The sequence below is a fragment of the Ictalurus furcatus genome, chromosome 17 (assembly GCF_023375685.1).
Source record: "Ictalurus furcatus strain D&B chromosome 17, Billie_1.0, whole genome shotgun sequence".
Lineage (NCBI taxonomy): Eukaryota > Metazoa > Chordata > Actinopteri > Siluriformes > Ictaluridae > Ictalurus > Ictalurus furcatus.
Window position 1 is genome coordinate 19872024 of NC_071271.1, and position 66150 is coordinate 19938173.

At 38.1% G+C, this 66150-nt stretch overlaps 3 protein-coding genes across 9 annotated transcripts in view; 2 read left to right on the forward strand and 1 right to left on the reverse strand.

Moving 5' to 3' along the window:
• pxylp1 (2-phosphoxylose phosphatase 1) overlaps window positions 1–13368 on the reverse strand; it is a 14561-nt gene extending 1193 nt beyond the window's left edge. Inside the window, exons 1-8 of one of the 7 annotated variants that reach the window (XR_008388197.1) lie at window positions 13175–13368; window positions 11040–11182; window positions 4882–5043; window positions 4607–4733; window positions 2912–3051; window positions 1262–2155; window positions 593–953; window positions 133–227 (exon numbers count right to left, since the gene is read on the reverse strand). Coding sequence is in view for 6 of the 7 variants with exons in the window: in XM_053646306.1 (XP_053502281.1) it covers window positions 88–227; window positions 1262–2155; window positions 2912–3051; window positions 4607–4733; window positions 4882–5043; window positions 11040–11118 (1542 nt within the window). In the remaining variant the exon portion in view is untranslated. Of the gene's footprint in view, window positions 954–1006; window positions 2156–2437; window positions 2498–2910; window positions 3052–4606; window positions 4734–4881; window positions 5044–6820; window positions 7422–11039; window positions 11183–13174 lie in introns of those variants that run through there. The other 6 variants (XM_053646311.1, XM_053646306.1, XM_053646305.1 and 3 more) reach the window with 6 other exon arrangements.
• A 9443-nt stretch (window positions 13369–22811) lies between these two features.
• LOC128620937 (solute carrier family 25 member 36-A) lies at window positions 22812–45571 on the forward strand. The gene is made up of 7 exons (XM_053646312.1): window positions 22812–23676; window positions 29563–29727; window positions 33866–33943; window positions 37572–37672; window positions 40319–40385; window positions 40660–40949; window positions 43542–45571. The coding sequence occupies exons 1-7, from the start codon at window positions 23636–23638 to the stop codon at window positions 43733–43735; spliced, it is 936 nt and encodes a 311-aa protein (XP_053502287.1). The 5' UTR covers window positions 22812–23635; the 3' UTR covers window positions 43736–45571.
• A 1180-nt stretch (window positions 45572–46751) lies between these two features.
• LOC128620935 (tripartite motif-containing protein 16-like) lies at window positions 46752–58322 on the forward strand. The gene is made up of 7 exons (XM_053646304.1): window positions 46752–47783; window positions 49991–50639; window positions 51102–51197; window positions 51968–52201; window positions 52298–52451; window positions 53644–53703; window positions 56383–58322. Exons 2-7 carry the CDS (start codon window positions 50049–50051, stop codon window positions 56931–56933), a joined length of 1686 nt encoding a protein of 561 aa, XP_053502279.1. The 5' UTR covers window positions 46752–47783; window positions 49991–50048; the 3' UTR covers window positions 56934–58322.
• Window positions 58323–66150: the final 7828 nt, after the last annotated feature.

Here is a 66150-nt window from a genome sequence, read left to right on the forward strand (position 1 = left end):
AAAAACAGTATTGTGATAATATTCTAAATCCTTCCATATTTTTCATGATATTTTCCTTTTCTGTATATTACCGTCTACAGTACCTGTCTAGATGATGTCCACATTGAGTGGACCTTTGTGTGAATGTAGACCACGGGATAGTAGTAAAGGCCCATTCACAATGAACACGAAACGTCTATCCATCCATCCATTCATCCATTTTCTGTACCGTTTATCCTCCACAACATCTATGAACAAAGCACATGCAAATTCTAGTGCTGATCCGTCCATGAACGTGACAAACGACATGTGATCATGAACCGACCAGCCCCCGAGCGGCACTTCACCATGTGTTTACTTTCAGATTCTTATTTCGTTACTTCCTATTGAATTCATCAGAGCTTCAATTACTGGCTCCATTAAACAAACCCACGTTTCCTTTAGCTCGGTCATTGTGTAGCCACTGTCACTCTTTATGCTCTGGCAGAGACGCTAACAAATGCTCAGCCGTCATTTTCATGACTTTTGATGTCAAGAGAACCTGGTTTGTTATGTTTTGTGGCATCTAAAAAAATTAAAAAATCGAGTCGGCATCAGGAAAAAAATGACACACCATTGGATTACACCGACGTCGGGCTCCATGTGCTGATGGGTTCTATTTTTCTGAAAAACACCCTCTGTTGTGCAGATCTTAGAAGATTTTAGGGTTCGCCCAGAGGGACAAATCAAATGGTGCTAACTAGAAATTATTTTTCTAAGATTGTAGAAATGCATGCGTTCATTTTAAGATGCTGTTAGAAGATTTTTTTGTTAAATCGTAGTTGGTGTGAACAGGCCTTAAGATATTCTGTTGAGAGGAATTGTTGAAGTTGTTGAGGGTAGTCTGGATGCAGATATGACACTGTATACAGCAGAGAAAACTCCACAGAACACCAACGTGCAAATCCGATGGATCCCCAAGGCACTGTGCATAGCTTCACATACAAGTGAACTTGTGAGACCAATTAAAAATGTTCCAGACCGCATGTTTAGCACAGCATTAACTGTTAGAGTTATTCAAAAGAAAACACAATCAAAGTACTAAATACAGAAACCACTAACAGATAATAAAAACGCAAATAAAACAACAAAAAAAACAAAACAAAAATATATTCGTTTTTTCTCTCTGTCTTACTGACTGTCCATCTGTCTCACTGTTAATAGTTTTGATGGCAGGCTTGATGGTAGCTGGTGGCATTCACAATACTGAACATGTCCTTTCGTACAAAGGACAAGAAATTACCCAGAGGGCACAGCGGCTGAGTGGAGTGGCGGTCATGGTTGCGGCAGAAGGCAGTTTCAAAGGTCAAGTCCTCTCCGTTATAGAGCACACGAACGTAAGCATTCGCCACACCTCCTTGCGTTCCCTTCCCCTTCACATCCGGACTCTTCCACAGCTCAAACACCAAGCGAGCAGCGAAACGTGGAAACCCTGCCCCCTCCAGGCCCAGGGCACTTAGCACTGGCGCCATGGTGATGTCATGGGCGGAGGCCAGTGCGAAGACAGGCTCACTGTTGCCGTGGGCAGCTTTCTCCATGCGTATCGCTGTCCGGTTCAGGAAAGGATGTGCTGCAAGTATGGCAAAACGCCGGTAAATCCCCGCCTCCTTCCGCTCCCGCTCGTCATCTCTCTGCTGCTGGCGAATCACAGCAAAGTGCTGCAGTGTTAGACACGCCCCCTTTTCAGACGCAGGAAATGCATGCGGGCTGGCACAGGGAAATGGCAGGCCATGGCAAAAATGACACAGCAGCGCATCTATCGGATTGGCCGCCCGCATCGTGCGTGTGGCCACGCCCAGCGCCTTTGCCATGGCGACATAGGTCTGCTCAAGTTCGGCATTAGAGGTGCGAAGGCGGTATTGACGACGCTGCTCCTCATCCAGAAAGAGGCTCCGTGCTGGACACTCACACCACGTGCCGCAGAACATAGTGCTCCTCTGGTGCCACACCGTCACTTTTGACCAATCAAAATTGGGCAGGAAACCATAGAGCAGAGCCAAGCCACTCTGCAGGGTGCGGCTCTTAGCGGTGGTCTCCACCCACAGCTGCTGTGATGACCAATCAGGAGGAAGCAGCTTGTGGTGCTTGAGGTAAGCCTGGTGCAAGAGCTCGCCGTTTTTTAAATGCTGGACCACACCTGAAATAGAGAGAGGAGATATACACAAAGAAGATACAGACAGGAACAAAGAGAAAGAAAGTAGAGGGAAAAAATGATAAAGAGAAAGAGTGAAGAGAAGGACAGATAACAAGGTAGAGCAAGAGAGAGCGAGAGAGAGAGAGGGAGAGAGAGAGAGAGAGAGGTATTGATGCTGATGATGATCTTAAGTGGCACACGACTTTTTATCACCATACAGAAAGTGACCTATAGTGTGTCAACCATTTTGTTGTATTGTTAAGAATTCTTTTCTGAAAATCTCACTTGCTAAATGGTTCAGTCCTGAATCCTTAAAGATGTTGCAATTTGTCCCTCTGCTTTCCCTTTCAAAGAAGGTCCACATAGAACCAATTTAAGATTTGAGCAACCCTTAACTAGCCAAAGAACACTTGACACACCTTTTTTCCTAAGTGTGTATACAGTACACTATAAAATGCAAATATAAGAAAAAATACAAGTGCTATCTTTACTTTACATAATGTTCATATGTTCATAGACGTGTGTGTGTGTGTGTGTGTGTGTGTGTGTTCCTGTGATACAAATGCTCACCCCTGCAAGAAGAGAAAAGCAGTGTGTTGGCATATGCTCACAAACTATTCAAGTGGACACATCACAAATGGTTAAAAAAAAAAATTTTCACACTGGTCATCTGTAACATAGATTATTAGAGATGAAACTCAGGGTGTGCGTGTGTGTGTGTGTGTGTGTGTGTGTGTAGACTGCACAGATATTGGCTACCTGTCTGTGTGAGCTCGCCCAACTCACAGCTGCTGTGATTGGGTACTCGGGCCAGTGAGCCCAGTGATGCGTCCCAGTGACCACGCCCACCCTGGGCCATGTGACTGATAAATGAGGCCAGCAGAGGGTGAGAGGGCTTTCTGAAAAACAACAACAACAATAAAAAAAATTTAAAAATTTAAAAAAATAGTGTGAGAATGGGGATGAGGGGAAAAAGCAAGTTGTAATAGGTTCTCTTCACCACTAGAGGGCATTAATGCAATACACTGTACATGATGTAAACTCACCAGATCAACAAAGTTCAAGTGTGTGTGGGTGTTTAAAGAAAGCTTGTTAGAGATCAAGAGAGCAAAAAAAGAGGGTTAGAGAGAGAGAGAGAGAGAGAGAGAGAGAGAGAGAGAGAGAGACTGAAAAAAGATGAAGATTGTGAGGATTAAATAAAATTATGATTTATGAAGATTATAATACATCTGTACCAACTTGGATATATTATGGGATTAGGTTAATAACTTTTCATAGTCCATCTGGCTTCTGAGAACCGTGATTGGTCAGGAGACCAGATTGAAACCAGGACAACAAACACTTTCATATCAAAGAGAATGTGCAAGAAAGCAGTGCAGAGGAGTAGAGAGAATAATACAGTTACAGAGAGTCAACTCTAACCACACACACACACACACACAATTAATTCAGTCACAGTTTGTTAGCCGCAGTTCTGCAGCTTTTGAAACTGAGAGAAACACTCAGCCTTGCAGTGATTACTGCAGTGTCTTAATACATAAGAAGACAAGTACAATGGAATACTATACTATTCAATTGTGTGTAATATTTACATATTCAAAAGCAAAAAAAATTACATTCAAATATTAAATCATTAAAATTTTCACATTATTCACCCGACATACATAGAGCTGTAAAAAAGTATTTCCTGATTTCTTGTTTTTTGTGTGCATCTCATACTACATAGGTTTAGATTTTCAAACAAAATACACACGAGCTCACAGATACTGTTACATCATATATCAGTTTCTGTGAGGATAAGTGCATTCCTACTAGAATTTATATAACATTTAACAACGACAAACCGTTCATCCTCATCATTTCTGGAATTTCTTTCTACTTTGGCATAGTGTGTTACTCAGTAAGACTTTTAACCAACTTCATGCTGTTGAAAAAGTTCTATTTAAGTGTTGATTTGATTGAACAGAGTTTGCAGTAATCAGGCCTGGTTGTGTCTAGTCCAGCTGAACCCCATTATGAATGCAGTTTCATATATTTGACGAAGTAGTAACTACGGGGGCAAATACATTTTCACACAGGCCCAGTTGTTATTGGAAAACATTTTTATAAATAACATTATCATATAAAACTGTATTTGGTGTTTATTCAGGTTGCCTTTGTTTTATCTTAGATTGTAATTTCTGAAACAATTTAGCATAACAAGAAGAAATCTGTTTTTGTGAATCACAGCACTGTATATTCCTAAACTTTCTGTGCTTTTCCATCACTAAAGGACCCAAGTGCTTTATACAGTATCTGCACATATGTGTAAGAGTGATTGGCTGGCGTTTGTTTTTTTTTCTTTCTTTCTTTCTTCTGACTGAAAACTAACACTTTCTAATGAGGCTAAAGTGTGACAGTTTTCCCCTTTTGATGTAACGTGGGCATGGCTAATCTGGTCTATATGGAGCTTGCCTGTGAGGTGACAGTGTGCAGTCGATGGCTGGTCTCTTGGTCTGAGGGATGGTGTACAGCGGGTAACGGTCGCCATGGCGAATCATCACCTGCACAAACAGTAGCTTGTAGTCTGCCAGACTGTGACCTACACACAACAAAACACACACACAGGATAAACAAAGTGTGTGTGCATGTGTGCTTATCATCCTGTCTGAACTCAAATGATGGGCTGAGTTTCACATATACGCTGCATATATTTATGTGTGGCTTGGGGTGGGGGGTGTATATCTCACCCTCGCGTGTGTGTTCTGTGTGATTGGGCAGGTTGCAGTATCGGTAAGCATCACTGATCGGGTCAAGCTCTGGTGACTCTGTATGGACCACTGGGTTTACTCTTTTCCTGTTTTTACCAAGCGTCCCATCTTCTGTCAATGGAGTGGTTGGTATCGGTTGTACTGAGAGAGAGAGAGAGAGAGAGAGAGAGAGAGAGAGACAGAGAGAGAGTTTTAAATCTGCAGCACACACACCCAAAAAAACATAGCCTTCCTTAGATAGACTGAAGCCTCAGTGTCCTTAGCTAACATTGCAGCTTTGTGTGAAGTACACTTCAGCATGCTACTCGTTTCTCACACACTCTTTATACTCTCATGCCCTCTTTTTTTTTTTTTTTTAAGAATGTAACCCTTTCTATTCAAGGCAATTTCCTGCTCTTTTCTAAAAGATATTGTGTTGCATCTTTGCGTAATGCATTTCCACAAAAAATATAGGTACATGCGTACTGAAGTGTGCATACAGCGGCTGAGAATTGGCGCAGATCTATATATGTACATTGTGTTCTTATTTTAAACAGAACAAAACGAACCTTGTGACCTTATGTAAAATTTCCTTTACACATTCTACCACACCCATGAACTTTCAAGCCAAACCAACACCCATGAGTTGACGCACTGTAGATAATGACGCCAATCACAATGACTCGTCATGGTAGCTAATTATAAAAATTATAAAAATCTTAAATAGACCTGTCATGCACACTGCCATCAGAAACGACTGGACACCTGCTGCTTTGTCATTTGATAATATAATCATGTGCGTTACTTTGCTTAGGAAAACTAGAATGTTTTAAACAAAGAGCTTTCTAAGAAGATCACACTTATCCTTTAATAGTTGATGAGAAGTATATAGAAGCACCACTTTCTCTGATTCTCTGGATCTCATGAGCTATAGTGGTACAGAATGACATTACTTATATTGATGGATATAATCAACTATTTCAGATTTCCTTATCCTAGCATCAAAAACCTATTTATTATGAAGGTCTAGACTGTGTTGCATTTTTTAAACTGTGTTGCATAGTATTTAAACTGTGTATGTATTTTTAACAAGACTTTTTACCTTTTTAATTGTTTGCATTTATTTTTTAAAAATATTCTTTAGTGGTGTAAATAATTTTGCTGCATACAGTGCAGTGCAAATATATTTTTGCTCTTTTACTTATTACTGTAAGAACATCAAATAGTAAAAGAAAGAAATAAAGAAAGAAAGAAAAAGAAAGAAAGAAAGAAAGAAAGAAAAAAGAAAGAAAGAAAAGCATTCAATATTTCTCTAACAAATTTAACATTTTGGAAAATGTATGTCAGAATATATAAAGAGAGACAAAATGTATATAAATCATTTAGCATACCTAAAACTTTTAACACAGTAATCTATGCTTTTGGAGGATAAAATGCTATTGATTAAAAAAAAAAAAAACGGAGAGCTACAAATTCTGAAGAGAATTTTTTTTTGTATGGTTGGCCCAGTTGTTTGAGTGGACATTTTAAATCATTTTTTAAAAATACTGTGCATAATAACTGTAGAGTTGATTGTATTGTTTGTCCCACACCCACACACACAAAACTGAAAAACACCAACTTCATTTTACATTTCAGAAATTTCTGAAACTTCGTACAGTCAGAATGCATGAAGAAACAGCACTTCATTACACTGTCTCTACTGACTCTAAACATCTTACAGTCAAGAGTTTGAAAGAATTCAACAGTCTGGGAAATATACTTCACGCTTCTCGTCAATGCAATTCAAAGCAAGTGCCCCAGACTGAATAAGCCAGACAAAAAACGCACACAAAAAACCCCAACACATCCAAACTATCCAAACACTGTCTCATGCAGATGTTGAAACCAAAGATACACCCTAACGCATCAATTTAACATCACATGAATTCAAACTTACCCACAAACAGGACAAGTAGAAGATGTGTCTGGAAGTAGGCCGGCATTTTGGAAGTGTGTGTGTGTGTGTGTGTTTTACTGAGAACATCTGCAAAGCATCTGAATGTGTTTCTGTGTGTGTGTTTCCACTTCTCACTGAAGTCTATTCAAAATCAAGCCCCTTTCCCTTATTCCCACCTGTCTGCACACTCTGGCCAATCCCATTACACACATAGCCCATAGCAGGTCCCCAAATAGCAGGAGCCAGACAAAGAGCTCTTTGTAGGCTGTAGCTTTACCACAGACTACAAGTAAGTATAGAGAAAAGGAAAGCGATGGAGAAACCGATGTCTCCCTCCGGCTAAAGGAAGCCCTGAAGCTTGTTTTTATACCCTGACCTTTTTTTGTGAGTGTAGGCGCTTATATTACCCTGCAGCATAAAGATGTGCTCTTCAAACGGTTGCCTCGTTGGAACTGAATCCCTACTGCAATCATATAGATTGGTATTTTAGTTAAATGTGTTAACTCAGGGCTATATACAAATATGAACTCAGTTTGTGATCTCGTTTTGAACTTGGTCTGATATGAAAATATTAAAGGATGACAATGTGGTTCCTGTAAATGTCAAGCTTTCAGGTTTAAGCGATCTTAATTAACTGAAGTCATGGTGTTCTGATTCTATTTACTCAGTACTAAATTACAAATTGAGAGTCCGATACTGAAATCCCACTTGTGTTTACTTGTGATATATGAGGGCTATTCACTATAGCTAGTGCAGTCGATGGATTTGTAGGATATGATGAGGATGCGGGCTGTTGTCCAAACAACATGCATGTCCTACACAAAGTATTACTGATGTTGAGCTTACTTTACTCATTATTTCCTTTCTTTCCATACTATATATAACGAAGTCACCGCTTAGTGTCCATGATAATTATGTTCATTTGTTAATTCTACTGTCATATATCATATATTTACTTATTTGATTTGCCATGCACTGATTTATCATTATTCAGATTGTTCTAGCTTAATTCATTAAGTGCCCATTACTCATTTGTGATCTGCTTTTGATTGGTCTTGCTGTTGCACAGATCTGGCAACCCTGCTCACTACGCACTCATTACTGTGCAGCGGCACGTCCCGGCGAGCTGAAAGACAGAACGACAGAGTTTCAAATGAAATTCCATCCTACATTCAGCCTGCTTTCAGCTCCTGTTTGTAAAGAATGAATAAGTAATGGGCTCACTGTGACTGAGAGAGAGAGAGAGATATTTGAAAGAGAACGAGAGAGATGTGAGAACAAAGGTAACAGAGAGACTCAGGAGAGATTAAAGCAATGTAAATTCTGATAGCCAAAACCACAAATATAGACATACACGAATAATGTGACCCATCCTGATGTGTTCAAGGTTAATATAATGAAACTATCAATCAGGAGAAGGATCTAGGATCAGGAAAGAGTGCCCTCTATAATATTTCTGTAAGAGCTCAAGGACAAACAAACAAACCTGTGCTGTTAAATGTGCTTTTGTGTGCTACAACCTTTTACTATCATTCATTGCCTTCATACTGTTACAACAGAGATTAGAGCTCACATGGAGCCTTAATACTGGAGATTCAGTCTGGGAAAGAATACGTGGAGTTCACACATGTAAACAACCATACAAACACACATTATTCACTGGTCTGACAACCTGATTTGTCAACCCAAAGACCTACATTCTTTCCACACTGCTGGAACTGCACGTCCTCTTCGACATTTAATAAATACCGTAACGACTCCGCCTAATCGCTTCTGCCTAACTGCGTCCTAATCTTCCTAACTGTTCCAACCACAACTGACTGAATGAAGGATCGACTGATCTGTCGCTCACTAAAATATATCCTTACTTCTAAATCTAAACAAACTGTAGCAATATGATAAACTAGTAATCAAAACCAACTATAAGGAGAAATAATGAACAGGTATCTAAAAATGGCTGACAATCATGAAAAATATGCTTTCATATGCTTTTAAAATCTGCTTTTCTGAAAAAACATCATGTGTAAAACGTGTAAAAATGTACACATTGCCAGTAAAACGTTTTAAACATCTATAGTTTCTTATGTTTTATACCACAGTGAACGATAACTTTACATGAATGTGCTCATTCTAATATGTTATTGTTTCTATGGTAACAGCTCAATCACAGGGACTTGTATGGTGGACTTTCAACATAATCTGAGGTTTATAATATTCAGATTGAAAAAAAAAAAAAGAAAGTGTTAATATTTAAAAAAGAATAATGGTGAATATGGCTTGCTGTAGTGAACAGTTTCTGTAAGATTTACGGAAGGTGTCCGTGCTTTTTAGGAAAAGTTTTTAAGACAGGGGACTTTGCAGTTTCAGATTTTCTCTGTATCAGGACAAGCTGCATCTTATTAACGTCAAGAGAGAAAAAAAATCCCAGAGAGGCTGATGAAGGGAACGAGTTTTTATAGCCGATGTAAAACAGGAACAGGAACTAAGTTGATTTGCGGATGTTCCACAGCATTAAACGCAAGTATAAATAGTAAAGACGTGACATGTCATTTATTAACTGTAAATGTAAAGGAAAAAGGTATTCGCTGCCAAATTGCTCTGGTATAAAAGGAATATAAAGAACACTTTGGGATGTGCTGTTATGGGAGAATAATCCACTTCAGAGTAGTAACAGTATCTTCGCTTCACATCGGTCCGAATCATTGATTATTTTCCTATAACAGTACATCCTGAAGTGTATTTCTTGCTTAATCACTATTACTGATAATATACTGATAAAATAATCACTCAGTACGTTTACATGGACAACAATAATCCGATATTAACCCGATTAAGACGATACTCTGATTAATAAACTACCATGTAAACAGCGATTATTGATGACCTTAATCCGACTATGGTCATACTCGAAGTAAACACAAATGGAATTAAGACGTGTGGGGTATTCCTGTTTTAGTCGCATTATCAAAGTGCATTACAGACATGTACACACCTTAATCACACTATTAACGTCGTGTGGGTGTTTTCACTGCATTCTGCGACAGGACACGTACACACACAGCAGTGCTCAACCATTTAACGGCAAACAAGAGCGCACGGCTGCATCCCAAACCACGTAGTTATCTACTATATAGTAGGATAAATATATGCATCTCAGCTACTATATAGTAAGTAAGTACGCGGTTTGGGATGCAGCCCACGGCTTCAAGCAGTCGTCTATTTGCACGTACAGCATGACAAATAATTAACTGCACTTGAAGCGTTCGTAAAAATTTAAATAAAAACTCCCAAAACTGTACACGGTACCATAACGAAGACAAACCGTATGTCGATACGTGGAATTCTGGAGGGACGTCGGACGGCGTGGCGCGGTGACGTAATGACGTGTGTCATTAATCCATCTATGTTCTATAACATGTAAAACCTGAACATGAAAGGAATATTCTAAAAGAGACTCATGTAAACACCTTAACCAGAATATTGTCTTATTCAGAATAAGGTCAGTAATTAGATTACTGCTGTCCATGTAAACGTCGTCAGTGATAAATCACTTCAATAAGCAAAGCTGAAGCTTTGTGGAACTTATGAACTGCTCACTCTCAGATCCTAATGCGACTCTAAATGAGTGCTTTATTAAATGCAGACATGCTTGGAGGATAAAGCTGTTAATCCTAGAGATCGATAATCCTATAGACTCAAACACATTGCTAGTACTAACTGTAAAGGATATGGATAATAAAGCATTTTTACCCCCAATACACCAAGCTATAATTTCTTGACATATTCACAAATTATGATGAGAAGCAGTTTGATTTGATTTAAAATGTTTGTTAATATTGTAAACTGTTCCAAATTGTTGCCATAAATATTCATTTTTCCAACTCTACTGTGTTAAACAATTTAGTTTTTTAAGACATTAAATAAAAGGACCATAAAAACTATGAAACGCTGCTACACACTACAATACACTAATCTACACACTGTGATGTGTGTACTGTCAAAATGCCGTCAGGTTTCATGATATGATATTTTTGATGTCGTGTATATGCCCCGTTCTAATGTCGAATGAATACAGTCTAAGAGAAATTATCCCCACTGGGGACACACTCACACACACGCACACACACACCTATGGAAATTGCTCTAAATTTCTACCGCATATAAGGACTATCAAACAGGATGTCAGCAGACACAACCACACGCCCACACACACACTTACAGTATTGAATGCTGAAGCTTAGCACAGCTAGCACCACACCAACCATCAACAAAAGCAAGTAGCGGTTCCGTGGTAGCATTGTGTTGTGATTGGTTCAGACACCTGTCCATCAGCCATCCATGCACCGCCCACCTTTTTGCCACCTGAACACAAAAGAATGATCAATTAAATACAATTCAGCCCTTTAAACATATGCTGAACATGTGTAGTCGACTAAACACAGACAGAGAGACACACACACACACATCTCAGTAGTGTAATAGCCTACAGGGAGGGGAATGTCCAACACAACACTCACACATACTGTATTTAGCTCGTATGTACAATTACAGAGAGGTCCTGTGAAGAATATTCTCTCTCTCTGACTCACACACATGCAAAACCTGGCCGTCCATTATCACCACACCGCACTAGTAACGTATCATTACGCTGAAACAGAGACACCATGATCACAGGATCACAGCTTCAATCCAAACTCTTTGCTCATTCTTTCCAGAGCCAGTCACTTGCTCGTGTTTCAATGTTTTAAAACTGGCAGCTTTGGATTGCAACCAGGAAGTTAATGCGGCCAGCGTAAGGGATGTTTATAACCATAAGTTTAACATGATGAGAACTGCATGTCTAAATCATCACACACTCACCTCGAACCATTCTTTGGTTCAGGTATCATCATTTGTATATACATAGATTAAAACAGTACAGTGTGTGGGTTGAAATTTTATTAAACTTAAAATAAAATAAAATAAAAAAAACGGCACAACCCTGGCTCTGCTTAGAAGCAAGCAATGAAGAATCCAAGAGTAACCCTGCAGGAGCTGCCAAAATCCACAGCTCAAGCGGAAGAAGCTGTTCACAGGACAAACATAGCTTGTACACTCCAAAAAAAAAAAGGTTATTATGGCACAGCCATATGAAATTTGACAAAACGCATCCCGAATACTCAACAAGCACGCTGGAAATAGTTCCCTGGACTGAAGAGGGCAAAACTAGTCCAAACAAAGTGCTGCATCTGGTGGAAACCGTACACTGCACATCAGCCTGAGAACATCATCAGTACAGTGAAGCATGGGGGCGGTAGCATCGGGTTGCAGGTCACCCTCAGCCTCTGTGTGTGTGTGTGTGTGTGAACAATAATGGGAATAATGATGGGAAAATGTATTTAGCAAAAATCACACAAAGGTAACAACAGTGTGAAATCTGTAAAAATTTCATTTGGAATATTTAACTTGAATACTGACCTGTAGAAATAAACACTCTACTGCCCTTTACACTGTGTCTCATTCACCCATTCACACACACACACACACCGATGGTAGCAGAGCTGCTATGTAAGGCGCTAACTTGCCATCAGGATCAACTTGGGGGTCAGTGTCTTGCCCAAGGACACTTCGGCATGTGGAGTCACGTGGGCCGGGAATCGAACCGCCAACCCTGCGATTAGTGGACAACCCACTCAACCACCTGATCCACAGACGCCACAATAAGTAACAACAAGTTCCGAAGACAAAAGCGTGGTCTCTGACGTTTACACTGTAATACACAAACATAACCCTGCTGGAAAACAAACAGAAACTATCACAGAAATTCTAATGGTTGCCACTATACATACCATTACAATCCATCAGCTGTTAACCATTAAAACCATTACCATTAATGGTGTCCACTAGACATAACATGCAACCAATAGAAGGCAACAAATTACCAGTAGAGACCCACAGGGACCGTTACAGTTTCCATTAAAACCAATACAACTCCCATTATAACCATTAAAACAAATTCTAGAATTACAAATTCTATGAGGGGTTTCTATTTATTTATTTATTTATTTATTTATTATTTCAGTAGGTAATAGTTTACCCACATAGACACCACACACACACACACACACACACACACACACACACACACACACACACAAAGTCTTCCCCAAACAGTGATGCACTAAACGGCACACAGCACAGTGCACATCTGCACAGCATTAACATCTGCCTGTGCTCTGCTGAGACAATGTCCACGTTTACAGTCTCACTATGACGAAAAAACACCGTTTCCAAAACAGACAAGAAGTCGAGTGCGGCATCACACAGTGCTGTTACAGTCAGAAGGAAAGAAATTCAAACATAACGCAGCTTTACCTGCAGATTAACACACTCAGCTCTGCAGACTGGAGAGAACAGACCGGAATCAACACCAAAGCAGAGCAGCTGGAGCTCGGGGTTGCCAGATTGTTACGATGTCGATTTGAGGAGTGGTCGTTTACCAGTGTCAAAATTACAGTTAATGACTAAGGATGTAATTAAATAGATAGTTCACCCAAAAATGAAAATTCTCTCATCAGTGACTGACCCTCATGGACTGACTTCTGGGACACAATTGAAACCAGTGGGTTAATTCCAATTTCATGAAGCAATATGAATATTTAATGCAGAAGAAGAGTAACGTTGTACACAAACTGAGTCACATAGAACAATATTTATAACAAAGATGTCTGCAGATTTCAACATAGAGGTGGATTTGCATTTTTTTTGTCCGCTCTCGTGTCAACAACAACACACACGCATCATGGTTCTCTCTGTGATCTATGCGGAAGTTAAGGTATTTTCTAATAAAGACTTCATTTTAGGGTTTTTTTTGAGCACACATAGCATTCGTATCACTTCAGAAAATTGGGATTAAACCACTGGAGTCACATGAATAAATTTAGCAATAGGTTACGAATACAAATAAAAATGATAAATACACAGTAAATCAGCACATCAGCCTGAGAACACCCTCAGCACCGTGAAGCATGGTGGAGGTAGCACTATGATGATTGTCATTGGTCATTGACTGGTGGATGGCCTCCTTTAGGCAGAGTCGCAGTCTAGATAGATAGATAAATAGAGATACTTAGAAATTACTTTGTTTACCTTTAAGCCTTTGTTTTATTGTTTTGTCTGTTTTTAATGTGGATCTAATAAAGATGTGAATCAAAATAGATAACACTAGATTCAGACGTTACCTGAAATCAACACACAGTACTTACTGAGTAGATTCTGGCTTCTTAAAACACGATTATGTCATTATAAGTAAAGCATGATAGATCATTTTTCCATTCATAAATGGAAAACAGAAATCCATTCCAGATACAGCAATCTGGTTATATATAGCGATAATTATATTTCTAAGCTTTTTGGGTCAGGAATTACATCAAAGTTACTACAGAAAAAATTTTACAAGAGGTGGAGGGTTCCTAGGGGATTTTTGTTGTATTGAAAGTTTCCGTTAAGAAAACTTAATTATGTGGCTCTAACTTTCCTGAAAGATTACAAAAAACTACATAGTGCTTACCTTATACTGTGATTTTTATTTTTCCCTTATTTTTTATTTCATTTTATATATTTTTACCTATTCTTTTGAAGCACTCTTATTTTGAAACCGCCAGCTGTAGCAGAAATGGTTTCATTCAGCACAATCTGGCAACATCGCTGGGTTTCATTTCTTCTTCTGTTTCTTTTATTTGTGGCGAATCAGAGCTAGACGCCCATACCGCCACCTAGTGGATACCACTGTTTTTGTCTATTTATTTGTTTATTTTAATCTAATAATTCTATTAGCGTCTGGTTAATATAATTTAGATGTAGAAATTTTAAGTGAAAACAATCTTTTGATGACTTGTTGAATAAAATTTGCCATTTATTTACAAACATTTGAACAATATAAATATACTGTTGAGTGTGTATACTGTACATACAGCGTGTATCGGGTGCTTCAGATGCACCATATTTGTACAGCTGATGAATGAACATCTGTTTTTACCCCTTTATTTACTTTGTTTGGGTTCAGATCAGGTGAGGTGACCGAGCCAAGCTATTTTTTATACTTATTTTTAGGTGATATGTCCTTTGTGTTTGTTTGTTTTGGAGGGAAAATACACATCATCAGCAAAAAAAAAAAAAAAAAAAAAAAGAAACCTCTCCCTGTGGCTCAGTAACTGTTTACTCTCAATGTTCACCACAAAAACACAGGACTGAAACGAAGTGTGAAAGGAAAAACGAGTTTGGAGTCAGATGGTATAACAGTAGTTTTAAATATTAAAATAAAATAATAAACTTTAAGGTAGTACAGCTAAAAGTGTAGCATTTAAGGTAGTACAGCTAAAAGTGTAGCATATAAGGTAGTACAGCTAAAACTGTAGCATATAAGGTAGTACAGCTAAAAGTGTAACATATGAGGTAATACAGCTAAAAGTGTAGCATATGAGGTAGTACAGCTAAAAGTGTGGCATATACGGTAGTACAGCTAAAAGTGTAGCATATGAGGTAATACAGCTAAAAGTGTAGCATATAAGGTAGTACAGCTAAAAGTGTAGCATATGAGGTAGTACAGCTAAAAGTGTAGCATATAAGGTAATACAGCTAAAAGTGTAGCATATAAGGTAGTACAGCTAAAAGTGTAGCATATAAGGTAGTACAGCTAAAAGTGTAGCATATGAGATAATACGGCTAAAAGTGTAGCATATGAGGTAATACAGCTAAAAGTGTAGCATATAAGTAATACGGCTAAAAGTGTAGCATATGAGGTAGTACAGCTAAAAGTGTAGTATATAAGGTAAAACAGCTAAAAGTGTAGCATATGAGGTAATACAGCTAAAAGTGTAGCATATAAGGTAGTACAGCTAAAAGTGTAGCATATAAGGTAGTACAGCTAAAACTGTAGCATATAAGGTAGTATAGCTAAAAGTGTGCTATATAAGGTAGTATACCTAAATGTATACCATAAAAGACAGTAAAACTAACAGTGAACCATATAAGACTTTATGTATTATACAAAATGAACTTTAAATAACCTGAATTTATTCATTTATCACTGTCCAAAATGTATTTATTTATGTTATTCTTATTTTAAAATGTAACACACATTATTCTTGCATGATACAATAACAATTTAGAGGAAACATCACAATGTCTAGTAAAAAGCAATTGTATCTATCTATCTATCTATCTATCTATCTATTTATTTTGACCCATAGACACTTGTTCATTCGCCAGTTTATTACACTCACCATCCATGTTAATAGGAATACTTCTACACCTGCACATTCATACTATTATACATTGATGACTAAAAAAAGGCAGCATTTTTCCCATCCTCAACTGCCCAGTGAGTCTGTGCCCAATGTAGCTTTAGATTCCTGTTCTTGGCTGACAGTACGGGAACCAGATGTGGTCTTCTGCTGTTGTAGATCATCCACCTCAAGGTTCAGAATGTTGACATTTTGAGACTTTTCTGCTAACAACAGTTGTAAACAGTAATTATTTGAGTTGACCTCTCTCATTAACAAGGCATTTCTCGAACTGATGCACACTGGATGTTTTTTGTTTTCCGCGTTATTCTGTATAAACTCTAGAGACTGTTGTGCATTATGTTCTTCACATTAGTGTCATACACTGGTGTCATACAGTAACTGTAGGAAAGAAGGAAAAAAACTATGGATTATGGACACCACACATGTCTTGACTGATTGAGTAGATTTACAACGATGGGAACTTTGTATAAACCATTTTATTATGGGGTAACTGGGAGAGATAATAAAGCAGAGGATGTGCGTATTTCAATGTTTCAGTACTGCATGTTTGTATTTTTAATAGTAGTTTTTTGCCATTTATAAAACAGACACTGTCAACCAAACACCAGAATTTGTTAAGGTGTGTGTGAGAGAGATGAGCAATGGTGTTTTCCTTATTCTGTACAGAAGCAGATCACAGTGTGTGAGGCACTTAGTATGTGATTACCAGGTGTGAGAGTTTGGATGATGGGTCACGCCAGACAGTGGAATAATAACATTCATCTAGACTGAAAGACACGCAGATAAACATGAGTCACTACTTAGAAGGAACTGCCTTACTATACCATATACACACCAGAGCCACTGAGGACTTCAGAAATAAGAACTAATTTTCACAGAGAACGTGTAGTTGTTGATGCAGAAACACTCAGTGTGTTTATGTTTATGTCCCATGCTGCTCTCCTAGACATACACATAAAAACATGGAGCTGGGCGTGTCCTCATGGTGCTGTTTGTTAGTGTAGGTGTTCTTATTATCATGAGTCGTACTTATATATAAACACATATAGATGGTTGGGACATGGTTAGTGTTTTGCAGCAATAGAAAAATAAAATCCAGATGCAAATCAAATTGCAAATAATTTATAATCAGTTCAAAGCCTACTGTAAATCAACCAGTGCATGCTTGAGGATTGTAAATTGAGGTCCCAGTACTGCACAAAAAACAAAAAGTTTAGAATAGAAGCCACTGCCAAATAAACATATATGAATGTACCGCATATATAGACCGGTAATTCTATAAAATATGAGGTTATAAAGTGTTTTGTAACAATGACTACGTTTACATGGACAGCAGTAATCTAATTATTGACCTTACTCTGAGTAAGATAATATTGTGATTAAGGTGTTTACATGAGTCTCTTTTAGAATACTCCTGTCATGTTCCCGGTTTACATGTTATAGAACATAATTAGATTAACAGCCCACGTCATTACGTCACCGCGTCGCGCCGTCCGACGTCCCTCCAGAATTTCACGTATCAACATACAGTTGGTCTTCGTTATGGTACCGTATACAGTTTTGGGTGTTTTTATTAAATTTTTTACAAACGTTTTAAGTGCAGTTAATTATTTGTCGTGCTATACGTGCTAATAGACAACTGCTTGAAGCCGTGGGCTGCGTCCCAAACCATGTACTTATCGTCTATATAGTAGCCGAGATACATGTATTTTTCCCCACTACAGGCCTATAGTAGGCAAGTATGCGGTTTGGGACACAGCCGAACTCTCTTGTTCGCCGTAAAACGTAAAACTGATTGAGTTTTGAGCAACAAAAGAGTGGATTATTGTTGTCCATGTAAACGCACTGATAGACTATAGCTATTCTGTAACCATTTGTAACATATAGCAACATCATATATCAAAATGTTAAAATAACTAAATAACTTGACGAAGTGACGATGGTACAAGCTGAAGAAATAATTCATATAGCCAGCACACAGTAATGATTCTTCCTGATGATCTACTTTTGCTTGGAGTTTCTGCACTTGTGACTCACTTCCTGCTGGTTCCACATGGACACCCTTAAGACTTTTGCTTCCCAAAAACAGTTTACACTCATGTATGGTTTATGCTTCAATGCATAATCTTACCTGGATAGTGTAGATTTGTACCTAAGAGCTGCTGCTGTAATCATAAAGACCCATGCTCTATGCGCAATCCAGGACTCATTCTCATCTGCTCATACTGAACATCCTTTCAAAACACTTCGTACTGTTTGTCTTTACTTGCACACCTTTATACTGTAATGATTTTTAATCCCACTATCTGATATCATCCAGAAGAAGACAGGCTCCCTTTTGAGTTCCCTTTTTGGTTCTTCTCAAGGTTTCATCCTCATGTTGACTCAGGGAGTTTTCCCTTGCCACTGTATTTCTGTAAACTTCTTTGTGATGGTGAAAACTCTATACAGTTCAAATGGACTTGAATTTTTGACAGTTTTGTGAAGACACTTTATGAAAATTGTCATGTCTGCACTGGAATCGGCATTGAAGTACAGCTCCCAGAATACAGACATGGCCACCAAGGACTACAACACCCATGCTGCATCCCAATTCGCCTACTTATACACGAAACTCCTACTCCTCCCTTATGCAAGGTGTTCTGGACAATATTAGCTGAAAAAGTGTCCACGGAGCCACACTTCAAAAATCTACTGGAAATAGTAGACCATCCAGGGGCCTCTGGGATACTCATTTCAACATACTATGATTTGGGACACACTAATTCTAGTCTCAGATACTATTTAGGATAGATAGTAGACCAATTGCCATGTAGCACCAGACTGTCCCATTCAAACTCACCATCACACTGTTTGCACACTGGACTCAATTACACTCACAGCCACACTCACAGTATTTAAGGACTCCCAGTTCTCACACTCATTGCACTCTGTGTTGATTTCCACCACTCATTACCAATCCATTTGTATAGTGATTGTTATCCTGTTTTTTATTTTTTTATTTTTAATCTTGTTTCTGGGTTCTTCAGCTTGCGCTTTCCTGACCTAGTTAATGCTGTTTGCTGATCACCTGACCTTTGCCTGTGCCTTATCTTGACCATGTCTTTGTCTTGATTTCTATGATTATTAAAAACCTCTCTACCTGCACTTGTGTCCTCGCCTGCATTCCTGGCCAAAATATTAAACTGTCAATTATAAAATATTTAACATTTACACTGTACAGCTAATATTCAAATGAACTGAATTGAAGTTCTTTCAGGGACAAATTTATTTAATAAAAATAATAATAATAAAATAAGTAAAAAGTAGGGCCAAATAGGTTTAAAAACCTTTTACCAAATGTTAAGTATTTTCCTGAAAAACTCAGAATCAAGTAGTTTAAATGAACTACTGTTGTGTGAATATTTTGAAGCCTAAAGACCACATTCTCAGATATATTTACTCCATTATTTTTCCATGAAATTGCTTCTATCATGATTTAGATCACATTTGTCCTTATGCCAAAGTCACACCTAAGCTTTACTGTTCTTTTATTATTATTATTATTATTATTATTATTATTATTATTATTCTTAGTTCTGCTGTTTAATTCAGGGTTAATTATGCAAAATTAAAATGCAAAGTTGACATAAAAACATGTGGATGGAAACCCTGCTGTTATCACTGGGGTTTTGGAAATATAACTTCAGGTTTTCTGTGTTTCTGAGTTTTCTGTGTCAAAAGTCAAATTTAGTGTGTACACAGCTAGAGGCATGAAAAGAAAACTAGTCTGTCTTGATTCTTCCAATACCCCTCGAGCTGAATAGCTCAGAATCAATTAAAAAGGAAAATAGACATACTTGATTCATCATCTCTGCTATACAACATGTAAAGGTGAGCCTGACTGAGGATCATAGGATCAGAGAGGGTCTATAGAGGAAATAAAGTAAATAATAAAGGTTTTTGGTGATGTGTTGATTAATTATGTGAGTAACTGACCATATTTGTATACAGTGTGTGTTAGTGTGTAATTGTATTCAGTTATACATGTTTACTACTACATAGAAAGATAACATGGGTGAAAATCACAAGAAAATTCATGTGAATGAAAGAAAGAATGAAAGAAAGTAAGTAAGAAAGAAAGAAAAAACAAATGCACACAATCTTAAATGTAGTATCAATGGTGTCATACATAAATAATAGTGAATATCATTAATCTTAAGGAAAATGTGGATGTCAGTTTTACAAAGAAGGAACTATGTCCCTTTATAACCTGGGAAATGGCATTTCCTTGAATTCCCCCCTAAAACTGACCCCTGCTTATCAGGATATGCAAATATTGGCCATGCCAGAGTTTACTTGTTTACACACACACATAATCCTGTTTCATGTTGTAGTTTATATTGCCAATAAAACATTTTGGGATGTGCTATTCTAGGAAAAAGAGTTTGTTACCAACCCCATAACAGCTTCTTCTGTATTATTTTGTTCCTTTTGATGGCATGATACTTTTTATTTGTTATTTATGTTATAGCAGAAATAAAGTTTTGAATTTGAAACCTTAACCCTTAAACTCATCAGCCTCTCTTTTGTCTTTTTCTTGAAGTTAATAAGACACACATAATGCAACTTGTCTTACAACTGCACTACTGTCCAAGCTGACATTAGAGAAAATTAATCAGCTTCTTACTAATCAGAGAATTTTAAGAATTCAAGAATTTTAAAGCACAGTTCTAGCATTTAAAATAATTGTACTCTAGTGAAAAGTTCATTAATCCAAGGATGTCTTGAAAAACCTTCTTTTGTAATCTATACACCTGGTATATTGTTGTTTGTTTAAAATCCCCTAGGCGACAACTTCTCCTTCACGTCACCTTTTTACGGATGGAAACTTAATGTTCATTTACTGGTTCATTTAATGTTCATTTGTCTGGTTCGTCTCAAGGGTTCTTGTTGTGTGTTTTTCATATGGCTTGATCATTATAGCTCTAGCTCTGGATATACTGTATTTGAACTTCTGTCAATGTGTTTGTTACAATATACATTAGTTAAAGGCATTGTTCAAATAAAATGGAGTTTATCAATGAGTTGAGCCACAGACAGAAGTGTATCTGTGTGGGATAGAGGGGTTGTCCTTGCTTATTTATCCACAAGTGAACTATCTTATGAAATAAATTTGTTACATTTGCTCTTTGAATTCTGTTGTTTTTTTGACTACTACACATGATGATTAGAGCTTATAGCTGTTGTTGTGTGCTCCCTGTAAAGCAACTGATGACTCGACCAGATGACAAAAAAATGTAGGAGTGTAGGATTCTGTAACGAGAGACTGCAAATTAAACATCAAGAACATTTTGGAAAGAACTGAGACAACTTCACAAGGTCAGTGACAGAAAACCTATACTATAGAGCCAAAAAGGATTTGGACATCTGACCACTACACCCATATGTGCTTGTTGAACATCTCATTCCAGATTTAGTCCCTGTTTGCTGTTATAATACCCTCCACTCTTCTGGGAAGACTTTTCACTAGATTTTTGAGCGTGGCTGTGAGGATTTGTGCTCATCAGACCACAAGAGCATTAGTGAGGTCAGGTACTGAAGTCAAAGGTGTTCAGTGGGTGTTCAGTTCTGGGTTCTGTGCCAGCAATTTGAGTTCTTCAGTGGGAACCTTGGCAAAATATGTTTTCATGGAGCTCACTTTGTGCACAGGGGCATTTTCATGCCAGAACAGGTTTGGGGCCCCTGGTTACAGTTAAACTGTAAAACTATACCATGCAAAGACATTATGCAACTTTTTGGCAGCAGGTTGGCAAAGACCCATATATTCTTGCTGGGGAAAAAAAGTAGAAACCATCACAAAAGTTCTAATGGTTTCCACTACAAATAATATTACAAACCATCAGTTAAATATTTAAAACCATTACTAAATGCTAAAGGTGTTATATTACATTTGCATTACATTTATTCATCTATCCAAAGCGACTTACAAATGAGTAAATACAAGCAAAGCGATATGTCAAGCGGAGAACAATTCAAGTAGTGCTACAATACAAGATTTTTAATTAAGTTCTAGAGAAGAAAAGTGCACAGAGTAGAGGTGTAATTTATTATTATTTCATCTTTTTTAATGTGCGGGTTGGCAGGTTAGGGGTTAGTCAACCATTAAAACCATTACAAATTCAATTAAATAAAATTTTATTCGTACAGCGCTTTTTACAATGGACGTTGTCACAAAGCAGCTTTATGGAAATATATAAACACAGGATACAGATTTTAAGTGTGTGGATTAATCCCAATTGTGCGAGCCGGTGGGGATGGTGGTGAGGAAAAGCTCCCGACGATGATATGAGTAAGAAACCTTGAGAGGAACCAGACTCAGAAGGGAACCCGTCCTCATCTGGGTAACAACGGCTCGCGTGAAAGTAAAAGAAAGTTCATTATGGTTTGTACATGAAGTCTTTGTTGAACTAGTCCACTAGTCCAAATTCTATGAGGATTTTTACAGTTTTGTTGTTGTTGATTTTTTCAGCAACGATGGGTGTGATGGTTAGGTGTCCACATACTTTTGGCCATATCATGTATGTCGATTTGAACTAAGGTGCTTTTCAGATATTTCCTATTAACTAAATTATAGTCACTCTATACACATTTGGACTGTTAATCCAATCTGTGTGATGTGCTTTGTGTAATCACGTATGTATTGATTCTGTATTGATTTGTCCGAGTGCATGGGTGAAGAGATGTTATTTATAGCCTAGAAGCATTCAGGGTTATCATGCTTGTTTACAGCACTAATCACATTTGAAGAGTTAAAGTTAAAGTTTACACTGTTTTAGGCTAAGGCTAGTTCTGTTTATCAGTGCACGCCACATGTTTCATTCGGCGTCACGACTTGCACGTGAAAGAGACGTGCAGAGACGCAACGACCAATCAGAAGCTACGTTCATGCCTCCTCCTGATTGGTCCATGAAAAGCAAAGCGTCGCCACAACAACGGTCGAGTTTCAAAATAGTTGTTGCGTCCTATACTCGTGCACTAGAGGACACAGCTAGCACAGTAACAGCGTCTCGTACGCACTATGTAGGGCACTTTCATTGTGTTCAATTTGGTATATATCCTACTAACGAAGAGAGTGAGTTTGGGCAAAGTCTCTGGTTTGGGGGAAGAGCTGGGAATATGGAAAGGAGGGTCAGAGTTTGTGTGTTAAGTATTTATACGCTAAACGCGGTGTAGCTGCAGATAAGACGCGGGGTTCACGTCGCGAAAAAGGACAAAACTGGATTTTTTTCTTGAATTTTGTAAAAAAAAAATTTTTACGAGTGCAGTTGTGTAGAGTAGAGTAGAGTAGAGTAGCACATTTGGCTAGTTAGCTAACTGAGCTAGCGAGTTTGGTTTTTTGTGTTTTGTTTTGTTTTTGCTTCTACACGAGCTCCACACGGCGCTGCTGAAGTTCAGTCAGAGTATCAAGGTCAAGCTTCAGCATTAACACCGTACTGATAAACTGCTCTCGGGTTTTATTGAACTGAAGGGCGGAATATGTGTGAGGATGAGTCGCAGAGACACGCTGGCTCATCTGTTTGCTGGAGGGTGAGTGACTAAATTAATATTACACACACACACACACTCACTCACTCCTCCCTGTATACAGTTTACCTGTACTGTCATCTCTTATACATTATACACTTACTACTACTGATAATAATGTACACACGGCATATCATAGTCTGGAATACAAATAATAAGGTGAAATATCACAATTCTCTCTCACTATTTGTCTGTCTATCTATTTATCTGTCTAATCCTTATACAATGTCTATAGAACACACCCATGTCATATAGACTATAATACAAATAATAAGGTGAATGTCAAATTTATGTGTCTATCAATCTATCTATCTATCTATCTATTTTTACACTTGTCCTTATACAATGTCTATAGAATACAGACACACACACCCAACACCAGGTGACTTGTACTGCAGAAAAATACTTGAAGATATGCCATGAATGCGAATGACTTTGTCATCCTTAATCATGAAAAATTGCTTTCAGATTTTTTTTTTAGCACTAAACGTAAACATGCATAAAATATATATTTATCTATTATGTGATGGTAAGTACATTTTAGTAAGTGTGAAATGAAAAAAATATATATATATTTTCCAGATGTGTATTGTACTACATTTTATATGTATTCCAGATTGTATTATTTTTTGTTTGTTTGTTACACAGCATCCTTGCATTTTAAACAGGACCCTGTGTAACCAACATCTTTGTTTTTTATACAGTATAAAAGTTTCAGTGGGATATATTGTAAAAGACAAAAAAACAAAACCATTGTCTGCAGTAGGTTATTTTGTTAGGCTTCACACAAGTTCAGTAACAAAAATGATCAATCAGTGCTGAAATCAGTTATTAACGTTGGTCACTCCTTCTGAACATCTTACTGTTTAATGTTACTTATTGAATAGTTTGTCTAACTATTGTCTTTATAACTTCTTCTGACCTTTCCTATCCTCTGACCAGTGGTTAGAGTTGTGATGATATTGCAAATCCTCCGGATTTGTTTGACTGTTCTTGATTTTGTCGTATGCTTTGGTTTGCCACCTTGTTGCAGGATAGACCTACATCCCCCCCCCCCCCCAGATAAATGATAAAATAGAGGTACAAATTTATTTTTTCATCCAGAATCTGTGGGGTCTGTGTGCAAAAATAAATGTAAATGTTCTAGATTTCAGAAGTATGTGTTCAGTAGTTATATTGGTTGGAGCCTGAGACAGGCAGAGCTGTAATTTGAAGGAAATGTAAATAATAGCATGTCAGTAATAATAATAATAATAATAATAATAATAATATAAATATAGTTGCGAGCAGCAATACAGGGGTCAAGCAAATTATCGGCACCACGAGTAGCAAAAGAAGCTTTTTGACATGTTTTTGATTAGAGTCCGATGAACAGTGTATGAGGAGTTAGGAAAGTACACTTTTAATCATAAAAAACCTCATTTATTTAAAAAAAAAATTGCTACTTTTTAGAATTTTTCTCCACTATGTGGCGCTGTTCTGAAACTGCTCGGGTAGCATCTGGGCATGATGGTTATCATGCAGGAAAATGTTGAAGAGTTATAAGCCAAAAGGCCATTTCTGCTATCTCCTGAACAGTAGTGGGCAGTGTGCTGAATCTCTGCAGGTCACCTGAGGGCCTCATGATGATGACACATACCAAGTTTCCTCACAACCCCTCAAAGCATTATGGAGATAGAGCCCAAGATCAATTTTGTCTAGGAGGAGTTTGAAAAAGTACGTTTTCAAAACCTTTAAAAATAACAGACAGGAAGTTTGCTCAACCGTGACAGGATCAGTATCATTGTTCTCGGCTTGTACCACGGAATGTATCAATAATAATAATAATAATAATAATAATAATAATAATAATACACTTTTACATTGCTTTACATATAAAAGCTTTCATTTCACATGCTTCAAGCTTACAAGCAAGTAGTTGTGTTTAAAGATACTACCAGGAAAAAAGCCTCTGTCACTTCTTTAAAAATAGCAGCAAGTCTTCGGTTAACATTTTGTCAACAGGCTGTGGTATTCTCACATTCACGGAAATCGCGGCACCGTTCCAGTGCAGTCGAACTCCTCCTACAGGTATTCTCGGGTTCGGTACCGTGGTGCGCTTCCCTGTCCGCATGACTGCTTGAAACTGACCGATTTGTCTTGCAAACCGTGCTCTGTTTCAGACTAAACTGCCAGAGTGAAAGCCCCCTCAGTGTCGCTGGTGACTAGGTGCTACTGATTTATCCACCCTTCTTCTGGTTATATTACATATGACATCATTAAATCTGGTGCCACGGGATAGGCTATGGATCCAGAGCAACCCTGACCATTTACTGAAGATAAATCAATGAATAAAATAATAATAATAACAAATTAGTGTCCTGCAATCACAAGTGGTCCCTTTTATTATTATTATTATTATTATTATTATTATTAGGTTTTTATTTTTTATCAAAATAATTTAACAGGAAGGGCTTCTTGGCTGTAGAATGTTTGAGAAGCCTTGGCTTAGGTGACTGTTATATAGTTTGTTATATGCCGATTATGGCTCAGTATGTTATCTGACCACTATACGATTCATGTTTACAGCTCTCTGTTGTTCAAAACAGCTGTTATCCTGTCTGCTTTTAACTCTGTAGCTGATCTTTTTGCTACAAAAAGAAATAATTGAATAGACAGACTATGGATGTGTGATATGGCAAGAAATATGACAAAACTTCTACTCATTTTCACAATGCATATGTTTATTTAGTTTGGTTGAGGATTGCAAAGAAAAGGGTTTTTTCCAGCAAAGCAAAAGTGGGGGGAAAAAAATGAAAGAAGAAGGCGGAAAAAAAAGCCTATTCAAATCTATTTGGATTTCTCATTCAGTATTTACAAAAAAATTAGATTAATTATTTTTTTCCTGTGAGTGAGAATGACAGCTAAATTACAGAACAGTTTATAAAACTCCTAAATAGTAGCTATTGTGTAAACCAGCAATTCAGAACTGGCACACATCGAGTAAGTCAAAAATATTGACCTAATGTACTTCTAGACTGCTCATGACAAAATCTTCACACCGCATTGCATCATCCATGCATGCCAAGAGCCATGTGCTAGATATCATTAGGATCTGGTTCCCCAGGTCAGCCCAGTCAGTATAACTATTGTGATGGCGTTAACAGGCTTGATATGTGGCATGTGGTTGTATTATGAGGAACTGGATACAGTTCCCGGCAGCTCCTGAGTGAACTGGAGTATGTAGCAGTAAGGGGTCTGTGTTGTACAGAATGGCTTGGATTCTTTCTTCCTGAAACCTCCATGCCGATAAACACTTGCTTAAAGCTTGCTAAAGCATTTCGTTGTCCTGTTATAAGAGATGGGCATTTCAGACAAAGTGAATATTCAAAAAGCATTACTCGAATAATGTTTAGTATTTGAACTGCTACCTAAATGCACTCCAAATAACCTGCTGCGAAACATTTTAAGCTTTGATCAGTTTAACTAGCTAACTCGCTCCCCTTCTGGGATGTCGTACAGTTGGTTTGCTTCATACAGATATTGATCAACAAAATCGTTTCACTCTAGCTAAAGGCTGATTTATACTTGCTGATAACTACACGCACGCAAGATGGCCGCATTTATCGTGGGGTCATTTTAGCATGTCACTTGTGCACATCTTCAGAAACGAATGCGACACGTCCATGTGGTGCAGTAACAACGTAAATAGCGGAGGCAGTATAGTACCATGTGACACTGTGTTCCCAACTGCGTAAACAATCTAATGCTGTGTCTCAAATCGCGTTCTTGTATGTTCATCAGTCCCTCCAGGATTTCGTGATTTGAGATGGCAGAAATTAATGCAAAATCAAGCAAACGCCGCGACATTCGGAGGAGTGTGCAGTTTTTCAAAATTACCACAGGTTTCCCACAGATTTCCGCCAGGACGCGTCATGTGACATCACAACGAGTATTCAGTCACAGCCCTCTTCAGTTAATGTGCGTCGAACACGAGTACAGCTAAAAGGTCTCATTTGCTAACAAACATCACCGTGAAAGAAGAGGCAAAACAGTTCTGAGCGATTGCAGTTTCGCCAATTCAAGTTATTTTCTCAAAAAAAAAGCTATATATAAAAAACCCCCCCAGCTAAATCACACAAAAGCAGAGAAAAGAGGAACAGAAGGAGTGCATTTAGACCCATGCAATGTGAAAAGTAAATAGCTACAACTTAAACAAAATGTAATGTTCATGGGACCAAATACTGCAAATGTATGTAAAACAAAAGAATATCTCTCATGTCTACACTCAAGAGTAGTGCAGTTGAAATGATGAATGACTCATTCTTTCTGACTGAGCTTGTGACTCAAGTCTATTCATATGCCAAACAGTACACTTCTACACCTACAACTCTCAATCAGTTAGCACAATGGTCATTATAAAAATGACACCCGTCACTGATCATACAAGAACCACCCAGTAAAAGTCCGTGCTAATAGACTACAGCCCTGCTTTCTCCATGTCCTCTAATCCAGACGGTCACAGACGTGTTTAGTACAAAAAAAATAGAGAGAAGAATTACATGAAAAGGAAGACAATGTTATGTTATTCATTCAGCACAGGGATTAATCCACAGCAATGTACATGATGTTCTGCGCAATCCATTTTCACTTCTTGTACTAACAACTTCACTGCGAAGAGCATCAAATAAATAAACGACTGTCCCTGAAATCTAAAAAGGTGTGTCACAGCTTTTGTCCCTTAGTGTTATGGACACCTGTATGATGGTGTAACTGAACAAAAAAAAAACCCAGAACAGTTGTTTGTGAGATTTTCATTTTTAAACAAAACGATCAAAAATATTAAATGATTGGTACTTGGTCAAAACTTTGTCCTCGTTCAGTTAAATGTTATCTAGATTTTACGATGAGGGTGGAATTTGTAATTGCGACCTTGTACGTGGCACTTCTCTGAAGTGTTTAACCAAATTAGGGCTCTTCGGTCATGGACAATGGCTCTTCTACGGATTGATTGAGAACGTAGTTCTGTCTTTACACACCAGTTGTGCTTGTCCATGAGTGAGTGAAAGTAATAAAAGGTTAATTCTCCATACTTGCTCGCTTTTTAAGCTGCTGTCAGGCTTGTATAAATTTGGTTGTGGTGTATCTCGAACACCATTGGCTGTTGTGTAACAACATGCCATCATTCGGACTTTCCGGTTCAGAAGGAAATGCAAGAATACTTTATACTAGAATTTTAACATTTGGCAAGTGAATAAAATATTCTGGTGGGATAAAACAACGCAGGGTACTCACCATTTATCAAATAATAAGTTTGTTACTGCAGTTAGACAATTAACCATCTACTGGCACAACCTTAGGAGCCAGCAGCAGTTCCAACTATTCACACTTAGGCAGGTAATAAACAATACGTTGCAGTATATTAAAGGATGTGTGTGATGAGCTCTTGCAAGGAAAACTCTAAACATGAACGGTTTCCAGATATTTTACAGCTCTCAAATATTTCATTGGGCGTTGCTTTACGCACTTACACAAACGCAAGAGTTCTAACAGCACAACACGTCCTTGAGGAAGTGAAAGTGAACCAGTTTTAGCAGCCAATCAGAACAAGTTGAGACAAATGTAATATCCAGTCGAAAGCATTAGTCATAATGTAGGAACAAAGAAGATGCAGTGCTTCTTAATTTTGACTGGATCTGAATTTGATTAGAGAGCTTCAACCTTCTGCCTGTGAAGTATTATTTGTTTAGTGTACTATAGGGGGGATCTGGAGGTAGCTAGGGATGACCTAGTAAACAAAGTGGAGCTAAATAAACGTAAAACAGGTCATTTTTCCTATTCTGGAACAAGCTGACGACCAAAACGGCCTTAATAAGTTGTATTTTTGTCTCTCTGTCTCTCTTTGTGTAGATGTGGTGGTACGGTGGGAGCCATTTTGACCTGTCCGCTGGAGGTGGTAAAGACAAGGCTGCAGTCTTCCTCCATAACACTGTACATCTCCGCCGTTCAGCTCAGCACAGTGAACGGAGGCGCCATGACCCCAGTGGCTACACCCGGACCCTTGAACTGCCTCAAGTGTGTACTTTATCACTCCTGTCTGTGTGTACACTTACTAACCAGAACGCACTGTAATGCTGTTTGTTGAAAATACCATTCATTCACACTTTGGTCCAAATTTTGAAATCCCTTACAAAGCAGACTGTTTGTGTACCCAATAATCAATGACAAACACTTGAGATTAACTCAGTCCATCAACTGGCAGACCGATATGCCACAAAGTATTTCAATAGACTTAATAGAGTAATAAATAAATAAATACTGGAGCAGCGCTTGCTGATATTATGACGTGTTAGCATTTTTGTAAGGACTCTGCAGGGCTTTTTAACAATCAGAGGCTGTCCTTTAACTTTACCTGTAAAGCTGGTTTTCCTCCTAGTTTTGGGACTTGCTGTTATTGGAAAATAATCAACTTCAGGGTGGTAACAGTTACTCTGTATAACAGCACCACAATATTGATTATTATGTACCAAAGTGCTTTATTCCTTACGTAACTGAAAGGCTAGAAAGCGTTGCTATAGGATTGTGTTATGCGAGTGCACAAATTTTTTAGCAATGAGATGGCAGCAAGTTTCAAAAATCGCACCATACCAAGATGCTATAACCGAAATCACTCCACCTCAGGAAGTTCTACCCCAAAATCACACCACATCAGGAAATTCTACCCAAAATCACAGCACATCAGGAAGTTCTACCCCAAAATCACACCACATCAGGAAATTCTACCCAAAATCACACCACATCAGGAAATTCTACACAAAATCACACCACATCAGGAAGTTCTACCCAAAATCACACCACATCAGGAAATTCTACCCAAAATCACACCACATCCGGAAGTTCTACCCAAAATCACACCACATCCGGAAGTTCTTCCCAAAATCAAACTACACTAGGACATTCACCATCACTCTCCCCAAAGTACACACACAGAGTACTTAAATGCTTCCAATGCCACTGTAGTGTTGTACAGAATCTCATGCTGTCATCTTTAAAAAAAAAAATATATATATATATATATATATATATATATATATATATATATATATATATATATATATATATTTCTAAGCAGCTACTGTATCATATGATTCTTTCAGACTGTTTTGGGCTTAGCAGCAATCTGCCTGTGACATTAGAAGGAAAGTGCGCATGCAAGGCCTGCCAGGTTCACGCTCACTTTTTGACTCTCGGCCTGCTTGGCTGAGATATCACTACCCAAACACGACTCTGGACATGAATCCAAAGATCAAGCGAGAGATTTTGATTCAGCAAAGCGATGTTGTGTGAATTGGCCTGCTCTTACGGTTTGTTATAAAATCCTGTTTATATTAACTCAGATTTCACTTTGCTGTTATTTGCATTCCATATTTAATCGTACCTCCTCGCTCTTTCCCTCTTAGTTTCTGTATGAAAGTCGGTTCTGTTCTTGGTCCCACTCATACACTCCCCCCGTTCCAGCCAATCGCTGCGCTCGTATTCTCCAGCCCTTCATTTTCTGCAGCTCAGCTCAGAATCCGAGGAGTGCCAAGCCCTTTTTTTTTCATGTCCAAGTCTGGCAGTTGTATTTGCACTGCTGTCAACTTTAGGGAACAATAAACAATCCTGAGGATAGGTTATCATATTGCAGCAATTTGCTAGAAAGTATAAGGTGTTACTGGATATGGAGTCAATGCAACAACGTTCCCTGTTGTTTAACTTGTATTGTCCTTGACCCTTGTGCGTCCTTATGGACATTTTTGTCTTTCATTATTTATTTATTTATTTATTTATTTATTTTAATAATTTTGTCCGTGTTAATGAAAACAGTATAAATTTTGCAAAAGGTGTGTATTTTTATTGGAATTTTATTATTTCACCCTCATTTGCTTTCATAAATCTAATTTAAACTAGGTACACAAAATAGTTCCACTCAGGACCTTAAGGACAAAAATGTCCCCATTGAACCCCATTCAAACTGCAATATTTAATCCCCATGACGTTTAAGCATAAAATCATACATTCTGTGTTTAATAGGCTTTTATTTTGTTGACAAGGTTTCACAACATTGAATTTTTAGAACATTTTCTGAAAGGTGTAGTATTTTCTCAGTTTTAGTCTCTGTGGAAAATACATGCTTTTTCATTATAGAGTGCGGGAGACCAACTGAATAAATGATTTAGCTATAATTGTGTGTGTGTGTGTGTGTATGGATATCAGAGTTGTGGTTTCTATGTGTGTACTGAAAATATTGTGTGTGAGCAGTTTGAAAGAAAGAAATGATATTGTACTGGAAATCACAAATCCCACCCAATGTATATGAGCCAAAGAAGGTTCCTGAGCTTCGAAGATTTTGGGGTTAATATTCTGAAAATGAATGAATGTTTGGTAATTATGATCAGAACTGATGCTGGTAAAAAATCTAATTCAGTGAAAGTGGAAAACAATATTAATATATAATATGTTTATGACAGTTTTTGACATGGAATTTTTTGTCCTTTATGGACCTGAGTGGTAGTTTTGTTTTTTGTTTTTTTTTAATCTGACACTTTGTAAAAAAAAATGAATGCATCAAAATTAATGTTATTGTTAATCAGTGACATGTCAAAGACTGTAATAATCAAAGAAAAAAAATCTGCTTAGCATTTAGTATATGGAAAATAATTACTATTTTTCTTTTCTTTTTTTTTTTTAAATAAAAAACCAAAAAACATCTGTCGAATTATGTAAACAAACCAGCGTTTAAAAGGTTAAAATTCTGAAAATGAATATGAATGTTTGGTAATTATGAAGAACTGATGTTGGTATTAAAAATTGGTCAGTGAAAGTGGAAAATAATTTTAATATATACTGTGTTTATGACAGTTTTTAGACATGGACATTTTTGTCCTTTGTGGACCTATGTGTAATTTTTTTCTTTCTTTTTTTTTTAATTGACGCACAAGGGTTCATTTTGTATAGCGCCCATACACAGTGAGGGAGTTGCCGAGAAAACATCAAGGCCAAAACAAACCAGTGACATACTTCCAGGATTTTTGTGGCTGAATAAAATGCCCCAAAAGGGTGTGAGCTTTCATGCTTATTGCGATTAAAAAAAAAAAAGCTGGTGTTTTTCTCCTCCTGATCAGTAGATAGCACAGAATATCACCTTCATTGAAAAGGTTACTGTGTTTATCTGTGTGAGGAATATAGCTGACACTGTGAAGTTCATGTGAGATTCCTCCAGGATAAACTCCTCATACGTAAAGGCTATATAATAGCGGTGTAAAGATGCATCCAATTCATCTTTGATACGATACGATACAGTGGTGTCTTGATATGATACACTTTTAATACGGCAAAAGTAAGCATGGTGTGAGTATGTGCCTTAGGTTTGTATCTTGAGTTAAAGTTAAAGAGGAAGCTACTTTTCAGAAGATGGCGTGTGGGTATGATTAAGTTGAACAGTTTATTACACCTCACATAATATAAGCAGTATTTTAATGTGATAACGGTCATTTTTATAGCTGTAGTCTATATTGTTTATAATTGTAGCCTACTTTATGAAGCAGAATGTTTTCAGTATTGTTACACCTCTGTTATAAACCTAAAGAAGCATTAGCATTGCTAGACTTGTTAATTCTTTTTCCATCCTGGGTAATTTTAGGGTAAATGCTGACATTGAGTTGAAGCCATTTAATGTTAATTATTTGGTGTTCAGCACAAGGTGATTTTTACTCCGAATCTTACTCGATCAGCTCCACCTTGTCGTTCTGTTGTGCTGCTTCTGACCTGTTTTGTGTATTTGTGAATCGTCTTTAATGAACTGGATTAAGGAGCTTTTACTCTCTTAGGCAAAAAAGGCTTTTTCTGGGGATCTTTAAGGGTTTGTTAGATAATTAAGGGAACCTTTCCGATTGAGAAACACTTTGTTCTATATAGAACCTTTTAAGGGTTCCCCCAGAAGAACTGAAGGACTCGTATGGGTATTTTCTAACAGTACTATTTAATTTGATCTTCTTTAAAAAAATCACAAATATAATTAGAGACTCGTGTGTTTCAGATCTGTTTCTTACAGTGACGCTCTCTCTCTCTCTCTCTCTCTCTCTCCCTCTCTCTCTCTCTCTGTGTGTGTGTGTGTGTGTCTGTCTCTCTCTCTCTATCTGTGTGTGTGTCTCTCTCTGTCTCTGTCTCTCAGGATGATGTTGGAGAAGGAAGGCCCTCGTTCTTTGTTCCGAGGTCTTGGCCCCAATCTAGTAGGAGTTGCCCCATCAAGGTAATTTTCCCACTGCTTGTCAACACAAGCACTCTCTTGCAAACTCTCTGACATGTAAAAACATAAATTTGTCATCGTTTGACGCAGCAGCACACTTCTTTGTGTTTAGCTGTGTCTCTCCTGTTCATCCTACAGATATCTCACACTTCATCAATAGAAACTCGGTATCCAGTATCAGTGTCGGCTTTGAATAAGAGCATCTGCAAATGAATAAATGTATAAGTTTTTCGCAGCTGTGGGTAACACTACAGTGATTATGAGTTTGTGAAATGCAAATTCTCAGCATGAGGCTGTTTTTTTTCATTTCATTAAATGAAAGAAACAGGAACTGTCCTGTTAGGAAAGCGAATTAATGTTAGACAGTAATGTAGAACAGTATTTTCCTTCAAAGGAAGGAGCGATGTCACAGCACCAGCTTGAGGACAGCTCTGTTTTTTGTGTGTGTGTTTTTTATTATTATTTTTATTTATTTATTTATTTATTTATTTTTAAACGCGGCACAGACTGAACAGTAATACACTGTCTTGTGCTGAACATCATACACAGCCACCAGTGTGTTTATGGTTGAAGATCACTGCGGTGCATTTAGAAACAGCCTGTATTTATAATGCTACACATGTATATGTGTGTGTGTGTGTGTGTGTGTGTGTGTGTGTGTGTGTATATATATAATATATATTTTATATATTATAAATAAATGGCATGCCTCTTCAGGAATAGCGGTCCTGCTATTTCTCTTGATTTGTTAGACACACTCCATTCTCAGGATTGACTCTTGCATAAGAAGGATAAAGGTCATTAGAGATGAAGCTGTTGGAAGACGTGCATTTGGGTCCTAGTGTTAAAGGTCAAGGTTAAATCCCCAAGGTAAATTTCGCTTGACTTTTCAGAAGAAGCTGCGTCTTTGGTCCGAGTGAATAGCTCATTACAGTGGGGGGTATTGAACGCGTCAACATTTTTTTTCAATAAATATATTTCCAATAAGGTTATTCACATGAAAGTTTCACCAGACTTTGGTATTAACTCAAGAAATCCACACATATAAAGAAATCCAAACATTAACGTCTGTAAATAAAGTTTTGTGTAATAAACTGAAATTTATTTAATACTTAGTGGAGAAGCCTTTGTTTGTAATAACAGCTTCAAGACTCTTCCTGTATGAAGAAATTAATGGGCGGCAGTATTCAGGTGTGATCTTGGCCCATTCTTCTAAACATATTGTCTTTAAATCTTGTTCAATTTGACTTGCGAGATTGCGAGAAATTCAATGACTATTCAAATAAATACTGGCTTGTGATTTTCACTGCTTGGAATACATTATAAAAAAATCGCAGCACCCACTTTGAGAAGTCGTCATTTAGACAGAAACCCAAGGTAATGCACTGTAGGACTTCACGAGTGCACCGGATTTCCTCCACTATGCTTTTGGACATGGCTACAAAATTCCATCAAGATTTGTCAGATGCAGAGTCTTGTGCACAGAAATTCCTGTCTTTATCTTTCCTACCGTCTCTAAATGTCACATCACACCCTGAAAATCCAGTTAGGTCTGCTGACGTTATACTTGTTGAAAGTTTTAGGTAAGGTTAGCAATGTTCAACACAGCCTGGCGGTTAAGCGGCCATCCAGTACACCTATTTATTTGTTAATTAGCACATTAGCTAACATTAATATAAATTATGTTTAAATAAAGATTTTTGACAGATATTAGTCACCTTGGTCTCACTGACTGCATTTTTGAACACAGTGTACACATTCTCTACAGTGTACAAGTTCTCAGTCTGTGCACATTACATTACATCATATATCTTATTGATTTCGATAACTGTAACTTCAAAGGGTTAATTTATCAAGGAAGCCAATTTGTGCTATATATTATTTAATCATTTCTGTGATGTTTCACTGTAATGAAGCGTCAAACCTAACAAATACGTTAATGGTGATGATGATTAGAAAGTAATTAAAAGTAACACAGAAGAAACTCTCAAACATAGTGAAAATATTATCCAGCCCAAGTTAGTGGTTAATATAAATATTGTAAAACATATTACTTGGTGTCTGAGGACCCAGACACTGTTTTGAGGGACTACTCACACACAGAGACTAATAGAGCTTTGTAGATCATTCCCTCCTCATTTCCTGATCATTATCTGTTCATTACCTGATCATTAACTAATCATTACCTGATCACTTTATTATCATTTCTAAATCATTACCTGGGAACACTGTGATTTACAGTGGTTTTCCCCCCCGAAGCTGACGTGAGAGCATGTCTACATTGGTGCATTAAGAGAAGGAACACGAAGCAAGATTCAGCCTGAACCACACACAGGTGCACTGGAGGAGAACAGTTTGTGTTTGTCTGTGCTTTTAATGAAGACGTGTGTTCTCATCAGTGTCCTGTTAAATGATAGAGAGATGTTTGTTCATCATGGACACTCTCCCTTTCTACCCAGCGTGCTTATGACCTAGTGGGAGAAGCAGGGAGGCATTAAGACAGTGGCTATTAATGCACAGGTGGCAGAAGAGTTGGTGTTAACTGAGACATTAGTGTGTTTGTTTAGTGAAGCAATGTTTGGAGTAAGTGCTGTGTAGGGTGATGACTATGACATTGTGCATCTACATCTTGCTGCTGCTGTGTGTATGTGGAGTGTTTTGCCAACTTATTATTGATCTCAGGATAATTGATAATAGAGGCACTTATTTTTTTGTAAAGAATTGAAATCATTTCAACTTGATAATCGGGAATTTTAAAAAGTCAGCAGCGCGGAAACTGTCCAATCATACACTGTGACTAATCGTGACCGTAAACGCAACACCGCAACCACACTAATACAGTACGTTTACATGGACAACCATAATCCGATATTAACCCGATTAAGACGCTACTCTGAATAAGAAACTAGCATGTAAACAGCGATTTTTGATGACCTAAAGTCATACTCGAAGTAAACACAAATGGAATTAAGACGTGTGGAGTATTCCTGTTTTAGTCGCATTATCAAAGTGCATTACAGACATGTACACACCTTAATCACACTATTAACACCGTGCGAGAGTTTTCACCGCATTTTGCGACAGGACGCGTACACACACGGTAGTGCTCAACCGTTTGATGGCAAATAAGAGAACACAGTTGCGTCCGAAATCGCGTACTTACCTACTATATAGTGGGAGAAATGCATGTATCTCGGCTACTATGTAGTAGGTAAGTATGCAGCTTACAGCAGTCGTCTGTTTGCACGTACAGCATGACAAATAATTAACTGCATTTGAAGCGTTCGTAAAGTTAAAAATGAAACACCCAAAACTGTATACGGGACCATAACGAAGACCAATTGTACGTCAATACGTGGAATTCTGGAGGGGACGGCGTGACGTTGGGACGTAATGACGTGTGACGTTAATCGATCTGTGTTCTATAACATGTAAAACCTGAACATGAAAGGAATATTCTAAAAGCGACTCATGTAAACACCTTAATCAGAATATTGTCTTATTCAACAACAAGGTGCTGTGATGGTTTTTTGTTTTTGTATCTCAGGGCACTCGGATAAACCGAGCTCTGAGTGTGTGCTCATAATGTATGTTTGTGTGTGCTAACGTCCTTCTCCTTTTATGTCTCCAGGGCGATTTATTTTGCTGCGTACTCCACTACTAAGGAGCGAATGAACAGCATGCTGGAGCCCGACTCCATACAGGTGCACACGGTGTCTGCTGGCATGGCTGGTAAATCTCTCTGCTCAAACCTTTCCCCAGTCATCTCGCACATTTACACACCCAGCACAGACCTCAGCAGTAATGGGAGCCTCCTGTTTAGCGACGTGGTAGCACTGCTTCATTTATTATACACCCGTGTAAGAAAAAATAACGAGGACGTCGAAGATCTCGAGGAAGAATAACTTTATTGCAGCAACAAAGTACATGAAGCACATCAGCGTCAACGTGAACCCCGAACAATACCAGCACAGACATCTTACACTGTATTTCAAACCAGGTGTTCTGTACGTGACGTAAACGAAGTTTCACTCTAAATGTGATGTGATGTGATCACTTTCCGTTCTCCCAGTCCCGATGTCGTTACAAGTGTGACCCCCAAACTGTGAGGTGATAGGATTGTCTAGACCAGGGATGGGCAGTCTTATCCCGAAAGGGCTGGTGTGGGTGCAGGTTTTCATTCCAATTAAACAGAAGCCACACCTGAGTCTATTGAAAGCCAAGATCGACTGATTAAACAGGTGGAATCAGGTGTGGCTTCTGCTTGGGTGGAATGAAAACCTGCACCCACACCGGCCCTTTCCGGATAAGATTGGACACCCCTGGTCTTAGACAGTCTAGATTGTCTTTCTGAGTGATAATTACGGTCACATAACCCTTTTGTTCAGAGATGGTTCTTGATGTCCCACTACTGCTCCCATGCTATAACTGAGTGAATGTCACTTTAGCTGGTATTATACACACATTGCTGAGACTGAAGTAAATTGTCCCTTTGATAAGGGGAACACTCTTAACAGTGGAGTCTGTTTAAAGGCAGTGTGTAATTATTTACACTCGCCTCGTTAAAGGTCATCGTTTGCCTCAGTAACAAGTCTTAAAGGAAAAATCCGCTTTGAACAACTTTTATATTAATCTCAATAATTAACGTTATCCTCAGTGGAATCTAGGAATTATTTTGTAACTCAATTCTGAGTTTACTTTTTTTTAATTATTATTGTTTTTTTTTTTTTAGTTTAACCCTCACTTGGATTATTTTAATTTAATTAACTTCATTTACTTAATTTCTACCTAAATAGTGATGCAGCAGTGCTTTAGTCATTTTATTGGAGTCCTCCTTATCTTTGTACTCAGCACAAACATATCATCTTGTAAAGCTTCAACTTTCATGCGAATACCTCAAATGCCACTGCGCTGGGCATCTCTTAGACCGCTAACTAACTAAGACGAGTCTCTGCTGTAATTCGGTGTAACTGGGTCGTATAGCTGCATTGCATTCTGGGACTTTGAGTCCAACCCTGGAAAATGGCAAGTGAGAAAAGGTGTTTTTTTTTTTTTTTTTTTTTGGAGCGAATAGCAGTCATTATTACTTATGTTTGAGATTGTTCACATTTTGTTTCTCCTATTACAGGCCAGTGTCACTGCTCTTGTTTCGTACTGACTTCTCACAGGAGTAATGAAAATACAGCGCCAACCAACAAATTAGCAGCACAAACACTAAACACATCACAAATATTTCAGTATAAACATATTTACTGTGTTTCAGAGTGGAGCTTTCCTGCAAGTAGTTTCATAAAATCAAGTAAAAGCTCCATTATCGTCGAAATCATTTCTAATCTATATTTGTATCAATAAGTGTGTCATGCATTAGTCCATTTGTGAAATACTAAACTAGAGGCTTCCTTTACTTGTTATCTTGGCTATCTTAGCTTTGTAGTACCAATGCAAAACTAAAGTAGCATGACTGACACACCAGACATGTCCTGGCTAATCAAATACATTTAGAGTATGAGGAAACTTCACTTATTATCATTTTAAAGTCTGTTACATTGGAAAGCGGAACACTGTCTTGTACGTAACACGAAAACAGAAATTGTATTTTATATAAACATCTCTTTCCTGGACCTTGTGACTCAGAAGCTTTAAAAAAAAAAAGAGAGAGAGAGAGAGTGCAACTTTACTTCCTTGTCTCTGAGGCTGCAGGCATACAACAGTTTTCTACTCCTTAACCCTTGTATGATATTACAGTTTTATTCCAAGAGTCTTTCAGGAAGCAGTTATTAATTTTCTGGAGATAATAAATAGATAGATAATGTGTTTTGAATATGTTTTTTTTTTTTGTATTGCCATTTAGCTACAATTATTCATTTATTTACGGCTACAGCACATTTTTAAAAAGTACCTAGTTTGAGTCCATAATTTCCTCGGGCGTGGAAAAGTGAAACCCTGATATTTCATGAGACTATTGTCATGTTTCATTTAACCCAGATGTTTTTGAGCAGCAGATGTTTTTGCCTCACTTAAAATGTTTTTAAAATGTGTGTTTTTTTTTTTTTTTAATTTTGAATAATCAAATACATTATCACCTAACTACATTAGAGCTCTGATGCCTTGCCTTGGCTGTAGGAGCACATAGATGAGCTTTAATTACACCCAGGAAAACATTTATGCCTAAAAACTCACTCGTGATTACTGTTATATCTGTTTCTGACCATGATTTTTCACTATTAGAAATGTTCAAGACTCGACAATTTGAATATTTCAAAATAAGGTCTCCGCATTTTACAGTCCTGTTTACATTACCATCTGGAAACTGATTTGCTTAATAGAGTCTTATCACAATTAAAATACCTTTGCTTTTGTACTTTCATTTTCATTCAGGATTCACGGCTATCACAGCAACCAATCCAATCTGGCTAATCAAGACCCGCCTGCAACTAGATGCCAGGTAAATGTTTTTTAGTTTGTTTGTTTGTTTGTTTTATAATATCAAGTATGATAATGTGCTCCACAGCTCTCGTTATTCAAATCCTAACCTTCACTATTCCAAATCCAATCACTTGTGAAGATGTCTGAATCTTCAGGTGCAATTGAATTATTCTTTAGAGGTTTGTTTATTTCTGGTCGTACTACAGTAGATGAGTTCACTTACTTTTGAGCATTGTGCTTACTAGAGAAAAGTGTTCCATTTTATTTATTTCTTGGTATATTTCCTCTCTCAGGAGCCGTGGCGAGCGGCGGATGAGTGCACTGCAGTGCATGCGCCATGTGTATCAGACAGATGGACTTCGCGGGTTTTACCGCGGCATGTCCGCGTCCTACGCCGGGATCTCGGAGACGGTCATCCACTTTGTGATCTACGAGAGCATCAAACGGCGCATCCTGGAGACCAGAGCAGCTACTCGCATGGACCAAGAGAACGAGACTACACGAGAGGCGTCCGACTTCATGTACATGATGATGGCAGCCGCCACCTCCAAAACCTGCGCCACCTGTTTAGCTTACCCTCATGGTGAGCAGAGATGTCTGGCTCTCTATTTTTCCACACACCCATACACACACAACTGTGAGAGTGTACGATCGTAATGAAACTGGGTGACAGTGTACCATGATGATGTAGTCTGGAAAAGTCCTAACATTATTACTGGTGTAGGAGATGTGGTCACTTTGCATTCTTGAAGTGGCTGACGTAAAGAGCATAACACGTGAGGACGTGTGATTTGGATGCAGGCACGAGCCGAAGGCCCGCTTTATACCTGTCAGATTGTGTAGTCCAAATTAACTGTTGCATAAAAGAATCGACCTTTTTTTTTTTTTTTTTTTTTTTTTTTTTTTTTTTTTTTTTTAAAAAGAAGAAACACACAACCACAAAACTGTTTTAATAAAACACGGTTGTCCACAGCCGGTCCTTTACCTTAAGAAATCCGTGAAATGTTGTTATAGAAACCAGGTCATGACCAAATAATGACTGACCAAAGAGTCAAACTCATGCAGTATACACTGTGTGTAACATTTATAGGCTCACACCAGCATTTTTAACACAATCTCAACAAAAAACTTGAGAAAGTCTCAATTGAAATATCACATGTAACACACTGTTATGAACTTGCCAAAGAAACAAGTGGTCATCAGGGGTGCCAGCATTTATCATTTTTGAAATCTCGCCATGGCGATACTTTGAGACACCGAAGGGGAAAGGACACAGGATGGGAACGACACGTTGACTTCTATTAGCGGTTACTTTCAGTTCACGCTGAGTATATCTAGGTGAACTTTGACCTGTAAATCCATAAATCTCGATCTTGTGAGCCTGTAGAAACCGAATGTGCTGTACTGTGGACTCTTTAGTTGCAAAAAAATAACCAATGAAGGATCTTCTTATTAATGCCATTCTGGAAGTGAGAAGTCAGCCCTTGGAATTAAATAATTTTTGACATTCGTGCTTTCAAACTACACACTGGAGGGGGGAAAAAAAAAATCATGAATGACTGCATGTTTGTCTTTTGTTAGCAACCAAGTGAGTGATTTTATTTTTACCTTCTCAAAACATTGAACTGTACAGTCAGTGTTCTAGATTTAAGAAGCTAATATGTCTGTATGTTGATTGAAAAGGAAGCAAATAGATAATAAAGGAAACTGATAGTATGCTGTGTAAGTAGCATAACTCGTGTAAAGGTTAGAAGTGCTGTTTTGTTTCTTGATAATGGTGCGAGCAGCCATTTTGATTTAACGTGACTTGCTGAACTCGGGTTTGAGGAGACCGTGCCATGTTTCTGAGTAGCAAGTCCAAGTTGAAGGGGTGCTTTTCCATGTTTTTTTTCCCCCATTTAACTTGGAAATCCAGAGTTATGAGTTTTACTCGAATGCAGTATAAGTAGCAGTCATGCCAGACATTTGCCTTGTTGTTTTTTTATTTTTGCTTGGAACACACCTAAAAAAGTTATCCATTTCGTTTACTGATGTATGCTAGTTGTTTGTGGTGAAATTCTGGGGTTTTTCTCTCTGCATGCTAGGATTTTGATGGCCTCTGGGTTATGTGTTATTAGTACTGTGTGAACACCGAACACAGGGTTAGTGTAATGGTATAACATTACTTATTTGAGTTAATTATGTAAAGTGTAAGAATTTAACCCTCAAGGACCGAAACCGCCAGCCGTGGCTAAAAATAACTGTTCTAAAATGTTTAACTTTTAACCTCTAATCCAATCTGTATTCTTTAAAAAATCCCGTCAAGTGGAGATTCTCAGCTTTTTATGTGACAAAACAGAGACAACTGTGTATGAGACATACCACAGTTGTCTCGGTTATATGTTATGTCATGGTTACACCATCATATTTTGCAGCATTGATTCGTCAAGGAGTTCGTCAAGCCGTTTTCTGAGCCAAAGAGGAAATGGCTGTAGCTGTATAGTGTCCCGTCCTCCCCAAATACCCAGATTGGTTCAAACTGTCATCTACTCCACCAATCAACGTGTTTGTTTTTTGGGGGGAAGGAAAATTCCTCATTTGAGAGATGCATCTCTTTTATGGATACGTCTACATTGTCAGTAAATAAAATACCCTTTTTTTCTCTCTCTCTCTCTCTCTCATTGAAAAACGCCTAGAATAATATTGTAAGAAATGGCTATAGCTTGCTACGGGAATGTTGGATGAAGACAAAACTTCATTTGTAAGTCCAAAACATCCAGGTAACTTTCTAAAGGAAAAAAATTCAAACTTCAGGAGGTTTTGTTTGAGTTCACAGTAAAAAAAAAAAAATGTTTCTGCCGTTTTTTCTAAAAATTCTGGGTAATTCATCCATTCTCAGCCAAAAAGATTTAATGGAGACTTTTAATGAGCTAGATTGAAAATGAAAGTTCTCCTGTTTAAAATGATATATGGCACTTGATGCTGACTGCTAGAATAGGTTAGAAAAACAAACAAAAAAAAAATACAGGAGAGTCAGATTTCCCAAAAATCCATCTAGGTCTTTAAGGGTTAAGAGCTGCTGTGATATTCAGTGTGTCCATGTACTCATAATGCTCAAATGAGAGCGAAAATTATTCAAAAGACGTGCCGATTTTCCTCAAATTGCTCAGCTTTATTTCTTGTTTCTCTTGTGCAGAGGTTGTGCGAACCCGGCTGAGGGAGGAAGGCACTAAGTACCGCTCGTTCCTGCAGACAGTGAGCATGGTGTTCAGGGAAGAGGGGTTCAAAGCGCTGTACCGCGGTCTCACCACCCACCTAGTGCGCCAGATCCCCAACACAGCCATCATGATGGCCACCTACGAGCTCGTCATCTACCTTCTCGACCGCTAACATCAGCCCCCTGACCTTTGACCCTACAAACTGACCACCTCTACCTGCGAAGGGGAAGAAAGGCTTGGATTTGGAAAAGCCGCTGCTCATAGTGCCGATAGAAACTCGTACACGAATGTCAAGAGGAAATTTGAGACATTTTGAGAGTGTGTATAGGAAGGAGACGAAGATGATGATAAAAAAAAAACTTGGGGAATGCACCAACGTGGTGGGAGTTTTCAAAAAGAGACAAGTGAAAGAGAGGAGTGTTTCCCTTTTTTTTTTTTCTTTTTTTTTTTTTTTTTAAACTAGGTTTATGTAAAGCTGCTTCCAAAGGAGTCTTGTGTAAGAATGAACACACTCAAAGATGCCTGAAGAAACACATTGGGTCTCTGTTTTTACAGTGCTTATTTACCTTTAACTTAAATCATTACAATTTGGTGACACATTGTGTTTTTATTTGTACTGACAAAAAATCAGGATGGTTACTCTTATGCAAAATAAGAGATTTAAAACTAGGGAATGGTCAAAAATATTCGACATAGTGCCAAATGCCACGCCCTGATTTGTCGGTGCTCAGGCTTGGGGCTATTTGGTCAATCTGAAATTAAGAAAGATGCACTTAGATGTCATACAGAAGCAGGAGTGCTCCTGTTCCTTCCCTGCAGCCGTGTGGGGAGGTTAAGCAGGGTTATATGTGTGAATACGGTATGTACATATCTATATGTTTGTATATTGTCTTCAAAAAAAATTTTATTAAATGGTTGCTTTTGCTTAATATATTATTAACACATGAATGTACATGCAAATGTGACCAAAGTAAGAAGGTTGAACTTGGTCTTACTAAAGACGTTACTGAAGATGCAACGTTCGCCAAGTTGATTCTGTTCATCTGTTTGACCTTTTATGTGGGAGGAAAATATTCCAGAAAAAAACAAAACACAAAGTTTTTCAGTGCAACAGCTACAAAGGTTACAGTGTCTGTGCACATTTTGTGGTGTCGAATACCAGAGACTTTAAAGGAATAATTTGACCCTTGAACCTCAGATTCTCTCAGTCAGCCAAGATGCATCTGATGGTTTGTACTTTTGTATTATTTTGTACTAGACCTGTAAGGTCAGTGTAGCTTCTAGCTTCAGTTTAGCCTTGGGAAATCTAGACTTCCTAAGATGTCACACACTTGCCTAAAAGATCGTTTTGGGCTCAGTATTGCAATTTGTACATAAATAGTTTAAAAGAACAGTTCAATAATATTATAACTATATTATAAACCGAATCAGTTCTACGTTAGAGTTAATGTTCTGCTGCTGAGCCACATCTCCTACATACATCTGCATGAGGCGAAAACCAATTTTTGTGCTAAGAAAGAACGTGATACCGGCTTCAGCACAGACCTATGACTCTCTTTTAGCTCTACGAAAACACCTTAGCAAGGCTGTTTAAGGTGACTTGAAGGAACATTGTGTAAATAGCCTACGTTACCCTCACAGCTGCAGTGCAAAATTAAAGCAAAATGTTCTCAGACAATTCCTAGCTGACTGACTAATCTTGGCGTAAGAGCTTTCAAGTGTTATGGAGGGATGCATCAAATTATTTTGAAACGTTTTCTTTTATCACAATGCAATCCTATTTCATTTCTTCCTGTAATGTTTTGCTATATCGTTATTTATGCACTTGTCATTTTTGCGTCACTCCAACACCACACACACACACACACACACTTGAGAGTCCAGTGTTCATCTCACTCAGCATTGTGTTTACATCTACATGTCCACCTTCAGTTGTTGTATCACATATTCTTATTGTTCGACAGCTGAGAAATGTTCACAAACATTCACAATAAAGACATATGCATCAGTTATTGTGTTTCAATTCCTTTACATGGTTACCCTTGGCGTGTTTAGTATAGATACATAAACATGAGCACCAGTGAGGATAACCTGAAGAGAAATCTGTGGTTTATACAGTAGCACGCTGTTGGCCTGTGAATGCAGTCTTGTTTCTTGTAGAAAAGGACTTGGATGGTCACTAGATAGACACCAGGGAATCTATCAACTAAAATCAACTAAATATTCAACTAAAAATACATTTTTCACTTCTTGGGTAAGTTCTGATTTCATTTGTATAATTTTTTGTTATGTTTTCATCAAGTATTTATTTTGTGAATTGGCAACAACATGCAACAGTGGACGGAGGATTCTATGGTCTCATGCTTGTTAGTAGTATGCCACTGAGATGTCAGTAAAATCAACAATTATTGTACTAACTCAACAATTATTGTCCTAATGAGAGCAGATTGAGGTGCAAATTCCCAGGATTCAAGGGCATCATCAAGGTCAAGTGCATGAATTATGCTCGTTTTTCCTCTGGGTGCATCTCAGCCAGCTCCCTAGTTCAGTAGTCAGGGCACTGATCAGGGAGTCGGCCATTTTAAGGGCGATTTTGTGCAATCGTGAAATATTTCCAGTGCATTGGAATGTTCACTCCCTAACAAATCCCATAATGCACCGCAAAAACCAGGGCATATCGATGCTCACTATGTTCCCTAACTGGAAATATTTTCTGAAGCCTCTAAGCTCAGAAAAATGGCAGACAAGCTCTCAGCCAACTTATATCTACAAATGGAAGTAGCTTGGTATTCTTGCTGTAGCTCTCTTAGTTTTCCCCAGGGGGTCTCCCATCCAGTAACTGGCCAAGTTCATCCCTGCTTAGCTTGAGTAGAAACCCAGATGAGCGCTGCAGGGAGATATGGTGCTGGCTAAAGTAAAATTTAAGTGTTCAATAGCTTACTGTGCACCATGATAAGTTAAAAAAAAAAAAAAAAGTTGTTCTTTTGGCATCAGTGTTTCGGATAGTCCAGATAGCCTACACGTGTGTGTCTTTTCAGTTTTATTCTGTTTTCTTTCCATCTCCCTGTGGCTTTGCGAGACCTGATTATATTCATCTGGCCTTCAGAAAAATGGCTGGAGCTGAAAAATCCTGGTCACTTTCAAGATGGACTTGATTTTAATCTTTTACTGTTGGGTGGTGAGGCCCACGTGGAGGGATAATACCAAACTGCAGCAAGGAAAAAAGTGATTCAGGTTGTCCAAGAGGGCAGCTTTCACAACATTACAGCATCCAAGAACATGATGAAATTTTGTTTATGTTTACTGATCACAGTCATGCTAAACCATCAGTGATCAGTGTAGAATGGGATGTTGGATGTAAAAAAAAAAAATATCTAAAACAATATTACCAGTTATCAAGCATTTCATAAAATTGACCACGGTATGACCACCAGGTGGCAGCATTAGATTTTTATTATTTTTTTAATTATTATTCTTTCTTTCTTTCTTTTAGCATTAACAAGTTGTTTTTTTTTTTTTATGGAGATGAATCTGGACTCAGCCCCGGGTGATTAACAGCCCAGCTAACGCCCATGTTTGATTTTACTGATCCAAAACAAAGTATTACGCACCTTCTCACAAATACTGTACATTACACTATTTACTTTGGCAGGTTCAACTGATACAAAATTGTAATTATTTTTTGCTTTGTTTTCATCACAAACATAATGTTAAATTGACTGTAGAAGACCTGTATTGTTTCTGAGATATTGTTTTAATTCTTTCCAGTTGCACATTAACAGTCCCAGTTGCACAATTCAGCTCATCAGTTTCTGTGTAGGCAGAAGTTGGTTGGAGTGGCTTGTAGTGGCGGCTGGTCAGTAGGGGGCACTGTGGCGCCGGCCACATTAATTAATTTTCACGTTTTTCTTTTTTTGCTGCACTTTATCGACGGTCCCTAATGATTCAGCACCGCGAGTGTATGGACTCTAAGAGAAGGTTCTGAATCAGGACTTTCTCGACTTGATTAAACAGTTGTAGTTGACTCTTCTTTTGATGATAAATTTATATGATGTAGTCTCACAATAGTTCGGCGTGGATGGGTGAGCTGTTCCTGCGTTACTGACCGGAAATGTCTGAAAATGAAACACAAACACGACACATAAGCTGCTGCTTTCTGGAAAAACGAAACCATAACGTCGTTTCCTTTCCTCCTTAACACCGAGCATTTCTCAGACCAGGTAAAACTCGTTTAGACTGTTCTTGAGGTATTTCAATGGTTCATTTGAATCGTGGACACACCTGACCATCACACCAATGTGTGTCCACGCAATGGAGTGTGCACCCTCTTTGCTGTTATACCCCCATTTTTCTGGGAAGGCTTTGCACTAGTTTCTGTAGTGTGGTTGTGTTGGTTTGTGCTCATTCAGCTACAGTAGCATTAATGATGTTATGTGAGGAGATCTGTTCCACTTCGTCCCAAAGGTGTTCAGTGGGTTGAGGTCAGGACTCTGTGCAGGACACCCAGGTTGTTCCTCATAAGCCTTTTGTGTCCAGGGGTATTGTCATGGAGGACATGTGTGCACAGGGGAACATGTTCAGGCTTTTAAAACATTCTTTATGTGAAATGTATGGAATGCCACATGTTTGCCTGTGCGGAGTTTGCTTGTTCTCCCCGTGCTGCGGGGGTTTCCTCCAAGTACTCCAGTTTCCTTCCCCAGTCCAAAGACATGCATGGTAGGCTGTTTGGCATGTCCAAAGGGTCCGTAGTGTATGAATGGGTGTGTGATTGTGATTGGCACCCTGTCCTGGGTGTACCCTGTGTTGCGCCCCATTCCCCCTAGGATAGGCTTCAGGTTCCCCATGACCCTGAAGGATAAGCGGTATGCAAAATGTGTGTGTGTGTGTATATATATATATGTGTGTGTGTGTGTGTGTGTGTATATATATATATATATATATATATATATATATATATATATATATATATATAGTATCTCACAAAATTGAGTACACCCCTCACATTTTTGTAAATATTTGATTATATCTTTTCATGTGACGACACTGAAGAAATGACACTTTGCTACAATGTAAAGTAGTGAGTGTACAGCTTGTGTAACAGTGTAAATTTGCTGTCCCCTCAAAATTACTGAACATACAGCCATTAATGTCTAAACTGCTGGCAACAAAAGTGAGTACACCCCTAAGTGAAAATGTCCAAATTGGGCCCAATTAGCCATTTTCCCTCCCCAGTGTCATGTGACTTGGTAGTGTTACAAGGTCTCAGGTGTGAATGGGGAGCAGGTGTGTTAAATTTGGTGTCATCGCTCTCACACTCCCTCATACTGGTCACTGGAAGTTCAACATGGCACCTTATGGTAAAGAAGTCTCTGAGGATCTGAAAATAAGAGTTGTTGCTCTACATAAAGATGGCCTAAGCTATAAGAAGATTGCCAAGACCCTGACACTGAGCTGCAGCACGGTGGCCAAGACCATACAGCGGTTTAACAGGACAGGTTCCACTCAGAACATGCCTTGCCATGGTCGACCAAAGAAGTTGAGTGCACGTGCTCAGCGTCATATCCAGAGGTTGTCTTTGGGAAATACACGTATGAGTGCTGCCAGCATTGCTGCAGAGGTTGAAGGGGTGGGGGGTCAGCCTGTCAGTGCTCAGACCATACGCCGCACACTGCATCAAATTGGTCTGCATGGCTGTCGTCCCAGAACTAAGCCTCTTCTAAAGATGATGCACAAGAAAGCCCGCAAACAGTTTGCTGAAGACAAGCACAAGTTTGCTCTAACATCCACCAGCAACGTGATGTCATCATGGAGGACTGGAAGAGGACTCCAGTGGCAACCTGTGAAGCTCTGGTGAACTCCATGCCCAAGAGGGTTAAGGCAGTGCTGGAAAATAATGGTGGCCATACAAAATATTGACACTTTGGGCCCAATTTGGACATTTTCACTTAAGGGTGTACTCACTCATTTTTGTTGCCAGCGGTTTAGACATTAATGGCTGTGTGTTGAGTTATTTTGAGAGGACAGCAAATTTACACTGTTACACAAGCTGTACACTCACTACTTTACATTGTAGCAAAGTGTCATTTCTTCAGTGTTGTCACATGAAAAGATATAATCAAATATTTACAAAAATGTGAGGGGTGTACTCACTTTTGTGAGATACTATATATATATTAGGATCTTTACATGAACTTCAGAAATTAATTTTTAATGCCTTTTGTAATTACCTAATGGGCATCTATGGTTAAAGGACATTAGAGGTAGCAGGCATCTGTAAAGGTTATTAGGCATTCAGGTTATATTTATAACTTACATATGAATATGACAGGTAAATTAGCACAGGTTTCCTTTCACACCATGACCCCAAAAAATCACTTTTCTTCCTTCGGTATGCCAGATTGATATATTGGGGTTTTTTTTGTCATAGGTGCCCATTTTCCTTTGGCTGGAGACCTGATCAAATCCACCTGCTGTAAATAAGAAAAATGGCTGAAGCTGTAAAATCTTACTATGCAGAGCAGTTTAGCTGCTCAGTGTGCCTGGACATCCTGAAGGATCCAGTGACTATTCCCTGTGGACACAGTTACTGCATGAGCTGTATTAATAATGTCTGGTCTGGGTTGGATCAGAGCGCTGTCTACAGCTGCCCTCAGTGCAGGGAGACGTTTTCTCCAAGGCCTGCCCTGAAGAAGAACACACTTGTGGCTGAAGTGATGGAGAAAATGAAGAACGCTTCAGATCAGGCTGCTACTTCTAATCAGAATACCTCAGCCTGCACACGATTGGAGTGTGACTTCTGCATAGGAGCCAAAAATACAGCTGACAAGTTCTGTTTGCAGTGTTTAGCCTCCTACTGTGAGCTTCACCTCCAGCCTCACTACGAATCTCCTGTGTTCATGAAACACAAACTAGTCCCAGCATCTGCGCAGATACAGAAGAACATCTGCCCTCAACACGGCAAGCTGCTGGATATTTACTGTCACGATGACCAACAGTGTATCTGTTACCTGTGCATGGGTCAGAGTCATAATGAGCACAAATCATCATCTGTGGAATCTGAGAGGATCAAAAAACAGGTAAATGCTGCTTGACTTGATATCACACAAACATATTGTATATTAGATGGCTTCCTGAGAAGTGGATATATTAGAAAACCCTGATATCTAAAAATGGACTGGCTTTGTCCCACCTGATAGCGCAAACAGCTGGGCACTGGCTGCCAAATGGCAGAATAAACTTCTCCAGGCTCTCCAAATAGTCCATGTGGTCTTACAGCTGCATCACCACCGAATGACATTGCTTCTGAGCTTGCTGATATCTTTAGACAACAAGTTGATAACAAAGCACTTCTGTAGATTGCACTAATATTACAATATTAAATCTAATCTAATGCACCTGTCTCAGTCTAATATACAGTACTGGACTGAGACAGGTGCATTAGAGCAGGGATAATATAGAAAAATGGATGCCTTTTTTTTTTTTAAATAATCATTTAAAAAAATTATTTGTTGTAAATGAATGTGGACTGAATTTTCCAGGATGCCTTGGAAAAGACAAAGATAGAGTGCCAGCAGATGATTGCTCAAAGAGAAGAAGGCCTAATGGAGCTCACCAAGGCTGTGACATCTATTAAGGTGAGTATTGACTGTAGTCAGACTACTCCAAGAACTGCTTTTTAATGCTCTGTATTAAAGCAGTATTTTCTTTAGTCTTTACCGCCAGATATCCGTAACTGTGATCGTCTTTTCACTTTCAGGTCCCTCCTCAAAACCCACCTTTTTCAATTAGCTTACTACAAAGAACATGTATTTATTGATTTATTTATTTAATAGTGATTTTTAGATTTTTGTTGATCTTTTATGTACTTTTATTGTAAACTTGATTATGTCTGTAAGGTGTCCTTGAGAGTCTTGAAAGGTGCCTATCAATAAAATGTATTATTATTATTCTATAGGAGTGTAAAGATAGACAGCTGTTATCAGTTATGTTATAAAAGTTGGATGGTGATTGTGAGTGAATCAGCCAGAAAGTTGAATACATGCAGATTTTTTAATTTTATTTATAGTGTACTATTGTTTAGAGATGTTGTCAAATTAGATTATTTTGGCACTGTGCATGCTTCTTTCACTCCTCCACCATGCTTCTCAGTGCCTGTCAGCGGGGTGGAACGAAAGGGGGTGTAACCTCTGTGCCTTTCAGCCCCATTAAATGAGGCATATGATTGCACTGATTATTAAATTGTATTGAAGCAGCTATGAATCAGACTGAAAAAAAAATCAGCTTTTTTAAATGTAACAGTCCAACATTGAGTTTTCAGATACACGTCCTTAGTAATACTTCTAATATAAACGTTGGGGCACAGGGGGCACATGGAGGCTTTACCACGTTGTCCCTGTCCTGTCAGTGTTTTGCGCAGGCAGCAGAGGAGGACAGTGAGAGGATGTTTACTGAGCTGATCGACTCCATGAAGAGAAGATGCTCAGAAGTGAAAACGCTGATCAGAGCTCAGGAGAAGACCGAACTGAGTCGAGCTGAAGAACTTCGCCAGCGGCTGGATGGTGAGCTCACAGAGCTGAGGGCACGAAATGCAGAAATGCAACAGCTATTATCTACAGATGATCACATCGATTTCATCAAGGTAACATACCGCACTGTTCGGCTAAGCAAGCAGACTCTTATCCAATTTCTCCTAATACTCTAATACCATCCTTTTTGTTTTTGTTTTTTTCTGTAGAAATACATTTCTGTCTCTGCCTTGCCCATGTTTAAAGACATGCCTTCCATAACCTGTGTGACTCATGATACTTCTGGGAACATCTCCATTTCTGAGGTCAAAGAACACCTTGAGGATGTTTGTCATCAGGAAGTAGCAAGGATATCAAAACAAGGTTTGAGAAGTATTTCATGAGCCAAACATCGGCATCCTAATATCGCCAACCATCTTTACCTGATAAAAGATACATGCCTACAGTTGCCCCGAAAAGTATTTGGACACTTAATCCACACTTACAAATGTATGAATTTCACTGTATTTGAAAACAATGTCAAAGCCAAGCACATTTTTCAAGCAAAACATTTCCCCAAAAATATATTGCTATGCATAAACGTCCATCCATCCGTCCATTTTCCATACTGCTTATCCTTCACAGGGTTATGTGGGAGCCTGAAGTCTATCCCAGGGAACTCGGGGCACGTGGTGGGGGAAGGGGTGGACGGGGTGCCAACCCATCGCAGGGCACAATCACTCGCACATTCACACACTCCAGACGGTTTGGAAATGCCAATCAACTCATGTCTTTGGACTGGGGGAGGAAGCCAGGTCCCCATGGTGTGACCCCCCAACCCCAGAGGTGTGAGGCAAACATGCTTCATTAAAGATGGAGTGGCTGTGGTTCAGGTGGTAGAGCGGGTTGTCCACTAATCGTAGGTTTGGCGGTTCGATTCCTGGCCCACATGACTCCACATACCGAAGTGTCCTTGGGCAAGACACTGAACCCCAAGTTGCTCCCGATGGCAAGTTAGCACCTTTCATGGCAGCTCTGCTACCATCGGTGTGTGAGTGTGTGTGTGTGAATGGGTGAATGATACACAGTGTAAAGCACTTTGGATAAAAGCGCTACATAAGTGCAGACCATTTAAAGATCACAATTACAGTGTTTTAGTATTTATTTTTCCATCCTTTGTTTCACAGAACTTCAACAACATCTAGGCATGGAATCAACAAGTTTCTGTAACAGTTGTGGTGGAAGTTTCCAAATTTCGACCAGCAAAAAACATTCAGTTTATCTGCACTAGAGCATCACCAATCAACAGTTTCTTCTCCATTGCATCACATAGATGCTTTATTGGGTTTAGGTCAGGGCTCTGGGGTGTATTCTTTCAAAAGAATGGCTGGTGCTTTGGATCATTATCCAAATTATCCATTATTGCAATTACTTTTAACCAACAGGTACCACAGTAATTTATAGAGCATGTATTTAGTCTGTTACCTTTAATTTTATGCATTTGCAACTGTGGTTTAAGTGTCCAAATGCTTGCCACTGTAGATGCTTATGTATTTGTTGTGCTGTTTCTTTTCAGTTAGGAACATCCATGTTGTGGAGCCTTCAGAGCCGGAGACCAGAGAGGACTTTCTGCAATGTGAGTCAAATGTAAACTTTAGCTATAACACAATAACACTGAAGTAACCATGCTTATCATAATAGAACAAAAGCCTTGCAGGGTAAAGTAAAATAGTACTGTATTTTGCAGAGGGGCTAACTGGCTTCTAGCATTTCACACAGGCTCCGACCAGAAGAGGGAGATTTTTTGCCTTAACCTTCACAAAAACTAGATAATAATTCTTTATCTCTGAGAAAACTGTGTAGAGTGTAAGGGTGAACATGTAGAGCATATGTTGTAAATAATAAATACAAAATTAAGTATATGTAGTTTTACTTTCATTGGTTCCTGATTTTCAGACACCCTGTATATCAGGGGCCATCAGCTGGTGGACCGTGGTCCAGATATTTAGCCAGGAAAGTATTTCAGCAGACCAAACCATGTTCTGTAAAAAAGAACTGATAAAGTATAGGGAAAAAGTGGGCCTTAGTTCAGTGACCCTAAAGGGGAGCCATTGTGTGTTCCATAGTAGCTCGTCTGTTGCAGCTTGTCCAATCACATGCAATGTACCGTAAGTTCTGTAGCTGAAGGCAACTCATCGGATCCGAGACTAGGTACAGTGCAACACTGTAAAACTTTATGCTGTAAATTTACAGTAAAATACTGACTGCTGAGTCCTGTATTTTTACAGGACTACTACTGTAATCAACATTTACAGTATAGTATTGTTAATACCAAATATAGTATCCTACTGTAATATCCACAGAATTTTATAGTATAAAAATGTGCTGTCTAAAGCAAGGGGATTGAATTATTTGTCATTAAATAGTTCAAAACAGTTACGTTATTGTTATTTTTTACAACAGTGTAGTGGCAATATGAAGCAGAAAATAACGTACTCTGAATTTTAAAACATCATTTTTTTTTAAAGCAAAGAGCAGAAAATTGCCTTTTCTGAACATGTAAGCTGAAAGGTCAGCTGTATTTTCTTTTAATAAGAACCTTTAAATAGCAATTAACAATTTAAAATATATAACAATAATAATCTTAGGTCACGTGCCCTGTTTTACTTCAGGAAAAAAAAAAAGAATGCGCACAAAAATAATGCTTATTTATGATTTCTATAAAGAATTTATATATTGACAAAATAAAATCGTTCAGTCATTGAATTCTTTGCCCTAAACCTGATTACGTTATTTGTGAAATTGAACACAGTGGTCTTACGTTAGCACTGGATCGTCATCACATTAATCAGCCTGAAACGACAAAAAACAATGATCAAAACCTTGTCCAGAGCAAGGTGTACGAATGCTATATGGTAGCTTTTGCAGTATAATGTGAAGTATCAAAGTTACTTGGTGAAGAGTTGAGAACAGTAAACTGTTTGCTCAGGACTAAGCAAAAGTGCAAAAGGTTTAACGTTCCCAAGGTCAAACCATTCGTGGAAACAAAGTAGAAACACCAACGAAAAGCTCCATAAAAGATTGGCTTAGCATATCAATACTCAGACGAACAATTATTTATTCGTCTTCTCACGCTCCAAAGTCCATTTATCCAAATCAAAGGCACAAACGTTAGATTATTCAGACAAAAAATGATTCCGCTGTCTTCTCATGCAGCACCGTACGTTTATCCGGCATCACAGGCAAACTAATCCTTGAAAAGCTTAAAAGCTACACACAAAAATTCACATACCACTGGCTTATCTTATTATCATGAATACTTAGTTCTGGATTTGTTTATTAAAGTCCCACTGACAAATCCAGTTTGGCTGCAGTACAGGCATAAATGTCTGATCCTATCATCACATTAAACCCTGAAGAGTAGACATAAAACACTTAACGCATTGGGAGAGAAGTTCAAATGTATTTGCTGAACCTAGAAACTTCCACAACTTGAAATGACCACGAAAAAATAAATCAATCAATCCCAGAATGCAATGTCTCTACTAAAAACAGAAAACCGCTCTATGTTTACAGCCATCCTGTTTTGCTTTAGCTTTTTATATATATATATATATATATATATATATATATATATATATATATATATATATATATATATATATATGTGTGTGTGTGTGTGTGTATGTATATGTATTTTTAATGTTGTTTACACTTTCTGGTCTGTTTCGTGAGCTGACAACATGGCTTGCTTTTATTTTTGTAATAAAGTGATGCAAAAAGAATGTTTAAAGACAAATTGACAGAGAAATATGCAGTTATTGCCAAATGCAAATCATGTCTCTAGTCTAAAGTGGTAATGTGAAGGGCCATATACAAAACAAGACATAACCAGTTCCGTGTCTCATAAATAAGTGTCTATTTATGGCCATGAACAAATCTTTAATAGTAGTTGAGAGACTTTTAATTGTCAAGAACATACTCTTACCCGTGACTGATATCACTGAGCATAAACTCTGTATGTATAGGAGGTATCATAATGCTTAATTAATTGTTCTCAATAATCCCACAGCAGGAATGCAACACTTATCTGTGAAACATATAAAAGCATAACAGGCTTATACTGTACATTCTGACATATTTTATAAGTCATTGCGAAGGTAAAGCTGGAAAATACATTTATTACGCAATAACATACTTGATTTATTTTTCACGCTACCCTCCATGGCTTTTGTGTGATCTAAAAAAAATGGGTAAGAACACATATCATGGATAACTCACGGATGTGTTTTTGTGTTTGTTAATCTTTAAACAGACTTCTGTGATCTTCATGTGGATCCAAACACTATCAACAATAGTCTGTGTCTGTCTGAGGGAGACAGAAAAGTGACCCATTCTCCTCCAGCGCATCCATATCCTGATCATCCGGAGAGATTCGACTCTTTTCCATATGTCTTATGTAAAGAGCGTCTTTATGGTCGTTGTTACTGGGAAGCTGATTTGAGGAGAAGTGTTTGGTGTGTAGCAGTTTCATACAAAGGCATCATGCGTAAAGGAGCCAGTGATGAGTGTAGATTTGGGTTTAATGCTAAGTCCTGGAGATTATCCCGCTCTAAGCAAGAACACTATTTCAGACATAAACAAACTGCAATCAGTCTTCGTCGTTTCAATTCAACAACTATTGGTGTGTACCTGAACCACAGTGCAGGAACGCTGTCATTCTACAGTGTCTCTGACCAGATGACACTCCTCCATAAAGTCCAGACAACATTCACTGAGCCACTCTATGCAGGGTTTGGGGTTGGAGGTGGCTCAGTTGTCCGAATTCTGAAAAAAGCTGAAAAAATTTCATATTCAGAAATGTAATTAATAAAAACTACAACTCATTAACTACAAGAATGCTATATACATTCAATTCAATTCATACAATATACAGTGCCCTCCACTAATAGTGGCACCCTTGGTAAATATGAGCAAAGAAGGCTGTGAAAAATTGTCCTTATTGTTTAACCTTTTAAAAACAATTCACAAAAATACTCCTTAAAAAAAATACCTTTGTAAAATATAGGTGTGCCACTATTATTTGCACCCCTATGAATTCATATGAGAAAAATATATTTAAAGTATATTCCCATTGATATTTTCCTTTTTTGTTCTTTTTTATTATTATTATTTTTTTTTTACACCTGGGCAACTAGGAACAGGAAATTGCTCAACCAAGACTTCCTGTTTCACAAGGGTATGAATATGAGGTAACACATAGGCCAAATTCCCATTTATAACAATGGCTATGTCCAAGGAATATTGCTGTGATGTGCAGCAAAAGATTGTTGAGCTTCACAAAATGGGAAGTGGCTATTAGAAAATAGCAAAAGCATTGAAAATGCCCAAAGATTACAAATACTTCAAAATCAGAGAAGGGTAAAAAAAAAAAAACCACTAATTTACATTACTTTTAGTTTTGATGAATAAGAAGCAATAGAGCATTACACTGAGCACAGTGATTGCTGATTGCCAACAGTTGTGTTAAAATCACTCAGGAATTGAGTACACACTTGCCTGATCCTGCATCAACAACTAATTTATCATATGTAGTCATAGTCATTACGTTATGAGCTACCAATATTCTCAAATTAAGTGTGCTGATGTTCACTGCTTCATCTATAAAGGACTTCTGATGATGACGGTTTGATCAGTATGTTATCCGGATATATTATGATCCATCAATTATTGCGGAAAGCGAGAATGTGAGAGAATGTGCCTATCCTGATGCTTAATTGCCTCGTGTTTTATAGTGCTTTCTTTCTTTATATATTATACTAGATTAAAGATGGTCATAAATGTGATTAGTTAATGGGAGAATCATGTCAGTGAGGAATCTGTTAAATCAAATATCAATGCTTTTGGTGACAAATAATCTCTTTTTAATAAATCATATAATTTCTAATATGATGTCTGGTTTTCTGTGCATAAGTGTAGCTGATTGTGAAACTACACAGAGTATTGTAATGGATTTTACTGTAAGGCCTTTAACATCTCTGAAGCTATATCCTAAGTCACGAGTTATATTTGGTTCACATTTAGATATTGCTGTGATTTATTTTAGTAATACGAGTAAGTGAAAAAATTTAAAAGGCTTTTGCTAGATAATTCCCACTGTTTATGTAATCCAAACATTCATTACAGTTGTCAAATGAACTCCGTCTATACTGTATTGTGAACTCATTACTCATCGAATCCAATAAAACAAGATGTTAAAGCAAAGCTCATTTTCAAGTGAGGTTCTTTTCTTATGAACTTTGGGGTTCAATTTGTTAAATAGTTAAATGAAAGAAATCACATACAGCTGCACATATCTGTACTTTATTCCACATATACTATAGTCCACACTTTTTCTGCTATCTATCTTTTCTATCCTTTATATATATATATATATATATATATATATATATATATATATATATATATATATATATATATATATATAAATTTTCTACTTTTATGCAAGTAAATTCTGTTTTTATGTCACAAGACAGTCGTAAAAAGCATCTTACTTCACGTCATACTGTGTAGGGGTGTGTGTGTGTGTGTGTGTGTGTGTGTGTGAACAATAAAGTTTTAATTTGAAATCTGACAGCCCTACCCAGTGCTGCAGGCCAGTGTGGGCCTCTAGTGTGGTGTAGATGGGTTATTTAGCTACTTATTTAGCTTTCTTTATTTGGGCTGATGATGTGACAGTCTGCAGAGCCCTTATGAGCAAGGTGCACAGTAAACATGGGCCTTAAGTCTAGTTTACTTTGTGTACATTGGAGCACTACCCCAAATAAATCAATAAATACTGAAATGTAAAACAATGTTTAAAAAATCCCACGTTTCCATGTCAAGAGTACTTTAATACACACAAATGTGTCAAAAGCATATACTTTTCACTTTAATTAAGAAAGGATGAATATGCAATATATATACAGTATATATTTCACATACAGTGTTTATTTAGGCCGACAGCATTAGTATGTCAGTAGAGAAGAAAAATCACAGTGTTACAGATATTTTCAGTATTTTGTTAAGGAAATTGCTTTTATTTGTCAAATAAATAGTTAAATAATGGGCTTTTACTCATATGAATATCATCAAAATTAGGCCACTCTCATCATTTCCAGCAGTTACGAGGCTTGATAATTGTAGCCCTGTTACACTATATAGCCAAATGTATGTGGACACCCGAGTGTGCTTTTTGAACATCCATTCCATCTTCTGGGAAGGCTTTCCACTAGATTTTGGAGCATGACAGTGGGAATTTATGCTCATTCAACCACAAGAGCATTAGTGAGGTCGGGTACCCATGTCGGGCGAGGAGGCCTGGTGTACAGTCGGCATTACAGTTCATCTCAAAAGTGTTCAGTGCGGTTGAGGTCAGGGCTCTGTTCAGGATATCTGAGTTCTTCCACTCCAACCTTGGCAAATCATGTCTTCATGGATGTTGCTTTGTTCACAGGGGCATTGTCATGCTGGAAAAGACATGGGCTACAGCATCCGTAGACATTCTAGACAACCATGAGCCTTGAACTTTGTAGCAACATGTTTGGGAAGGCCCTCATATGGGTGTGACGGTCAGGTCTCCACAAACTTGTAGTTATATAGTGTATATGACAAGACTGAATACAAAGACTTTTTTGTATTTCCTCAAGCGAAAAATATAGAGGAGCACACGAAGACAGAATAACACAGGCTGTCCGGGAGAGCGGGTGTTTATGGGAAGTGTAGTTTTCACACCGTGATGATACTACAATCCAAAATGGAAACTATTATTTGAAACTATTAAGAAAAAAACACGCATAGCTTAAATTATAAATATAATGTATAATTCATAACCTTATTTTTAAAAAAAAACAACAACAACCAACCAACTAAAAAACAAAACAAAAACCCCCCCAAAAAACCCTGTGATTAAAAATGAGCAGACGAATCACTTCCGGTTCCCCCGTGACGTCATTGCCTCGGCACTCTATAACAAAGCCGTGTACTCTGCTTCCCTTTCGGACGCTTTGAACGTGTAAAGCGATTTTAAACCGCAGCTTATCAGCACCTCACAGACACGCTCTGCTTAAACAGGTAGTTATTATGGCGTTATGAGTGATTAAAAGTTGTTTTGTGTCATTGTTTATTTTCCACGAGAGAGAAAAAGTTGTAATCCCCGAGGCGTGAGTAGCTCCAACGTGGCCAGTTTGTTTGTGTTTGTTGTTCCGTTAACGGTAACGGTACTAAAATCAATCCGCTGTGTCGCCTTTCTACTGGGTTTCTGTTGCGAAAGTAAATGTTTGCTAAATGAATAGCTGGGTGTCAGTGTGTTTGCTTTAGTGTTTAACTCTGAAACACTTGCCATAGCGAACAGAAAGGTTGAATGTAGGGTTTAGTACATCTTACACCTCACTCTTAATAAGTAAGCAAGGTTATTTTAAAGTAAATAATGAGACAGTGTTAGGAACAGCTTCATAACATGATTTATACTTGACTGGATATCAGTGTATTAATCAGGTGCTTAAACATTTAGAAAAGCTCATCCTATTTCTGGGTGTTTTTTTTTTTTTATTACCCTCTTACTTCCAAATGCAGAGAGAGAGAGAGAGAGAGAGAGAGAGAAATAAATGGCTTAAAGACATGGTTTTATTTTCAGGACCTCTTAATCATAACTTTGTTAAAATTCCATGTCAATCATTTTATGAGCAATTCTTCACATAAGCCTTTAAACCTAATTCTTTTCAAATGAAATACAGATTATTCATTTTGCATTACATTAAACGTAAGGTTTAATACCCAAATTTCGACGTGTCCTGCTAACACTTTATCGGTGACTGCTTTTACAGAAACGTCTTGAATCGAAGGTGATTTAGAGGGAGATATGCAATCTTTCCGTTATGACATCACTATTTATCCAATGTTGGAAGTGACCGACTGCTGTGCTGAAAAACTGGCATTATTTTATTTATCTGTGTTTTGGTGAGAATGGTGAATATGTATGAATTTCATAGCTGGATTACTCACTTATTACGTTTACATAGACAGCAGTAATCTAATTATTGACCTTATTCTGAATAAGACTGATAATATTGTGATTAAGGTGTTTACATGAGTCCCTTTTAGAATACTCCTTTCATGTTCAGGTTTTACATGTTATAGAACGTAGATCGATTAACGGCACACGTCGTTACGTCACTGCCCCACGCCGTCCGACGTTCCCTCCAGGATTTCACGTATCGACATACAGTTGGTCTTCGTTATGGTACCGTATACAGTTTTGAGTGTTTTTATTTTAAATTTTTACGAAAGCTTCAAGTGCAGTTAATTATTTGTCATGCTGTACGTGCTAATGGACGACTGCTGGAAGCCATGGGCTGCGTCTCAAACCGCATACTTACCTATTATATAGTAGCTGAGTTGCATGTGTTTCACCTACTATATACTGTAGTAGGTAATTATGCGGTTTGGGACGCATCCGTGCTCTCTTGTTTGCAGTCAAACGGTTGAGCTCTGCTGTTTGTGTACATGTCCTGTCACAAATTGCTGTGAAAACTCTCACACGACGTTAATAGTGTGATTAAGATGTGTACATGTCTGTAATGCATGTCGATAATGCGACTAAGACAGGAGTACTCCACACGTCTTAATTCCATTTGTGTTTACTTCGAGTGTGATTTTGGTCGGATTACGATAATCAGTAATCGCTGTTTACATGCTAGTTTCTTAATCACGTTAATATCGGCTTATTGTCGTCAGTGTACTTACTCACACACTCTCTCTCACACACACACACACACACAATGATGCCTCTGTAGGGGAAAGTTTGAGGTGTGTTTTAATGAACTGCGAAAACGTTGTGAAACAATTCCTAGGTGTTGAAGTCCTAATGTAAGTATTAATCTTTCATCACTCCCACTGCATCAGTTATGGGAATTTATTTCAAAAGTAGCACATTCAGTGATGCACAGATGCCGATATCTGTGCTCTAGTTTTCCTGTATTCTTCAAGTTGACTGCAGATGCATGATGCTGGTGTACTTTAACCAGACAAGTCGTGGTCAGTGTTCACACGCAAACATCTGTATCCTTTAAACATCGTGTGTTCACAGCCTAAAATCTAAATACCATCTGGTCAGAAAATGTCAGATCTGATGCAGTGTTCTAGGCCGGTATTTGATCAGTGCGTTCTTGGGAAAACAATTTTTGCTCATTGTTTTTTTTTTTCTTCTTTTTTTTTCTTCTTCTTCTTCTTTTCCCCTTCAACATAGAACTGCGTGTAAATTTCAGTTTATAGCAGTGGTTCACAACCTTAAAATTCACAATTATTCTCCCACGATAAAAATAAAATCTCTACCAGGTCCCACAACTTGTAGAACAAGACATTAAATAACTATTAAATAACTAGTTGTTATCATGTTATAAACAGAAACACAGCTTTTGAGCAGCAGAAATCGTCAAATTGTAGATAAATCAACTTGTACACCAACGCTGATGTGTGTTTGTCTGAGTGGGCAATATTTAAGTTGAGGGGTCTTAAATGATGTGCAGAGCCTAGATCATAGAGCTGATTAAACCAGCTGATGATCTGCTTCCAGACATTGATGAAAATCCTATTGATAAAATATTGGAGAATATTGCCTTAGGAAAGTTCTATAGGATATAGAGTTGGAATATGACATGATAGGGGCGCTAATCACTAGCTCAGCTGTAGAGGTATTAATCCAGATCCAGAACTATCCATACTCTTGAATAACTGTATCTGCTTTGCACAGAACCACTGAGGTGCTGTTTGGAGCTTGTGAGTAGGTACATTGTTATTGATGTGATGTGAAACTGAAACACTAGCTAAAACGGAGGCTTTTTAGGGTCTATGTTTCTCCTTAGTGTTTGGGGTTTTAAGTGAACGCAGCTGACCAAACTGCTCTTTCTCAATTTTCCATCATTCCTGTTCTATCGCACGCTACTGAAGAACGATGTTGGACCAGTGTGACATCGTTTTGTTATTTCTTAAGAATAAGGTTATAACATTAGTGTGTTATTTATTTATTTATTTATTTTTTTAGTTACTCTCCATGGACTTGCATTTAGAGTTCATATTACAAGCTCATTTGCGCAATTGCATTGTTTTTCTTGCTCAGATTGGATCTGCCTGTTTTGCCGGTTCGGATTCATAACCGCAAATGACTCATATCTGTCTTTAATCTGAGCGTTTATATCTTTAATATCTTTCTCTAAGACAGTCTTGAGAAAATCAGATCTGTCAGACATTGGATTTATGTCACTTCAACTTGGTAATGTGCTCTTAAAAAAAAAAAAAAAAAAAAAAAAAAAAAAAAGTAGAAATGTAATAATTTGTAATGTAATATGTAAATCTGTCTAACGCTATCTACTAATGCTTGATTTTTGATCATATAACAATTCTTTTTGCCAATATTAGAATTTTTAGCTCCTCAAAATGAGGCATCAGCGACGAGTTTCATTTCACACCATCTCCTATTTGTGTCGTGTAAAACGCGGTACGTCCCGTCCTTCCCTGACCCTTCTGCGCTTAGTGTATCACGCTTGCCGGTACTCTATGAACTCCCACTTGCACTCCATTTGCATACGGTCGTTATTTGTTGCAGTGGTACCTTCTTTTCCCGTCTGTAATGCAAATTGGGGATGAGCAAGGTTTGTGTGTAAAAGCATATAATTGAGGCCCATGGCAAGGGGGTATTGTCCATACTAGAGGTAAAGTAAGGTCTGATTTGAATATCATAAATGCTGACTCTTCCGTTTGTACCCAACCCTGTCGCTTATTTATTATTCTACAGATCAGACCTCTGGTAGCTTTAATTGCACTGCCATATATCTTGGTAATGGGCAGTTTGAGAGTTCTGACCTGTAACACGTTCCTGAGTGTTTAGTTTCACTTTGTCGGGTTTTCCAGGCTTATTATTTTTTCTTGTTTGGGTGGCTATTTGAATGTACATGTTTTCCAAACTTTTAGTTGCAATGTATACTGTGCTTATTTATTCTGGAAAGAATTGTTAGATGCTCTTGTTATAATACCCAGTCAAGCATGACATAGAGTAATGTGTTGGGAGTGCAGTGTTTCTCCTGCATACCTTTTAGCACAAAAACATATATAGACAAAGAAATGGAATCTATACCAGCAATATGGACATTCACTGAGCATTCAAACAATGTTCAAATCCTTCTCTCAGGTTCATCCTGTCCAATACTGTCTTGACTTGTCTGTTCTGGCAGTGTCCTGGAATTCTTTTTCCTCTTTTTTTTCTTTTTCTTTCTTTTTCCTCTTTCTCTTTTATTTTTTCTTTGTCTTTCTTTTTCCTTTTCTCTTTCTGTTTCTTCTGTTTTCGTTCTTTCTTTTCTTTGTCTTTCTTCTTTTTCTCCTTTTCCTTTCTTCTTTTTCTTTCTCTTCTTTGTCTTTCTTCTTTGTCTTTTTTTGTTCTTTTTCTCCTTTTTCGTTGTCTTTCTTTGTTTTCTTTTTCTTCTTCAGTATTGTCAATAATCCTCTTTCAGTGCTCTCTAATCGTCTCTCACCATGAGCAGTAAAAGACGCGACTCATCAAACACTAGCCGTATCCCTCGGCTCCTGAGCTGTCGCAGGCCTGTCGTAGGAAACACAGTATAATAAATTCAGTTCAGTTTCAAGTAAAATGGAATTGAACTTTAGTGCAGTGAAGCGTGCAGCTTGGGCTTCCTGAAACGTTGCTGAAATTAATTTAAGTGGAAAGCTCATGGAGATTTTGTTGCCAGATTTGTTTTTTAATCCTGGGCTGTGAACAATCCCGACCTCTTATAAAAGAGTATTATAATAGTAATAATGTTAAGCTTTATTCGTGTAGTGTGTTATAAATCTAATGCAGCTCACCAGGTTCACTGCTTCGCGTGTGTTCTGTTCTCAAACACACATGGAGCCAGTGTAATGATGTCAGTACTGGTGGGATGTACCCTCTTGCGTGTAACTTGTGTTTATACAGAGGCTGCAGGCTTTCAGCCAAGCTGCCGCTTGCCAGTCTTTTTGGCAGCCAAGTGAATACAATCAGTCTCACAACTGTGCCCAGTCCGCCAGAGGGAAGCAGGAAGTGGCCCCTTTAAACCCCAGACTCTACTTCCTCTTCCTCTTCACTTTCCCTTCTTCTTTCTTCTCTCCAGTGTTGTTTTGTAATGTCTCTGTGACATGCAAAGAGATGTACCCGACACTGGGGTCAGCATGAGGATGACCGACACACACACACACACACACACACACACACACACTGTTCACAGCTCTACTGGAAACTTGGGTTCATAATCAAAGCCACACACTTCAGATAAATCAGGTATTGCACTTGTTTGTATTTAAAACTCTCTATTGATTTTAGATTTTAGAGGTAGAGGAAATATGCAGAGTTTGTTTTTTTGTTTGTTTTTGATCATTCTGAACTAATGATGTTATCAATAGAGTCTGATTAAATACATCAAACGTATTTAATCAGACTTATTCGGTGTGCAGAGTTTGCTTATTTATCTTTGAATCAGATTGCACATGAATCGAAGAGCGTTTTGGCTGAATGCGTGTCATGGTGATGCCACATGACGTGTCTTGGCCCAAATCTGCAGAGAATCTGCAGTAGTTTTGATTCAATTCAGTTTTATTTCGAAAGCACTTTTAACATCAGACGTTGTCCTGAAGCAGCTTTACAGAAAAACAAGGTCATAAGGTGAGCGTGTAAAGATTTTTAGACAAAATCATCACAATGTTGAACTTGTAACAATAAACTGGTAGCTTTCTTTGTTTGTTTTTCTTCATTTCCCGTATAGTGTCCATTGCCCAAAAGCCCCTTTGAATCCTCTGACTCCAGTGTGAACACTCTTGGCTTAAGCTACTTACTGTGAGCTCAATACGTTTTTAGCTCTGAACAGCAGTAGTGATGGTTCAGTCCTTTAGAGGCAGGATATGAACTGTCTGTTTGGAAATATAGCTGCGTTAAAAAAAAAAAAAATTAACCTTGTTTAATTTTTCCCCTCAAATCTAAAGCTTTCACCAGGTTTCACGTTGAGGTGGTGCTGTAAGATTC

Bases quoted from the DNA above. Each gene is read 5' to 3' on its own strand.
- LOC128620937 (XM_053646312.1), top strand. From the start codon at position 23,636: ATGAGTCGCAGAGACACGCTGGCTCATCTGTTTGCTGGAGG. The intron at 37,673-40,318 runs GTAAATCTCTCT...ATTTTCATTCAG, and splicing joins GGTGTCTGCTGGCATGGCTG to GATTCACGGCTATCACAGCA. The intron at 40,950-43,541 runs GTGAGCAGAGAT...TCTCTTGTGCAG, and splicing joins CTGTTTAGCTTACCCTCATG to AGGTTGTGCGAACCCGGCTG.
- LOC128620935 (XM_053646304.1), top strand. From the start codon at position 50,049: ATGGCTGAAGCTGTAAAATCTTACTATGCAGAGCAGTTTAGCTGCTCA. The intron at 51,198-51,967 runs GTGAGTATTGAC...CTGTCCTGTCAG, and splicing joins AGGCTGTGACATCTATTAAG to TGTTTTGCGCAGGCAGCAGA. The intron at 52,452-53,643 runs GTTTGAGAAGTA...GTTTCTTTTCAG, and splicing joins AGCAAGGATATCAAAACAAG to TTAGGAACATCCATGTTGTG.